Genomic DNA, 72089 nt, shown 5'->3' on the forward strand with positions numbered 1-72089 from the left:
TCTTTTATATTATCTGTCCTCAATTATTTGGTAACTCTTGGTGGTAGCAATTTCTATTTAGAATGCTAATATGCATTTTAATTTTGCAAAGTTTAATAGAAGGAATAGCAATGGCTATAAAGTTTTGTATAACTATTTTCTATGACGAGAGTTAGGTAGGTATGGGACAGTTTGTTTTATATAAGTTCCCCTAATTCTTTTGGGATCATCACTGCTCCCAGATCTTGTGCTGACATTTTTATTCATCTTCCAGCCACACTGCTACTGCCCAACAGCACTTTGACTGATCTTTGCTGCCTTATTGGGGAGGGAGCAGCAGGCATCCTGTACACTTCGATTTGCCCGCACAGCCAATTATTCCATTAGTTACTTGGATAATCTCCTATTCAAAATTGCTCCTGCTGCTTTTTTCATATCTCCCTACCAAGCATGTGTAGGATGGTGGCTTCTTTCTGATATGATTTCCATTTTTCAGTTAGACCTAATGAAATCTAGCAGAAAACTTCCTTATTTTTCAATGCATTATTCACTGAAATTTTTTTATGTTCTTTAGTTTTATTTATTTAAAGGGGAAAGGGTAGTTTCCAGTCCATTGTATTAACTGGAACTGTTAACATTATATTTAAGTCATCAAATTTTACAATATTTGTGTTTTTATTACCTATTTTGTCTTTAGCTGCTACTTTAAATGAGAACTAACAAATAGCCTTTGTTATTCTTTGCCGAACCAAGTAATATGTTTGGACTCACAGAGATTAAACTTAGAAAAGAAAGAAGATACGCCAAATTTTAAGGTATACAAGTTTCTATTTCTTTCCTTCTCCTTTTAGCAAGTCATTTAAAAAATTAATGTCTTAAAGTAACAGCCATTTATTATTTCTCACAGATCACAAGTTGGCTAAGTTGCTTTGCTGATCTTGATTGGACTTCCTCAGGGGCTTGTAGTCAACTTCCTGCTCAAACAGAGATTACTCTAGGTTGGCATAAAATGGAATGATTCAGCTCAGTAGGTGTGTCTCATCTTACAGCAGCTACCTAGCTATGTTCTTGTAGCAGAGACAGGGTTATTTAATTCTCAGGAGGTCAAGACTCAGCTGGCACATACATGCTTTCCTTCTGTTGATGAAATAAGTCCCAAGGTCAGCTCAAATTTAAGAGGAAAGAAAATAGACTTCATGGGAGGAGTTACAAAGTTGCATTACTAAAGGGAAGGTGAAAATTTTGGAAAACCAGACTGTTTCCACTATCAAACACCATCATAGAGTTGGCCTTCTGTTTTGCTTGGTTCCTAATCTGAAGATTTAACCAACCATGGAATATAAATATTTGAAAAGAAAAACAAATTATCGGTATAGAATATCTACAGACTTTTTTTCTTGCCATATCCCTTAAACAATGCAGTATAACAACTATTGAAAATATAAACTATATTAGATATTATAAGTAAAGTAGAGATGATTTGAAGTCTACAGGAGAATATGTGTAGGTTATATGAAAATAATATACTATTTCATATAAAGGACTTGAGATTGATTTTGGTATCCACAAGGATTCCTAAAACCAATCTCCCACAGATCGTGAGAAATAACTGTACACTAAATGTCCTTGTCTCCACCCCATCCCCAAATTTTATCTTGATATTTCCAAATATATAGCAAAAGTGAAAGTTTCAACTTACCAACCACCACCTATATTCTATATTTTTACTGTGCTTTTTTATCACATATCTATTCATCTATTCATCATACTATCCATCCATCAGTGTATACTATTTTTTAACACATTTCAAATTAAACGGTGGATATATCAGTTTCTTCTTTCTATACCTCCACATTTTAATATAAGAGCCTTTAATATAAGTACATTTGGAATTGGATGACAATACTAGATAAAGTAACACCAGTGGCAAAATAATTCTGTTCTCCTTTTATGTAAGTATCTGCTCTAAATGAATGAATGACAGACAGCAAGGTCTAGGTATAAGGTAGGGTATCTTCTGGTGTTGTCAGGAAGTAGTCTCCAAACACCAAAACATAGAACACTTAATTCTAGGATAATGATGTGCATAATACAGATGTGATCTTTTGAATTCAGAAGGAACATATTGGATTTATTGCAGCCAATCTCTACATCGAGTTTGGAAATGAGATTAGAACAAATGGTCCTTGTATTGTGGTTTGTTTACTCTAATTACTTTGTGTCCTCCCCTCAACCACCCTCCTCACAGTCTCCTGATTTTGCCCAAAGTCCTCACCTAAACATCTTACATGCCAACCTGAGCTTCAGACATGGAGCCTTTTTGGGATCCTGTGAGGAGAAAACCCCTACAGCCTCCCAATTTCTTCATAGCTGCTTATATCTGCTGCTGCTTCCTCAGCTCTGGTTTACCCAACACTATGATCACATGTGGTTTTCTGAGTTTCATCAGAGCCACTGGTCCTTGGGTGAGTCTTTTTTCATTACATATGCTCTTATGGGCACTGTGAAATATCTTTACTCTTGACATATTAAGAATTGTGAAAAAACGGGATGAAAACATACACTTTCCTACTATCTTGAAACAACTATATTAATAAATGTTCCATAAAATAAATGATTAATTTTAGCTAACTAAACATGGAAAACTAAGATGAAAATATTGTTGTCTACCTAATCAAAATTAACTCCAAAGAATCAGTGTGACATTTTTATTCGATTTTCATGAATGTTACAGATGATAAAAGGGGACATTTTATAAAACTGATAAAATAATTTTGTCATTTACCCAACATTATTGATGCTTCTTCTCAAATCCTTCTACAAGGTTTCCTTCTCTCTTATTCACAGATTATTTCAAAATCTTGCCCATCTCTTAATGCTTTTCCTCCCTCATTCATGCCCCTAAAATTTCAGTCATTCTTTTACAGAGAATATAGAGATCATCAGTCAGAAAATTCCTTCACATCTTGTCTCTTTTACTATGAACATATATGCCTCTGTTTTATCCTTAATTTCTTTATTCTCATGCTGAACATATTCTTAACACAGCTAACTTCAGTTGAAATTTGGTTCTTATAACAATCTCCAGTGATTTCTGGGCACCTTAAATTATTTGCTATCTCTTCTTATACAATTTTCTCATTCCTGCACTTCAGTCTGCCTGTCAGCATTTCAGATGCAATACTGCTTTACTAGTAAGTGTCAAAAACAATCTCTTTGTTTAAAAATATAATGATCAATGATCACTATTCAGTGGCCGTCATTTTCCCATTCTTTATACTTCTTGAATTGTAAGCCATCACAGTTGTGTTGAAATCCTCTCTTCTATTCCCTCCCTGTTGGGGTCCAGTCATTCACCAAGTCATGAACCTCCTGACTTTTTGTCTAGCCTCCTGAATCCATCTGATTTCCCTCATCTCCACTGACATGTCCACCAAATCCCACCAGGATTAACTCACAGCATTCTGATAGATCTCCCCAATTTCAGCCTGACATCTAGATAGACTGAAATGTCTAAAACAAAGCTGAAAATAGATTTATTTTTTCTGCCTCAAGCCCAGTATTATTACACTTGTCTTTAGCATAATATTTTTTTTTTAATTTCTGTTTATCTTGTCAGCTTCTTTTCTGAACCTATCCCTAAGGTAGGATAAGGATGAAGATATGCAGACACTCAAATTTTTACATGTACATTTAGTTTATAGATATTCATTTCATATTAATTATTAGTATAATAATAAATAATAATGTGTAAAATAACATGCTTTGCATTTTAATCTTTTCACAGGCTGGTGATATGTACCAGTGCCATCCTACATCCAAACATATCAAATTACTATACCTACAAATAAACCATGTTGTTTCCCTCGGGGCCCTCAGAGTAATACCATATGACCCCAAAACATCTCCTCCTCTCCAGCGTGATTAACCCACATCCATCCAGCACTTCTTTGATCCCCACAGTACCCAACTGTAATATACACTCAATGAAAGGGCAAAAAATAATAATGAATGTTTGCGTACTCTCTTTTCTAATTCACTTGTAGCACTTTATTTTGGTATCAGTGCCCATTTATACCTAAATTATCTATAGAAATACCTGATATAATTTACTTTTAAAACCACTAGAAATTGCATAGAGTAGATGAAAATATAGAAATATATTTTATTCATTTAACCTAAGTAGTTACTCCAAATTAAGCCTTTACATCTAAAAAGTGAATATTTTGCCTACTTTGTCCATTTTTCTAGCTTGAACCTTCATGTTGTTCAAGGATTAAAAGCCATTGATATAATTCCAAGTCTCATTAAAAATATATTAATCTTTGTGAAGCACGTTTTAATGTTTATTTGAAATTATACTTAAAAATTGTAATTAGAAATCCATGAATGAGAGCCTTATTTTATCACGTATCTTTATGAGGAAAGTTGGCCTAAGAGAACAAAACAAAAATAAACATGAAAACAAAAACAAACAAAATAATCTGATATCACTATGGCCTTAACCCAGATAACTCTAAGGAAGGTTTGCAACCTTGGTTTTTAATAAAACTGCAGCTTTTCTATAACACTCACTTTATCAGTGTAATTTTGTTTGTTTTTGCTAAGATAACAGATATCATAGGCAAAATATATATAATGGACATTTTGAAACAATTTCAATACTATTTAGTGCCAAAGAGAAAAAGAATCTTTAAGAGAATCTTTATGAAACCCATTCTGCTTAAGAGGAAATTATTTCTAAGTTTATATATTTTTCTTTTATATGTAAGTGATCAATCTGATTCTGACTAAGGCCATGTGTTAAACCAACAAAAGGAATTTTCCCATCAACATCCAGAAATATTGACCTCCAAACAAATGTTAGCCTCTCTATTGGGCCTACTTATAAACCACTCCCTTCATCATGCTCCTAATCTGAGCCTGTTTTACTTTTCTCCTTAGCATTTTAATTTTCTAACACTCTAAAAATATATATTTAATTTATGTTTCCTCACTAGTAGATAAGCCTCATATAGATAGGGAGTTTTGTCTATCTTGTTTCCTGATAGACCAAGAATACCTACCATATAATAATCTTTCTGAATAAAACTAGGGCAAGTCAATCATATTTAAAAAAAAAAAGAAAGAAAAAAGAATTTTTCTCTTGCTTGAAATATAATAAAATGAGCAGATGGGACCGCATTGGCCCTGGATCATGTCACAATCTAAACTGCTCTGTCATTAGAATGTACTATTACTCCATCAGTCTATATCATCTCAGCCCAGCTATAGAAGTAACTGTGTCTAATGTGTCCTGGATTCTGCACTTTAAAATATCAAGAACATTTACTATGCTAGATAAGTAGTAATATTTCATTTTTGTTTATCTTTATTTTGAATTCTAAAATTTAAGTAGTAAAATATCGCAAGGATAATATATATGATTCTAAGATTCTCAGATTAAATGAAATTTTTATATAGAAAATTTGGACATATTTTACTTCACATCTTCTTCTTAAAAGATATATTTGATTTGTTGGTCTTAAAACTGTAGTGAAGCAAAAAAATGCAATTATTGGAAAGAACCAGGATTTATTATTTGTTTTCGATAAAATACACAGCATATGAATCTAAAAAGGCTATAAAGAAAATGCATAATAAAATTATCAATGTATCAATGCTTTTTAAGTTAATAATTATAAGGCTTGAAAGAACATCAGTACTTGATAGATGGAATAACCCTGCTATTTACACATCAAGGTTAGTTTGACACTGAACAAAAACAGTGCTCCTGATGGATGTCCCTAATCTGTAATAAATATGTTACCCATGTTTCATTATTGAAAAGGAGCAAAATGTGCTTTCATATGTAGGTTGCTGCATTTTTAAAAATTTTTCAACTGTTTTATCATCTAAGCTGACAATGAACAAAACACTTCAAATTAAAACCACTTTCTCTTCCATCATAAACAAGAGTGAGATTTATACAGATTAGGTAAATATTTTCAAATATCATTTCATTAAAGTATCATAAAAATAAAGTTAGGCCTTGGTATACTTCATGATATTGCAATAGTGACAAAATATCATAGCATTTAAGTATTGTTAATGTAGCTCAATATTAAATTCGACAAACATTTTCTTCACATAAGGATATAATTAAAATAAGATACTTTATGCTCTACATTCTGTCACTAATAAAATAGTGGAAGGGGTGGAGATAATACATGGGCTCAGCAATATGAAATTTCACTCACTAAAGCTGACCTAGCTTTTGTCACTGATGAGTGCTCTATATTCCAGTAGCACAGACCAATACTGAATCTTCATGTGATATAATTCCTAAGGGGTAATCAGCCAGCAACCTGATGGCACTCTGATTATATTGGGTTGCTTCCATTTTATGAAAAGGACAGTGTTCTGTTCTTACTAAAAAAGAGACTTTCTCTAGTTAAGATTTGCCTTCTCAGCATAGAATTCTTCCGTAGAAATGATCATCCATGGATTTATAAGATACCTTATCCACTATCACAGTATTCCACTGAGCACTGTTTCTAATCAAGGAACAAACTTCACAGCAAATGAAGTGATAGACGTGGCTTTATAGAATAATAGAATAAAAGAATAATATAAATAATATATAATAATAGAATGTTCTTTTGAAGACAATTACAATGCCAACTAGGTGGCAATTCCTTGCAGAGTTAGGGAAAAGTTTTACAGACAGCTGAATATACTCTGATTCAAGCTCCATATGTGATGCTGTTTTCCCCATAGCCAAGATTTTGGGGCTGAGGAATCAAGGAGTGGAAATAGGAATGACATCATTCACCATTCTCCCTAGTCACACACAGCAAAATAGTTTCTTACTACCTATGTGACTTGTTCTATGCTTGCCTAAAAGATTTAGGAGTTCCAAAGGCAGGAATGCTTTCACCATGGTATATAATATTGATTCCATTGAACTGGAAATTAAGAATCTCACCTAACTACTTTGGGCTCTTCATGTCTTTGGATCAATATGCAAAAAGGGAATTACTGTGTTGGCTTAGATGGATGATCTTGATTACCTGGGATGGATATCAAACTATTACTGTATAATGGAGGTGAGAAAGAGTATGTGTAAAATACATAAGATCTCTTAAGGCATATTGTAGTATCAACATACCTTGTGATTAAAGTCAGGGGAAAACTACAACAATCCAATTCAGGCAGCACTACTAATTGTGCAGATTCTTCAGAAATTAAGGACTGAGTCATTTGGCCAGATAAAAGTTTATGGCCGTATGAGATACTTCCTTGGGGCAAAGGAATCTAAATGTGCAGAAGAAGAAAGGGGTTCTACCTCCCACCTAAAATCATGTCATGCTATAGAAATGAGAAATATAATTGTCATATCTTTATTTTTGAACATGTATATTTACAGCAAATATCTATATTGTATCCCTCTATTATTCTTTTATCAAAGAGCATAAGATGCTATATCATAGCATTTAACTATTATTAATGTAACATCATAGCAGAAATGCTCCTCAACTTATGATGGGGTTACACTCTAATAAACCAATGTAAGTTGAAAGCATTGTAAGCTAAAACTTAATTTATTTAATCTAACTAACTCAACATCATAACTGAGAAATACAATGAAACTTAAAGTGTTGTTTGCTTTTGTGATCATGTGCTGACCAGAATCTTCCATTCCATGTACTTTCCAATGTCAGAGGAGAAGATAATACCACATATTACTAGTGCAGAAGATCAAAATGAAAATTTTGAAGTATTTTTTTCTGCTGCATGTACATCATTTTTACAATACCAAAAAGTATGTGTATGTATGTGTGTATATATATATATATACATATATACACACACACACATACACACATACACACACACCAAACCACTGTAAATATATGTATACACACACACACACACACACACACACACACCAAACCACTGTAGATTAAGTATATATTGTACACACACATAGAGAGATATATACACATACATATATAGGGTGTATACACACACACACATATATACATATTTAGGGTATATACACACATACACACACACCAGGGATTAAACCCAGAGGCACATAACCACTGAGCTACATCCCCAGGTATTTTTCTTTTTCTTTTGAGACAGGGTCTCACTAAGTTGTTTAGGAACTTACTAACTTGCTGAGGTTTGCTTCTTGACTTGCAATCTTTCTGCCTTGACCTCACGAGTCACTGGGATTACAAACCTGCATCACCACGCCCAGCTACATCTATATTTGTTTCAGAATATGAAGGAGAAGGTTGGGAATTGCCCAGTGAATTTTCATGCTGTTCCATGGAATAGCTTGATGTATTTTCAGTTATATGCAGGCTAGTTATGTTAAGTGAAAGGATAACTTTTTATAAAAATATTAACAGAAATCTTTGAGTTTAAAAATACACTAAATATAATTTAAAACATTATATGAGGCATCAATAGAAGAATAGATCAAACAGAACAGAAGAATTAATGGACTCAAAGATAGGCTAGTTGAAAATGTACAGAGAAGAAAAAAGAAGAAGGAGAAATGAAGAAAATCCATAGGTATTATGGTATGGCATTAGAAAACCAAATATAGAGATTATTTGGTTCAAAAGGGACTTGAGTATGTTAAAGGGGTAGAGTTTATTCAAAGTTATAAAACATCCCAAACCTGTAGGATACAAATGTCTTTTCAGGTACAGGAAGGTTAATGGGTACCAATCAAATTTAACTCAACCAAATCTATTTTATGATATCTTATAATCAAGCTCTCAAAGTGAAAGAAAAAATACGAGATTCTCAAGGCAGCAGGAGAGGTGCAACAAATAATACATAAAGATGTTTAAATTCACATGACAGTAAACTTCTTAGAAGATATTTTATAGGACAGGAGAGAGAGACATGAGATTTTCATAGTACTGAAGGATAAAAGAACAACCCCAAACTACCAACCAAGTGTAATATGCTCAGTCAAGTTTTCCTTTTAAAATGAAGGAAAGATAGTGAACAACCAGAGAAATGAAAAACTGTCTCCATTTGTGTACAATTAATTAAAATGCATTCTGCTATCATGTATAACAAATTAAAACAAATAAGTACATTTTTAAAAATAAAATTTAAAAATGAAGGAAGGACAAAGACATTCCTAGACAAATAAAATTGAGGAAAAAAATAATTTCTTCCAAAATTGACCTAGAAGAAATGTGAAAGGGAGTTTTTTCATGATGAAAGAGATGAGTTATCAGAAGGTATAAAACTCAGTGGCAGGAGTAACTATATGGACAAATTAAGACTGCTCTAATATTAGACAGGGTACATAAGCCATTCATATCTTTGGTATGAAGACTAAAAACATTGTAAAAAGTAATAATAACTACATCAGTATGTTAAAAGATAGGTAGTACAAAAAGATGTAAAATGGGACATCAAAATTCAAAATGTGAGTAGGAATAGAGGGGAAAAGAATTTTTATAAGCACATTTCTCTGTTTTTATTTATATTTTGTTTATATTAATTAAATTGCTATCACTTCAATACAGATTGTTGTAATAAAAATATTTTTGTAAGGTATATAGTAACAACCAAGGAAAAATTTTATAATAAACAAACCAAAAGTAATAAACTAGGAATCAAAGCACATTACCAGAGTGAATCACTTAAGCACTAAATAAGACTGTCATGGAATGAGAAGAACAAAAGAACTATAATAAAATGAGAAGATAAGTTATAAAACGGCTGCATAAAAATTATTTGTCAACATTTACCTTAAATGTAAAGGGCTCAAATTCTCTAATTAAAAGACAGTGACTGAATTAATTTAAAAATCAAGACTGAATATTATATTGCTCACAGGGAACTCATTTTACCTCTAAGGACACACATAGACTGAAAGAGAAGTGGTAGGTTAAGATATTCGGAGAAAGCAGGAATAACCTCAAATAGATTTTGAATTAAAACAGTAAAAAGAGACAAAGGGGGCCATTATAGAAAAATAAAGGGTTTAATTTAGCAAGAAGAAATAGTGATTTTAATTTATATGCACCCAATACCAAAGCACCAACTATATAAAAGAAATATTAGTTGACTCTAATGCAGTAACTGTAGGAGATTTTAACACTCACTTTCAGCAATGGAAGATCATTCAGACGCAATTAACAAATAATTCTGCACCCTAGAACAAATAGACCTAATAATCATTTACAAAACATTGTAACCAAGAGCTGCAGAATATACATTCTTCTCATTAGCACATGAAACAGACTCCATGATAGGGCAAACAATAGGCTATAAAATAAGTCTCAACAATTTTTTTTAAATGAAGTTATATCAAGCATCTTTTCTGATCACAGTTCAATACACCTAGAAACAATAATAAGAAAATCTTTCAAAACAAAATAGAAATAAAAGACCTTTCTTTGTAACAACCAATTTGTCAAGGATAGAATTGAAAAGAGAATCAAAAGATTTCTTCATATAATTGAAAATAGACATATAACACATCAAAATATATAGAATAAAGTAAAAGGAGTACTAAGAGAGAAGTTTATAGCAATCACCATCTACACAAAAATGCAGAAATATCCCAAATAATCAACCTATTGTTGAATTTCACAAAGATACAAAAACAAGAAGAAACCAAGTTCAAAATTAGTACAAGGAAATAAATAATAATAAAAATCAGAACAGAAATAAATGAAATGGAAACAGTACAAAGGATTAACAAAACAAAGAGATGGTTCTTTAAAAAAAAATTGACTAAGTCTTAGCTATACTGAGAAAAAAAAGAGCAAAGACTCAAATAAATAAAATCAGGGATAAAAATGTAGACATTAAAATTAAGATCAGAGAAATGCAAAGGATTATTAGAGATTGTTCTGCACAGCTATATGCCAATGAATGTGGTAACCTAGAACACCTGGTCAAATTTCTTGACATAAATAGCTTACCAAGATTGAATTATAAAGAAACAGAAAAACTTACTATTTCAATAACAAATAATAAGACTAAATCAGTAATAAGACTCTTCCATCAAAGCAAAACCCAGAACCAGATGACTTTATTGCTATTTTAGCAAACATTTATAGAAAAACTGATACCAATTCTTAAATTACTTCAAAAAATTTAAGAGAAGGGGATTCTTCCAAATTTATTTTATGAGAGCAGCATTACCCTGATATCAAAACCAGATAAGAACATTACGACAAAGAAAACTACAGGCCAATATTCTTCATGAACATAGATGTAAAACTCCTTAACAAAATCCTACCTAACCAAATGCAACAGCAATTAAAAAGTTTATTCACCAAAATCAACTGTGACTCATCCCAGAAATGAAAGAATAGCTTAACACATGGAAATCAATAAACATGAAATGCCTCATCAACAGATAAAAGAAAAAAACAAACATGATCATCTGGATAGATGCAAAAGATAAATTTGATAAAATTCAACATTCCTTCATGATATGTTACAAATTTATATGGAAATTAAATATGACATAAGGAAGTGTGTATGCATACCAAACTGACAAAGGGTGGATTTGCAATGGTTGATTTTATGTGTCAATTTGGCTAGGCCATAATTCCCAGGTTTTTAGTCAAACATAAGTTAAATGTCACTGTGAAGGAATTTTTTAGATGAAATTCACATTTAAATCAATAGACTTTGACTAAAGCAGATTAGACTCTTAATGTCATGGGCCTCATATTTTCAGTGAAAGGCCTTATGAGAATATATATTCTCCCAAGGAAGGGGAAACTATGTCTTCAGACTGGCTTTTTGCCTGAGGGACATCAGTCCCTCTCTGGGTCTCCAGTCTGCTGGCCTGTCCTAAAAATTTTGGACTTTTTCCAGCCTCCATAATCCCATGAGCCAATTCCTTAAAATTCTCTGTCTCTTTCTCTCTACAAAAACAAACACACACATTCACATACACTATTGGTTCTGCTTTTGTGGGGAAAAAAACCTGGAAAAAAATTGGGGGCTATTCCCAATTTATGTTTTATGAATGAAGAAATAAATGGATGAGTGAGGGTTGACTTGCTGCTGATTACCTACTCATTTTCAGATAAATTGCTCCAAATATATTCACATCAAAATAAGCCAGGTGTCTTTATGTCTCTGCAGTTTTGTCTATCTGGTTACCACTCACTAGAATGTAACTACCACTACTTTGAAAACCTACTTTTTATTGGCCCTTTAAAATTTAGCCCAACAGCACCTCTCAGCATTATTCCTTGACATCTTTTCCTGTACTTAAGACTGAACTATTTGCCATCCACACCCATGAGGGAAGAATCTTGCCCTATTTATTCCAGACTAAATTCTAAATATCATTTTCTCATTGGTGTCCTTTAATGGGTTGTGATCTCTTTTAAAAATTGCTAAACTATTTCCTTAGCATTTTCCATGCCTTTGTAATTGTACTATGTAAGGATTCATTCTTTATTAATGCTGGATGAATAAACAGAAAATGATTTCATTCATTATACCACTCTCTATCCTAATTATAGTGATGATAACATGATGCCTTCTATTTTTGTTATTAATGGACTTGGCCTTCTAGATGATATTTATGCACTTTATTCAATTATGAGTGAAGTTCCATTAGGTTTTACTCTAAGATAAGAGAGCACCTACCTTAAAAATCTAAATTTTTGTCTCCAAACACTGCCATTTTGGCTGAAGCTGAATCAAACAATTCACATTTTTCAAAAGTAGACAGGGGAAACAGAGCCCAAAGTAACTACTGAATGAAATAAATGTCAATAATGTTTAATCACATTTTTAATGCAGGAAAAGATGAATTTGCCCAAACTATCTGAATCTAACCCTAGGCATGTATGAATCTAACTCTGTTCCAATATTGGCTTGGGTTTTGTGAAACCAATAGAATATGATTTAATAAATATTCTCTGTTAATTGGCCACCTGGTCAGACCAGTTTGTTCTGTTGTAAAACTCATCCTGTTCCCATATGGCCTTCCTATTGTGATAGCATTCAGCTTCTTTGAACATTTGCTTCATGCAGTTTTTATGATAATATTGTGGGCATTGCCTCAGTAAATATTGGTAATGCTGAAAAATCCTGCATTGTTTCAAGGAAATCAAATTTATATACAATATAAATTCCTTTTTTCCACTTATGAACAAGGAAAACAAACTGATCCAAAATGGTTGTATTTTTGAATCAAATTAGATAAAAATGACAATATTTTAGAAAATAGAATTATAGAGTGTTTAGGACTTTCAGATATAGAGAAATAAAGTTCCAAATATATTTCAATTAGTCATTTCTCAGCTCTCTACCTAACTCCATACCCAACTACTATTTAAAATCTATAATTTTTTGATATGATAGAGCTTAGTATAATATATTTATTAAATGAATCTGTGAAGTATTTTCCTTGATACTGTTTTTTTTTTGTCAAAAGAATTAACTTGTAGACTCACTTCCCTTACAACATGATAAATCTATTTATAAAATATCATAATTAAATCACTTGATGGTATCTGTGCTTTAGGCAGGTGGCCTTCAGAATATTTAGACTACTGCATTGTTACTCTAGATTATGTGAACTGGACAAAAATGGAAGTCACTTCTTCATGTTCAATAAAAGTAGATGTTAATGGAAATACATTGGCTATCTAACATTACTACATATTTCAGATTTTCAAAGACTTGTCTATATTTGCTCTGAAATATTACTTAACATTAGAATCTGCACAGAGTATATGAAGAGAGAATTTGAATTCCATGTATATAACTCATTGAGAGAATATGGATTAGAACTGAATATTCATGATTCTGTGAACATCCCTTCAATTTTCCAAGATTAGCTACAATCATATCACTCATAGATACTTTTCTATAGTGGAGATTGATAAATCCTTACAGGGTATGGATAATACTCCTAGGATGTAACTACATGAGACTAGCAGAGATTATTTTGCTTGACACTCTTGTGGTTGCACACAGGACAATCTAGACATAGCTTTGCATCAACTTTATGATAATGTCTAATAGCCTAACACACGTGGCTACTTTTATTTAACAGTTTGACATTTTATGTCAGCATTAGGTAAACAAAATGTGAAGTTTGGCTACAATATGTATTCTGAGATTTTTGTTCAGTCCTATTGTGTCTGACTTGGTTAGAAGGTTAAAGAGCATGAGGCAAAGAGTTTGTCTTCAACCAGATTTCCCCTAAAACATACTAAAACAAACATGCTCAGGTCTGTTGTTATGTGTCAGTTATGTTTTGAAAAATACATCTGAGTACTTTCATTGAGTTTAATACATTAAGGTCCCACAAAGTTTCAGAAGCTAAATTGTTATTTAGGAAACTTTTATCCTTCCACTAAAGGATACCTGTAATCTGTACTTCTATATAGAGCTTATAAAGCAATGCTCCTAATCTCTAAATTCTGTTATTGGAATCCTCTAGATGAGATAAAGAAGCAATTTTAATTCATATGCTTCTTCCTTCCCTCATAGCCAGGAATCCAGGTTTTCAATTATTCTGAACAACAGTGTATTTTATGTCCAACTTATCTATTACTTTGAAGTAATCATTATTTCCTATTTCAGTGATGATACAGACTTTTTTTTAATATTATAAAACTTCAACAGACACGGTTAGCATTATACTACTAATAAATATGAAGCACCATAAGTTAAATGTACATTATTAGTGACTTAGTTAATTTTGACTGTCACCTTTTCAGCTACTGAACAATTGCCCTGAAGCACACTGAACGCTTGTAAATTTTTCTTAATAAGCTTTCTTTGCCTTCCCTCCACATCTGCACATGTTCTACCTATAAGGATCAATTTCTTAAGTTGCACCTATACTCTGATGGTCCTCTGATTTGGTTCTGGCACTGCATTTTCCAGGACCCAGTTCCCATCTCAATTCAACTCAACTTGGGTTCCATGTCTCTTAGATGCTTCCCTGGCACCCAGTACTTCCTTTACCACAGGTTTGTCATGGGGCTTTGTACAGCTCCGTTAACTGCTTCTTCCTCCCATAGTAAGGTCCTTGAAGGCAATAGATGAAATTCTATCCATTTCAATCCATGAATAAAAACCCAATTTCTAGGCTATTACTACCTAAAAATGGATTCTTCAAATTGCTTTCCATAGCATTCTAGTGTCCCCACAATTAGCATAATGTCATCAGTAATGAAAAAAGAACTTCCCATTACCTGATATTGGGATTCATGATATTGAGATTATTTAATTTCAGCCTAATAGAGTTTGATATAGAAGGGATCATGTGTGCAATTTATGTGATCACCACTATTTTTAAGAAAAAAATAAGAACTAATCTAACTACATCTTTCATAAATTACTACATTCCAAGTGTTTTATAGTCTAACTCACTACATCAGATGTTAAGGATCATCCTGGGGTACTAAGAAAGATTTACCAAAGACCTAAACATTAACATTAAGAACTTCAGACAACGCTTTAAAGCTCCAACAAAGTAGGAATGAAAAGAATATAGTATTTTAAAGTAAACCAAAATTTCATGTCCATTTCATCAAACAGAAGTATTTAAACTAGATAACTCCAGAATGTACTTTTTCTCTAACATTGACCATATTTTACTGCAATATCCATATACATAGGTAATGAATAAACAAAAGCTAGGGAGATCACTGAATTTAAATAAACTAAAATATATTTATTCTTGTGAATAAATAATTTTCAGAGTACCATGAACAAATATGCAAATGTAAATTGCATGATGCTCTAGTTCATATTTCCTTCTAAATCTATTACAAACGTGTTCTTCTAAGAAAATTTTAGCTGACCTACCCAAAGTTACAATGAAATTTGAAAGAATATTTGATTTTGTTTACACACACACACAAACATTTCAATTGCTTTTTTTCTTGGGAGAGACAATTTTTTCTTAATCTTAGGATACTCTTAGATTAACAGAAAAGTTGAAAAGATTTATGAAGAGTATCTTGTATACTCCATATCCAGTGTTGCCTTTTGTTAATACCTTTTAATATTTTGATTTAAATATTATTTAAAATATTAAAATTTTAATATATTTGCCACAATTGAAGGACCAATATTGATACATTATTGTTGAGTAAAATTTATAATTTATTCAGATTGCCTTAATTTTTGCTAATTTTTCTGTTAAAGTGTCCCATATAAGCCAGATCTGGTGGCGCATGTCTGTAATCCCAGCAGCTATTGTTTATTTGCATATTAATTCTTTCACTATGATTTTCCAGACAAACTTTCATCAATTGTGGTCATATTTCAAAATTATTTAACTGGAAATACAATAAAATGTGTAGATATTTCTTGGTTAGATTTATATCACACTTCAAAGCATCCTTGTATCAAGTCATTTAATGTTCTGCAAAGAAATACAGTAAGTTATAGAAGGAAATAAACATATTAGAATTTATTTCAGAGAATTGACTTATGCTTAAGGATTGGAGTATGAAGTCCTTCAGGCATACTGGTAGCCTGGAAGTTTCATGCAAGAGTTAACATTGCAGTGTTGAGGGAAAATTTGTTTTTCTTCAGAAAAATATTTTGATGTTAAATCTTTTCAACTGATTATATATGGTTGTTAGTGCTTAGATGTGAGGTGTCCCCAAAAAAGCTCATGTGTGAGACAATGCAAGAAGGTTTAGAGGTGAAATGATTGGGATATGAGAGTCTTAACCCAATCAACGAATTAATCTGTTGATAGGGATTGAGTGGTGGCTATGGGCAGGTAAGATATAACCAGAAGGAGGTCGGTCATTGAGGTCATGCTTTGGGGTGCATATTTTGTGAGGTGAGTTAGGTTGCTTTTGTTCTGCTTCTTGGTGGCCATGTCCCCAGATGCTTTCCTCTGCAACACTCCAATGCCATAATGTTAGATTTCACCTCAAGCCCCAAGGAATTGAACTGGCTCTCTAGGGACTGAGAACTCTGAAACCGTGAGTCCCCAAATAGATTTCCTCCTCTAAACTTGTTCTTGTCAGATCTTTTAGTCACAGCAGTGAGAAAGCTGACTAAAACAATGGACTGAAAATATTATCATGAAAATTTACTCTGCCTACAGTCAAATGATTGTAGATGTTAGTCATTTCTACAAAATACCTTCACAGCCAATACCTGGATTAATATTTAGTGAACAACTAGGTATTAAATAACTAAACTGATACATAAAATGAACCCTCACAATTTGCAATAAGTTATGTGTGTATATATGTGTGTATGTGTGCATGTATATATATACATATATGTGTGTGTATATATATATATATATATATATATATATAGTCATACAGTCCTAAAATACAGATTATATATAAACAAATTTTCTTCTTAAAATGATAGTTTTATTATTTTATGTATATTTTGTTGGCTTTTCTGTAAGTTCTGTTTTTTCTATGTAATTTATTTTTCAGATGTGATAGAGTTCTTTATAAGTTGTATATTATGAGTATTAACACTAATGTATGGGAAAGCAATTTTAATATAGCTATGTTGAATCAGCCACCTTTTTGGAAAAACATTTTCACAAAAGTACTTGTCTGAATGTTGAAATGCAGGTGCATCATCTATTTTGTATTCTAACATTTTTTTACTGCTTAAAGAATTTAAATTGTGACAGGTGCATTTAAATACCATTAGTCTTATCCTAAACAGAGGCAAAACTACATGTAAGTCAGGATTGTTAAAATTTAGAGTGTTCCTCTTTTTATGATAGCCTTCCATTGTATTTTCATATGTGCAATAGGATGTAAAATAATGGAACTGATGGTGTTCTGGAAGAATATAAAAATTTAGATTACTGGAAACATTTTTATAAATTTAAATGGTACAGAAAACATGTGATAAGACTAAAGATAGAAGAATAGACATCATCCCCTGAATATTAACTTCAGTGTGGTACGAAAGGCCCTGAAACCTGCAGAGATCTGGACTTTACTATTAGATAATGAGAATCAGTTATTCTCTATGTGGAATTTAATTCCAATAGTTACATTTATTGACTCCTGATAACATCAACTCAATTATTTTGCTTTCCTCAGACTTCCCACTTTTTAGAATATAAATTGGTGCTCCACATTCAAATATTCCTACAAAAATTTTAAAATGTTGTCATACATTTCTAAAATACAGATTTTTTTTTAGAGAAAAAGATCAGTCACAGTAAAGATTAAGGCCTGTAGAGTAAATAAAACAAATTTTATTATTGTAAAACACACAAATTATTGAGAGGACAAGTTGTGATTTTTACAGTACATGTGAGATAGTAAACTGACTTAATATCCCTCAAGAATCACAATTAAATTTACTTACTTACTTTCAATACTACTTATTCTTTTTCACAGGAGAAAAGTCTCCTAAATAAAATGTAATTGTATAGTTATGTAAATTTTACACAATATCTAAAAATCACTCCAACATGTTGCAAAATGGTAACAAAAATTCCCAAAGTTAGATATTAGTTTTACAGCATTGCCATTTCTACATGGGCTCAATGATAATCCAAAGTGCAATCATGTGAGGCAGTAACAGAATCACTGTTTAGTAGTGCTTAAAAATACATTATGGTATACTTTTTGCCCCACATCCTCACCAACTTATTATTACTTGTATTTTTGATAATTGTCATTCTTACTGGAATAAGATGAAATCTCAGTGTAGCTTTTATTTGCATTTCTCTAACTGCTAGACATGTTGAACATTTTTTTTATGTTTGTTGACCAATTGTATTTCTTCTTATGTGAAATCCTGTTCAGTTCTTTTGCCCATTTATTAATTGAGTTATTTGAGGTTTCTTTTTTTTTACTTTTTGGTGTTAAGTTTTTTGTGTTCTTTATATGCCCTGGAGATCAATGCTTTATCTGAGGATCAGGTGGCAAAGATTTTCTCTCATTCTGTATGCTCTCTCTGGTAGAAATGCAAATTGGACTATGGAAAGCAGTATTGGAATAGAACCACCATTTGATATAGTTATCTCACTCCTCAGTTTATACCCAAAGGACTTAAAATCAGCTTACTACAGCAACACAGGCATATCAATGTTTATAGCAGCTCAATTCACAATAGCTAAACTATAGAAACAGCCTAAGTGCCCTTCAACAGATGAATGAATAAAGAAAATGTGGTATGTATATTCAATGGAATACTACTTAGCCATAAAGAAAAATGAAATTATGGCATTTGCCAGCCAATGGATAGAACTGGAGAATATTATGCTAAGCGAAACAAGCCAAACCCAAAACCAAAGGCAAAATGTTCTCTCTGATGGGCAGATGCTAACTCACAATAAGGTGAGGGGAGGTATGGATTAGACAAAGGGAAACGAAGGGAAGGGAGGGAGAATGGGAATAAGAGAATGAATCATACATTACTTTTCTATGTGCATATATGATTACACAACCAATGTAATTGCACATTACGTACAACAAGAAGAATGAGAAGTTATACTCCATATATGTATAATATGTCAAAATATATTCTACCATCATGGATAACTAATAAGAACAAATTTAAAAATGCATTGTGGTAGAAAGGAACAGGATGAAAATAAAGAATCACACATAGAACAAGAATGTCATCTACAGTGGTGGAAAGGTAAAGACATAGAAGAATGCCTGTATATATGTATATCTTCAAGTACCACAAGCAAGTTAGTTAGCACAGTAAAGAAGGAAAATTCTATCTAATCCTCTTGTTTTATTTGAATGCGATTTCAACTGAATGGATTTTTTAGTGTCATTGGTGTGCTCAATTTACATGGCAAACCCAAGATACTAAGAAAATAATTTTAAAAGTTGTTTCTTCCACTGGAGCCACTGGACTGGAATTACAAGCAAAACATCTATGAGAACTATGAACAATTACTTTAGAATGTAATTTCCCTATAAAGAGCTATTCTTCGATCTCATAGTGTTTTCATGAAGCCACCAGTTTGATCTATTGGATTTTAATCACTATTTTTTTCAAGTTTTAAAATTTAAATATCTGATGAGCAGCCATGGGTAAGCTAAGGACAAAGAAAGTGAGAAAGCTGAATGCCAATGACCTTCAGGAAACCCAGTCGGCAGAAATATCAAGATTAATGTGTTGGTTTGAGTACAAGGGTGGGGCTGTTTCTTGGATAAGAAGCTTCCAAAGATGTTTCCTGAATACCTTCTTGAGAGTGATGCTGCAAATCTTTTCCACCCTATATCTGCTCTCTCCATCAGAGTAAAGATTCATTCTGGAAAACCTTGCCAACCTTCCAGATTCTGAATACATTCTGATTTACTGAAGAACACAGACATTGAATTAGAGTTTAGTGGTAAACATATTGTGGTTCTTTGTCATTAACCATGTAAGACATAGATAGTAAACATTAGTCAGAAAATATCATTCTTTAATATTATTTAACCGAAGTTATGATAAAAATGATTTTTCAGTTTCATCGAACTTGCTGTCATATAATCAACCCATGTCAGAAAAGTACACATGCAAATTACTCATCTTAACAAAAATAAAACAAAGTCCTAGAGTACTAAAAATACATATATCATTTTAAAAAACATCCCCCAAATACCAATCTTCCTTTCTTAAACATTTTATTTTTCTCTTCTCTCATACATATATTATCTGTTGTTTGCCTGCAATACCTTTTCACTGTCCCTGTATATTGTTTAAATCCCTCAAATCTTTGCCCATATTCCCAAAGGTTTATCACCACTGTGTGACAAATCACCTGTACCTTTGCAGACACAGGTTTGTGTATCTGTAGGGAGCCCTCCTCCTGCTGACTGAAAAAAAACAAAATCATTAGATTCTATTTTTTTTAAATTATGCTTCTCTGCCTCCTGCTGATATAATCTGATACAGAATACAGGTTGGTCCTGCTGCCATAGCATAATTAAGTGGCAGACTCTAACAGCAGGACCTCTGACAATATCAATTTAAAATGCTTTTAAATAAACACATTTCATATGAAAGATGCATAGCAATTTTCATAGAAAAAAATTATCAGAACACATGTTTGTGGTGTATCTACAGTATTTATTCTGACTACATTGAAGGAGAAAGAAGAAAAACGGTATGAACTCCAAGTTGCCTGACAAAGAGAAACATGCAGTCACCTGGGTTAGCATTTTTTCTTGTTCTACAGTGAAAAGAGAGAAAAACAAAAAACAGAGGCTAACATCAGGATAAAATCTTACAGAGAAAAATTTTACTATTACAATTCATGGCATTTGCACTAGGCAAAGCAGGCATACACTAAAAATTTTTGAGAATAAAGAAGATGCTGCATTTCTAATGGTGTTTGAAAAAGAGTGCCCACATAAACTTGATTTTTAAGATTTTTTTTTTTACATTGGTAACATTTTTAGTTCCACTTATATTTTGCTATGGTTTTCTAAATGCAATTACATTTACAGAAGAACACATCCACTGCTTAGATCTCACATGTAGGGGTTGAATCACAAATGAACTGTGAGGAGGCTTCCTTGTGGAATGCAAATTCCTGAAGCCTGTCCCAGGTTTCTATTTGGTTGCCTCTCTGAGCACTTATGCTGATGCATTTTTGATTCTCTCATAGATTTCACATGTTTGTCATGTTGGACATCCTTCACCATATGTAAATAAGACGACATAAAAGTAGAAATGATTTTATGCATACCATAGTATAGTGCCACTTTTACATATGTATTAAGCAGTTCATGATTACTTTATATCAAAAAGAGTCAATAGAGTAATTTAGAAATTTTTTTTTCAATATTTATCAGAACCTAAATTAATAATGCCACGATAATAATAGAATTTATTTCTTTGAATCCAAACTTTGCCATTTATTAGTGTCTCGGTGATTTCAAATTTACTTTAAGAGAGATATAAATGTGTTGAGCACATTAGCACACATCTGTAATCCCAGTCATTCTGGAGGTTGAGGCAGGGGACTCCAAATTCAAGACCAACCTCAGCAACTTAGGGATTTTAAGTTGCCCCTAGCAAATTTAAATTGCCCCAAGCAATTTAATGAGACCCTGTCTCTAAATTAAAAATAAAAGGACTGGTGATGTGGCTCAGTGGTAAACACCCCCTGGGTTCAATCTCCAGTATACAAAACAAAAACAAAAAAACACAAAGATTAGAAAAAAGAAATATGTAAATATTCCTAAAATTAGATTTTTTTTCTTTCTTGTTTTTTAATCTTCTAGTGCCCAGCACATGGACAATGCAAGTTTGATTATTTAGTAAAACTTTTAATACTATCTATTCAAGTCAGGAAAATAAGCCAGATGTTTAAGATCATGGTAACATTAGGGAAAAAGAGAACAAAAAATTCACCCTTTTGGGACAGAGGAATAATTCAATGTAAGGGGTTGGTTGAACAAGGATTCAAGAACTAGCATGAGTGGCTCATATCTCTAGGGGAAAGAGAGAAAAAAGAAGAGGTTGGGGTTACTAGAACCCAGAAGCTGATAGGAAAAGCCTCTTAGCCTCATGTCTCTGAAAAGGAGGCACTACTTGTTGCTATTGATGTATATGAGAGATTGCATCAAGGCTGCTTTGGGAAATACGGAAAAAATCAAACCTGAGTAACAGAACCTACAACCACTGAGACTGTGCTGAGATGGTTACCTTCAATTTCTTTCATTCTTTCTTCTCACATGAAAAGTTACCAAGCTCTGTTCCCTGGCTTTGCAGCTGGACAGAGCTTGGTAACTTACTTGGTGATCTGATCTCTCAGAATAATTGTGATATTCTGAGAGATCAGAGGTTAGGTCATAAAAAATCTTGAAGTATCTGTCTTTGTCTCTTGAAGTCTTTTTCTTGTAACACTCTCTCTCGGAACCCAGCCACCATGCTTAGAGATACCCAACTCACCCAAAGAGGCCATGTGTAGGCACTACCACAGACTGCCCAAAGGAAGCAAATATTACAGAAAGTAAATACTTGATAGACAATAATATTAATAATTAAAATGATCATTAGAAATGTCTCATCACTGATTCTGAAATTCAATTGAAAACCTTGCCAGACACTATGGTACATGCCTATAATCCCAACTACCCTGAAGGGTGAGGCAGGAAGATTATACATTCAAGGTAAGCTTCAACAATTAAATGAGACCCTGTCTCAAAATAAAAGATAGAAAGGTCTTGCAAGGTAGCTTAGGGGTAAAGTGACCCTAGATTCAATCCTCAGTCCTCAAAAAAGTAATATTTTACATGATCATAATGATAGAATTGTTATATTTTAAATACATATCCAGACTTAGAAATTATTTTTAAGACCAGTGATGAATCTTTATTTCAGGAATGCATAAGAAATGAAGAGAGTGTTTCAGAGAAAATCCATCATATCTGAGATTGTGAAAATTAAAGCCATTGAAGTATCATCATTTATCCTCAGTTAAAAATAATGCAAGATAACAGATTAAAAATCTTTAGAATATAGCCAAAGGGTATACAACATCCTAAATGTGTATTTTACAAAATATCTATTATCATGACTACTAAATGAGTGCTGGTCAAAACTTAATGATACGCACTGAAAGTATACCTTATAAAAACTAAGCATATTGAGGGAAAAAAATGTATTCTAGTATTGTATTAATTTCTAATCTAGAAGAGACTACATTCTTTTTTTTTTAAGAGAGAGAGAGAGAATTTTTTTTTAATATTTATTTTTTAGTTTTCGGTGGACACAACATCTTTATTTTATTTTTATGTGGTGCTGAGGATTAAACCCAGCGCCCCACGCATGGCAGGAGAGCACACTACCGCTTGAGCCACATCCCCAGCCCCAAGACTACATTCTTTAATGAAAATTCACAAGTGTCTTAGTGCCTTCAAGATATATCATTAAAATACTGAATTCACACATATCCATATTTGTCCCAAATGAAATACTTACAACACATAAAGCATCAACCACATTTTATAGAGCTGAGGTTATTAAATTGAATAAATCATAAACTAAAAGTACTTTGTATTTCCTGCTATAAGTCACTGACTAAAGTTAGAATGATGCATTATTTTAATTCAAAGTTAATTGTGGAGGCACTTCTAAGATTCATAAGATAATCCATGATAAGTATCTAACTATAAAGGCCAAGATTTGCCCTAAAGTAAGAAAATAAATAACCATGACAAAATAGTGTTAATTTTATTCCTGTTCAGTCATATTTATACACTTAAATATTTATAGAATGGTCAAAATAGTATTGATTTTTTTTAAATATCATGACAGCTACAACTATTCTTCAGTGACTACCCCTGCTATAATGTGTTCCATTGTCAAAATTCAATTTATAAATGACTCTTTTACCATTTACTTGGCTTGGAATATCTCATTCAAAAATCAAGAGAACCCCAAGATGCTGCAATGAGTTAACTTAGCCAAAATCAGAGGAATTTCTGAACTTGGACCAGACTAGGCTGCCCACCAGAATTCCCTGGGGAGCTTTTCAAATCCCAATGTTCATTCTGAATGCAAACTATTCAGAATCTCTAGTGAGGAATCAGGCATCAGCATTTTTTTAAACTCCCCAGGTGATTCTTACATGCTGCTGTGTTTAAGTACCTCTGATCTACAGTTTCAAATAACCACAGTCCACATGAGGATAATTTTATTAAGTCTGATTATTCACTCACCATTATTTTTAGCCTCTTTCTATATTCCTTGCTTGCACACAAAGCACAGCTGGTACTTATATTAATGATAAAATATTTAAAATTAACAAGCTACATATGAATCTGATATAATATATTCAAAGGATAAATGTGTCTTATCTTATTAATTAAGGAATCTTATGTTCTGTGTAATGAATGTCCTACTCACAGGTGGTACCAAAGATATTAAATACAAACCAGTTAAAATCAAAATATAAAAATAATGTATATTTTGCTAACTTTTCTGCTTTGGGAGAGGGATGTTATACATACACAAGAGATGAAGTTTAGAGTGAACTCTGTTGTACTAAATTAGAATCAGGAATATAAGTATGAACTGGGAGAGATATCAAAATAATTATAGATATGTTTGTCATATAGGTAATTGAACCTACATATATTAATAGCCTATGAGAATTAATCTGAAAACAATGACACTATAGTCACAAGCACACCCAGTGCCCAGATGCTAATTTCATAACACCATTCTCTAATAAAAGGAACCAGGGCTCCTTGGAGAAGTGGTTGTTTCCAGCTCAGGGGTGGGAAAATGCAAGATAAACCTGGAGCATCTTGTGGTACCAGAAAGGAAGGAAGGATGAGGGCAACTTGAGAGACAAAGGAAACCACTCTAAAGCAGCCAAAGCTGGAACAATTCAAGCAACGAAAGAAATAACATAGCATTAAATTATACTAAATATAACATAAATATCCATGAGTCACTATCAATATAAATAAATGACTAAATAAATATGTGGTAGAAAAGAGATGACTGTTACACAAGAATCCCAGTCAATACATGTAGATAGATACTCTACATGATAGGAGCTAAAGCTTTACACACACACACACACACACACACACACACAAGCACACATGTGTCATACATATACACACACTAAAGGATGTGCTTTGCCTTAATACCTTCCTTCCAAATAACAATATAGACAATTGGAGAAATGTTAGCTTTACACTGGAGAAACCTGGCAAATGATACCTTAACCAAGAGTGAAGCTTAATGTGTCCAGTGATGTTACATGCACATCACAGGTCTGCAGACATGACATGAGGTGCAGACTATCTCACCTTTGTGGTGTTCTTCCAATAAATCAAACAAACTCAGAAACACATAACAAAAATCCAGACTAGAAAACATTTTGCAGGATACCTGGTCAGTACTTCTCAAGGCGTTCAAGGTCATCAAAAATAGGGAAAGACTGAGAAACTATCACTCACCAGAAGAGACTCAGGAGAGACGACAACTACGAAATGCTGTGTGACACTGTGGATTGGTTCCTGGAATAAGGCCAGGCTATCAGTGGAAAAATAATATCAGTGGAAATTGAAACTAAGTCTGCACATTAGTTAAAAGTAATGTACCAAAGTTGGTTTCTTAGTTTTGATGAACGCATCCTGGAAATGTGTGATGGTAACAACCAAGATAATTGGACAAGAAATTATATGGGAACTCTCTGTACTATTTTTAATTATTTTTATCTAAAAATCAAAATTATTTCAAAGTAAAAGTTTATTAAGATATATACATAATTGGATAGATATTATTCTAAGAATAAAAACATGGATAAACACATTTAATTATCACAGACACCAAAGAGATTCCTTCTCTTCTGCCATTAAACAGTTTATTTAAAAGTGAAGAAAATGTGATAGGCATTAAAATCTAAATTGCACTTCTACAGTAAATAAAATTATATTTTATGTTATTCTCAGTGCAGCTGCTTAAGGACATGTGCTGTGCCTGTCCTGGGTATAAATCAACTGCTGAAACTAAAACCCTATTTAGATAAATGTTCCCTTAGAGCCTTTTTTCATTATTATGTGTATCTGAGAGTCTAAGTACATTAAAGCAAAAGGAGAAATTCAGTTGTATAAATTCTTTTTGTCTTGTCACAGATTCATTAGAAGGAATTTCATTTCTCACAACATCTCTTAGAATTGATTTCAATTCTTCAATGTTGTTTCTTCAGAAAAAGAGTTTAGTTGAATGTTGCTACTGTTCCAGTATATATGGTTTCTTTGGCATTTTATTTGGGTCCTAGAATCTGTTTGGGTTAGGAAACATTCAAGAAATTGCATTTCAACTTTATTTTAGTTTTAATTCTATTAAACTACAATGGTCATAGTGTTGTAGGGAAGTAAATTTATTTTAGCATTAAATTTAAGGCTGCAGCTAATCAAGAGCTACATATGAAGAACTTGGATTCTTCCATAATTTAAAGCAAATGGATGCTATAACCAAAGAGTTTCAGGGAACCACAAAATTACAGAAAATTCATGGTGCAGATGATAGGTGGACCATCTTATTTTTAACATACTAAGATAGAACAAAGATAGTACTGGGTATTATTTCTATTTTTTGTGTGAACAGGTGTGTGCGCCTCCCCATCACATTCTTTTTCTTTTAATTCACATTATTTTGCTATTTTATATGTTTATTTTCAGGGAAGAGAATCATATTTTGTCTTTTAATGAGAAAATAGTTGGTCGATAAAAATAAAGTAAAAGTTAGGAGAGAAATGACTAAAAAGTAAACTCAACCAGTTTCTCAATAACTGCCTCAATCTCCCTTCCCACAATGAATGTGCTTCCATATTTCAAACATCATGTTTCACTCCTCTTACTGCTGTAAATAGTTTGATGGATGGAAAGAAGAGAGGAAGGAAGGAAGGATGGAAGGGAAGGAGGGAGGGAAAGAAAGAAGCCATAGAAGTGACACTGTGGCAGCTGAGAGCCTGGCCCTTAATTAGCCTAATAACCTTCTTTTTAGAATGCTTGCTCTACAACATGACTCTTGACTGACAAGAGGCCCCCCAGGGGGCACCTTCAGATGACTTATGCCACCCCAGTTCCCCATCAGACACTACATAGAGCAAAAGAGAAAGGCAGTGAACTTACATATGACAAAGGTCGATACCTTGCTGTTTTAACACACCAAGTTTGATGTTTGTTTCATGATGATAGTTATCTAAACCAACTTTATAGTGACTACTTAGATTTATGGAAGAACCCTTATTACACATCAATTTTAGAGTGATTGCTTCTATTGTCAGTGAGTAACTGAGACCAGGAGACACGAATGACAGTTTAGAAATAGGCCAGAGAAAGGATGTTATATGTTAAATCCTCTTATATGATTATTTTTCCTCTAAGAGAAATTAGAGCCTTTAACCCAGAACCTAAAACCATAGTCTAGCACACTGCTACTCAAAATACAGTTCTCCAATTGAAAAGTTAGAAACCGAATTTCAGGCCCCACAACAGACCTACTAAATTACTGTCTGTATTTCAACACAATTGCTGGGTTATTAGTTTGTACATGGATCTAATAATAAGTAATCTTGTAAATATGAAATCATACCTGATAGTGTATGAACTTATTGGCTTTCCTAGAAACAAAAATATTCCTTCTATTCAGATTAATGCTTTCTGAAATGCAAATTTACCAAAGAAACCAAAGTCTAATCGTGGACCTCCCACTGTCATTCCATGTGGCATATCTCCTCCTAAGCCCACATCATTGCTTGTCTCACCTACAACAGGCTTCAATACTAACCTTAGAATGGGAAAGAGACCCTGGTCCTGGCCTTAGGCCTCAGGGGTCCCAGATTCAAAAAATTTCCTCAGAATGTTTGTCTTCTTCTAGTGGCTGGGACTGACCAGAGAGTATAATGCATCCAGGAGGGCACCTAGAGACTTGGCTACTGTCCCCATAGGCCTCAATCCAATTGACTCCTTCAACCGTATACTTGCTTCTTTCCCTCATCCCCTACATGGGTCAAACAGAAATCCCAAGGAGCTTTGGGGACCCATAACTTTGAAGTCTTCCTGGGCCCATAATTCCTAGGAATGTTCCTGCTGGTAGTTGTGTTATCTATTTTAGGGAATCACATGAGATTAAACAAACAAATGAAGCTGTCATACTAATTTTAATGATTTTCACTCATATTCGACATAGGTTGAATTCAGGGCACTACATCTTAGAGACTATCCACAGCCCATCAATGACCCAGGGCTTAACTGTATTCACAGGTCCATGAGCCAGATACATCCTGTCCATATTACCACCCTGGTGCCACCTGTAGACTATAGCACCTGAGATTTGGAAACGTGGCATCAAGTGTCACCATATCTTCTTTCCCCACCTCTGCTTTACACCCCCAGGTCAGCCATAAACCATGCTACGAAAATGAAACCATATTTACCCTTCCCACAGTCCCTTTTCCTATTTGCTATGTGTGTCAGTATATGAAAAGCAGAGAGGCCATCAACTTTGAAAGAGGTCAGAGTCTAAGAACTCAATTATTGCAGCCTGAACAATTCAAAAGAAGACAGTTCTATGTTTATAATATTAAAAAAATGAGCAATTGATTGACTATGACCACAAATCAAACTACCATTCATATCTGGATTCTTTGTGCTCACATGTGTAGTTACTACCAACTCAGCAGAGTAGCAACAGGGGGAATGTCACTGGAGGCTAGCATCTAAGAAGCTTGCTTCAGTGTCATCACCAATGATGCAACCTACATTAAATGCATGCCAGAGAAGTGCAGAGGCAAGAAGATCTATATTATTTCAGTAAAACAGGTCCCTAAGAGCCATAATGTTGAAGAAAAAGTGTTGTTATTTTTGGTGGAAAAATGATTATTTCCTTAACGTAAATTTTGACTGTAATATCACCAAGAAGGTTAATTGCTTATGTTTATGCAAATTTTTATGTATGCTTTTCCCAATAATTTTTCCAGAAGGGACCAAAAACTCAATGAAGGATGAGTGAATACATTTTTACAGACATTGGCAGAGAAAAACTAAAGTTTATAGAACACAAAGTAGTAATGTCCATCATGGAAAATTCTGCCCCCACACACACTCTCCCTCACCCCCATGTAACCTGAAGCAATGTCTGCACTCAACTCTGCTTTGCCTTTACATATTAGGCCAACAAACATTGTGTGGCTGAATGTGTAGAGATAGAGAGGGTGAGACTATTTCTTATGGCAGAAGATTAAGTTCTCCTAAGAGATGCTTTTTGGTGAGGAGGATTCTTTAAGGAAAAATTAAAGTCCAATTTTTAAAGGAAAATTGGACACTCAGAGAGGAAATCTCAACTTACAGACAAGATAGTTAGGGTATCTTAAATACATTACATTGTGCACATGTAATATAGTACCTCTGGTATATATTTCAAAATAGAATTGCTAAATTATATGTTATAGGCATTTTTAGTCTTAACTAATATTATAAAATTCACCAAAGGGAAGCAACAATATTGTGGATGAATGCCAGAAGAGGAAAAGAAAAAGTCATGGTCATACTTCTTGGACCAAAGAGCTTATTAAAACATAGATGCTGTGTCCCCATGTCCAGAATTTCTTATTGGGTAAGTCTGGGATACAGGGGTGCTTGAGATTTTACATTTCTAATAACTTCTTAGGTGAAGCTGAAATTGTAATGCAGTCCCCACATTTAAGAACACCTCCACTTACACTAAAAATTGGGAAAAAGAAAAAGCAGCCTTGACCACGAGTGTTAACAGCTCAGCCTTGTGGTCGTATGCAAATGATTTCAGAGACATCAGAATAATTTGAAGTCACTCTCTATCCATAACAAAGAAGACAAAACAAAACCTGTATATAATTGTGCTTCAACAGACAACAATTGGATCTCAGTACAAACTACAAAAATGATCAAGGCACTTCCTCATCTGACTAACATTGAGTGACTGATTTTTCTTCATTTATTACAATTTTAGGCTTTCATTCTTTCTGCCTCCTATTTGAAAATTTCCAGCCCAGTTTTGCCAGGACAATGGGGTAGGTTCCAGACAAGCCAAAGAACTGCCAGAGACAATATGGGAGGTGTATGGTTTATCGGGGAAAGCTTACAAGACATACAGCAATAGCTACTTCAAGAAGAATTCAGTGGTGACAGGCTGACAGCATCTCTGTTTCTCATGGTATTCTGCAAAGCAGAGCCTCCTTTGACTCATAGTGTTTTGACCAGTGGCATTTGGAGAAGTGACATATACCCTTTCCACAGTGCCCTCAATTCTGTGCCTATTCCCACTCAGAGAGGCTGCAGAAGCAAAGATAATGTTTATCTGGTCTTTCAGATCAACGCTGGCTCTCATTATTTTCTTAACTTTGCTAGATTTTTGGGAACAGAAAGTGGCATTCATGAACAGAGTATTTTGTTCTCCTCCTTACTACTTACATTTGATGGTCAATGACAAAGGTAACCAATAAATGGAGGGGTGAGGCAATATGTACATACGTATGTACATATATACCCTTGGAATACTACCCTAAAAACTTATTTTAACATTAGAAATATTAGACATATGCCCTGTAGAAATAAAATGAGGTAATTTATAAAACACAAGAAAAATAATTACTAGATATCCAAAAATACTGTCAAATTGAGAATACTATTTTACTTAGATTTTTATCCAGTGTAAATATTATATAATTTGCTTTGAAACTATTTGTAATACTTCATGCTTTTCACTTTGAATGTTCTATAGATTCTCATGTTATTCAGTGAAAATTAACTAATCTATAAAATTGATAGGAATATTAACTAGTGTACTATTAATGTCTATATTACATGATCATTTCCAATCTTTCAGAATAGAAATTCAACAGATATTTTGGTGTGTGTGTGTCTGTGTGTGTGTCTGTGTGTGTGTGTTGTGTGTGTGTGTGCTGGTAATCAAACCTAGGGCCTTGCACATGCTAGGCAAGTGCTCTACCACAGAGCTACAGCCCCAACCCCTCAACAGATATTTTCTAAAGCACAAATAATCTTAGATAACTCCAAAATCTTAATTTGACCATTATTGTTCCCCTTACAAGCGAATTTTCTTTATTACAGCTTTCCAGAAACATTTCTGTAGAAGAAGAAAAAAAAAGTACAAAGAAGGTATTCTTCCATTTAAGCTTCTTCCTTTAAGTACAGGGAAATAGTAAATTTTATTGTGTGACTTCTGTGATTTGTAACAGAAAAGCAGCTGTTTGTATGTCTTACATGTGCATTCACATATGCTGCTGTATACCCAGAGGACTGTCTGTAATGGTTTCTACTGCTTATGACATTTCATTTGTACAGTGTCGGAATAAGAAATACATGGATTTAGTGTAGTTGTTTTAATATTCTGCTGAGTTTGACTTACTATAGATATGCTAAAGTTTTTTTTTTTACAGCTACTATTCATCATTGACACTTTTGATTGTTACTTTTTGTGTTTTTTTAATCATACTTTTTGTTTGTTTTTTTGTTTTGTTTTGTTTTGTGGTACTGGGAATTAAATCCAGGGCCTCATGCTTAGAAGGCAAGCACTCTACCAGCTGAGCTATATCCCCAGTCCCAAAATCTTTTTCTTTTTTTTTTTTTTTTGTGTGTGTGTGGTGCTGGGGATCAAACCCAGGGCCTTGTGCATGCAAGGCAAGCACTCTACCAACTGAGCCATATCCCCAGTCCTTTTTTATCATACTTTAATAAGCATTATATTAATTTTGTAAAATAATCAAGAAGTTTTTTTATTACATTTTTCCCCAAGCTCAACCATCTATTTAATACTGAAATTCTATTATCCAAAAGGTAGAAAGAAATCTGTCATGCTATCATAGCTATTTTGACTATTTTAAGAATCTTTAACAATTTTTATATTGTTTTTCTGGTAAGAATAATCCTAATTCCAATTAAAGCAACTTTCCTTGAAAATATCTATATTTTTACCTTTATTTTATTAATGAGTGATACATAATAAAAATGTTTATGTCAGTGATGCCCAGTGGTTTGGAAAATTTTTTTCCCACATTAAGCTTGTTTTCAAGATTTGAGCTTCTTCCCCTGGCTGTCATCTAAGGAATAAAGAACCATGTGCTCATGGTTAATAGACTACAAAGTCCTGTGGGTAAAGAAGAGCCTCTGCATGTGAGCAGCACCATTTAGAAGCTATCAAGAGAAACAGAAGCCCAGGGCTTCACAGACATTTGGCATGGTGATCTTTCCCTCCCCCTCTGTTTTGTTTTTGTTATAATACTGAATCTCAAGAAGGACCTGAGAATTTTGCAATATAGTTCTTTTAGGACTCTCTTCACCAAAAACAATTATCCAGAACCAATCAATCTTATACAGTGCCACTGGAAAATTTTACCCCTCCAGACTTACCCTAGAAGAAACTCTTGGGTGTGAACTCTGGATTGAATCCTCTATGAATTCATGTGATCCTACCCTGATCTTCATGGGCATGGGCACAGTAATCCTCACCCAGGTGTCTGGAGGGTCTCATCCCTCTCTGTATCCTTCTTTTGACTCCTTCTCCCATGGACCCCTCAGTCTCTTTTCCTTCTCCTTACCTAACAGCTCAATCTGTCCCTATTTGTCAATCACTGTGTTTCAATCATTCTGTTCTATTTTTTAAATCATGCTTTTTAGGGTACAACTAGAAAGAATTTCTGATAGATGACTAGAAGAAGAAATGTGAAACTCCACACTATGTACAACCACAAGAATGGGATCTTAATTAGAATAAGTTGTACACCATGTATGTATAATATGTCAAATGCACTCTACTATCATGATCATCTGAAAATAACAAATAAAAAATAAACTGACTTAAAATGTTTTTATCTTTCTCTTTTAGCTTTAGGTTGAAATTCATAAAAGACAAGTAGACATCAATGCTGAGAAGAATGGCATTTAGTAATCCACGGTCCCCTAGATCTGCTCCTTTCCCCTCACCAAAATCATTCCTTTTAGTCTTTTCCTATTCTGGTCTTGGGTCTCATGTGAGTAAGAAATATATTAGTAATTATAATAGACACTATATTCTCTTGAACAACAGTGCAGTTATTTCTGGACACTATTGATTCAATGCTTGGGAAGTGAATGGATCTGCAGATCACTCGGAATTGCTTCAGGAATATCCATAGAAAGATATTCTCATCTGATGCTGCTTCATTTAAAGAAACCAAGATGGGTTTCCAACTCTTCATCAGCATTTCTCACTCCCCTGCCCAGTAGGAGGACACAAGAAAGCTACAGATTAGCCCTTTCAAAACCCTCTTCTTTATGACCTGATTTCCATTTTTTTTGTAACTTTTTGTAACTCTTTCACTTGTTAGATGAAAATTGGTAAATGGTTTTTTGATGGTGTGCTTCTTTGCTTGTCAAGAAGGAAAACTTTCAGGAGGTCTTGCATTCCTACCTTCTTCAGTTATATGTATACATCAAGTATTAATCAGAAACATAGAACAATTTATGTTCTACATTTGAGTAGAACATAAACTCTAGCATGAGTTTCTCACTTCTCAAATTAGTAGAAGAAAAAATTAACTATTTTACACATGTCTTTGTTTCCTTGAGTATTTTATTCCTTGGATAATTTGAGTCCTTTCACTCTATTGTTGGCATGACTTAATCCTATTTTTCCAACTTAGGGAACTCATCACTGCTACTGACATTGGCCCTTTATTGTCTATAATAAATAATTAATTTAATGTTTTCTTACGGATCATCAAGAGAATTTGTTTTTCAAAAGAAAAATTTTAAATAGTGGTTTAAAATACACTACTTACTTAAGAGATTAAAAATTAGCCTACTGGGCATTAGAGATTAATACGTTTTCAGTAACATTGCTGCTTTTAATAATTAAAAATCTAAGTTTGGCTTGTCAAAATCCAATTAGATTAGAAAGTAATGGAATAAACTACATTTCTCCAAATTTATGCCATCTATATATGTAATAAACACAGTATCTCTGATTTTTTTTTATTTGTATGTGGTACTGAGAATCAAACCTAGTGCCTCACACATGCTAGGCAAGTGCTCTTCCACTGAGCTACAAACCCAGCCCAGTATCTCTGATTTTTATAAAATTAATGTCATACATCTTTTCTATTAAACATGCCTTTAAGGGCATAAAGAGCACTTAATTTAATTTACAAGGATTAGTTTGAGCATCCTTCCTTACATGTGATATCCGTCAGTAGGTCCAACTGATGCAGCATTCTGAAGTAGAGACAGTTTCCTGAAAGCAGCCCTAGGTACTCCTGAATTCTCACAGGAACAGTAGGAAGTTATAAAGAGACAAACCCAGATTTAAGCAACTTGAAGTGCCTGTGACCAGAAAAGAATTAAGAGATCTCTTAAAAGTATGTTATTTTCATTCACTACAATTTTTAAAGACTTCTGAGAAATGAAAACACATGTTTCTAAGTTTATAAGCTGGCTAAATTAGGTTAATCAAATGCTTCATCACAGGTACATAAGCATGAAACCAAAATATTCAGAATATTGTTACTTTAAACTCTCAAAAAAATTGAAACATTCACTCGTAACTGTGTATGATTTTTTAAAAATCCTTAACTCTTTAATGATTTTGAACTAAGAAATAGAGAAAAAAAATGTTCAACTACTCATTACAGAAGCTAAGGAAGAGACATAAATCCTTCCCTGTGCTCCTAGACAATTGTTGACTGCAAAATTTAATTTTACAATGTTCCTAAACTTTTTTTCACTGAACAAGATTAAACAAGCAATAAGCCAAAATGAATAATATGTGTCTCCTGAAAAGTTGACTTGATAATTCATAAGTCATTGAAAAATTAGTCTTGACATCTCAGGTAGCCTCATCAGGTAGATGGACCAATGAGGGTTAGAGGCCTTACTACCTGCAGGGTTTAGGCTGGGAAATGCTATTAAAAGACTTTGTTCTGGGCCTGGGATTGGGAGTCTTGCATAACACCTGGGTTTGTTCACAGGACTGTGTGATTCCTCACTACTGGAGAACAGTGGATATAGTAGTCTGAGCTAATGCTTGGTCTAAAAAGAATTATTTGCACAATGTCTACTGTCAGCCTCACATATCCAGAGGAAACATGCCCAGTTTCAACATTCCATTCTGGTCCCATGGACTACCAAGGGAAATTAGAATTTTGCTCTTGTCTTCATTTTTGGTAACCTTATCCAAATCAGTATGCCTCCTTTTTTTCATCTATTATTTATGGGGCACGTTTTTTTGTTTGTTTGTTTGTTTGTTTTTTATGTTGGCATTCTGCCACCAACTAAAATATACTTTCATTTTATGTCCCACAAAAACTTATTGATAGATACATTTAGCTGGGTAGTAAATTTCACTGGAAAAATCAACTCCAAAATATTTGAGTATTAACAAACATTAGTACTTCTAACAAGCTCTCATTACTAGCTTTAAGAGGAGGTCTCATTTTTCCTACAGTTGAGGATGAAGAAAGTGAGACTCTGGGTGTACAAGTGACTTGCCTGAGTCAGGAGAATATTTGGAGAGCAGCAGTCTCTCCTGCCTCCACTTTTTTTTGGAGGGCAGGGCAGGGTGGTAGGGGGTACCAGAGATTGAACTCAGAGGAACTTGGTCACTAAGCCATATCCCCAGCCCTATTTTGTATTTTATTTAGAGACAGTTTCACTGAGTTGCTTAGTGCCTCACTTTTGCTGAAGCTGACATTGAATTCAGGATCCTACTGCCTCAGCCTCCTGAGCTGCTGGGATTTCAGGCATGCACCACCACACCTGGCATCCACTTCTGGCTGATCTCTTCCTGGTCTCCCATCATTTGAACTGAGACTGAACTACCCGCTGACACTCTCCTGACTTCTTCTTATTCAGTATCTATTTAGAATAATGTTTCATTTAATGGAAAATAAAAATAATAGTGGATGTTCATAAAATCATTGTCACCCTGCTGCTGATGATGTTCCCTTTATTTACAAGTTGTTCAAGTTTATTACTTTATTTTGACAAATTTTTTTTTATGCTTCATATTCTCCACACCTGGCAGCTCTCCCTGTTTTATGTGTTCATGATACCTGATAAGCATGGGGTCCTTGGATGTTGGCTTCTTCATATGATGGAGGATATTGGAATATATACACTTAATTTACTTAAGTAGTTTATCATCATTTTATTGCCTTGGTCCTATTTTGTTTGCTTATTTGTGTGTTTGGTACCAAAATTTTGCAAGTAAGAACTTTCATTGATTTAATGTGTAAAGGGAGTAATTAAAAGAATACTGGATAGCCTATGTTTTGGATATAGTTTATATGCATATCCTTTGGGTTCATGGGTTGAAATTTAACATCCATTGTGAGGTACTAAGAAGGTAGAAACTTAATTCAATTATAGTATCTAGAGGTAAAGCTTATCAGAGGAGATTAGGAATAGATAAAGTTATCAGGTAGAAACCTTATGATTGAATACTGGTAGATATATTAGAAGAGGGAGAGAGATCAGAGTATGTATACACATACACACACACACACACACACACTAAACACAATTACACAATACATGCTCCTGTGTCTTGCCATGTAATGTCCTACAGCATCTCTGGACTTGACCAGAAAGAAGCTATCACTAGATACAGACTCTCAACCTTGGATCTCCAGGATAACAAGTCAAAATAAAGTTCTTTCTGTTAAAACTTACTAGTTGGTGATATTTTGGGTTTTAGCAAAAGTAAACAGACTAACAGTTGGCTTACAGAAATGCTGGGAAAGCAGGATACCTCTGGAAAGGCTCAGAAAAATTGAGAGGCCATTCATCTTGACCCAGAGCTGAAGGCACTGCTGCTACTGCCACTTAGCACAGGACTTTGGCAGCATGCCCACTGCAATATGATGGACCACAAGTCCAAAGACTGGGGTGCTGGAGGGAACCCAAACCCAGATTAATTTTTTATTCCTATAAGGAATACACAATATCCACTGAAATTCTCAGAACATCCTGTCCAGTAGGTCAAGGGTCAGCAAACTTCCTCTCTAAACTTATTTTAGGTTTTGTAGGCCATATAGTATCTGTTACATCTACTCAATGTAGCCTAGGAGGTGCAGAAAGAGTTATTAGCATGAACTGTTATGGCTACGTACTAATAAAAAATCATTTTTGAACACTGAGATTTTATTTTCACAGAAGTTTTACATGTCCCAAAATCAACCCCCCAGGTTAATTTTCTTTTCAAATATTTTAGACGGTTGTTCACAAGCAATTAGTGTTTATTGAAGTTAAAATGTTTAAAGGAATTCTTCAGGCTATTAACTTTAGCCACAAAATCATTTGTCTTCTGTTCACAAATGAAATATATTTTAAACATTTTTAAGGAAGTTTGGCTCTATTTTATAACATTAAGGAAACACCTTTAAGTGTTTCATAACACTTCTCACTTACATGAGTTTGCCCATCCAGAAAGAACATATGCCTCATCCCAGTTAATTGAAGTTATTTAATATGCAGTTTCAGTTGAGTGTGAGACTTGAAGTCCCAGACAAGCATACTGAGGATTATCAATGAGCCGTTTTTAAAATAACTATTATATTTTCATCCACAACAGTTGAAAGGTGATTATCTAATCACAGAAGCATGTAACTTCCACCTAGGTTGATCGGTGGAGTGGAATTTTTTTATCTCTTGTTCTTAAAATGTATGACCATATTTATGCATTTATTATTAATGGTCCTTGAAGAGATAATGGGATCCAAAGGTTTATTTTCAACCAAAAGGCAAAGACCTTTGAATGTCATGAAATACTGCTTTTTTGTATTTCTAGAATCAATAAGAATAACTCTTATTATATTCCAATTGAATTTAGGATTGTTCACACAGGTTCAGCTGACTTATGCACGTAATCCTGAAGTCAGTCTCCTAAAAAGCCAGCCAAGATGAACAGTGAGATGTAATATTCAGAGGTCTGCTCTCGGTACAGTTTTTTTTTCTTCTACTGGCAAGTGCCAGTATATTGCACAAAGGCATCTGTGATTCTGAGTCAGTTTCTTTCTCCACTTTAGTCAAGCAGTCACAGACATGTCCCATGAAACCTCAGCTATGCACTGAAGGAGAGACTCTAGTGTAGCAGAGAGATATTTGGATGGTCCTGCTAACAGGAACAGCTTGACCTCATCTCTGCCCTGCAGTAAGGATGCTGGTTGTCATCGAGTTTAAGGAGACATGACATGATGATCACAAGTTGCTCTGCTCTACTTTGGATAATTCATTAGTTTATTTCAGGTGCAAAGCCAAGCAATATTTCTGAGGAACAGAATACTTACTTATCCAAGAAAGACAGACATCACTTTAAGACCCTAGGGTCTTCTGTGTTTTTCATATTGTGTTTGTTACAAACTCCATACAACATCACAATCCTCAGGGCCTCAACTGCCCTAAGATCCAGTGAGCCTTAGTGATAAATTGGCATAGTTGGTACTGCTGCCTGGATCTACTAATGAACTTTCTTAACCAATCAAATTTGTAGCATTTCAGGGCATGAGGTTAAGAAAAGAGAGAAAGAAAAGTGCTTTTATATATTGCATCCAAAATATCAAAGATATATACCCAATATTTTTCTTAGAAACAGAACTGATTACTCACTTTAGTGGTAATACTCATATACACCATTAAAATAAACAGCAGAAACTTTATTGAAATATGTCTTACCAAGTCAGCTTTATTCCTGTCACTTTTTTGCTCTCCAGTTTCCATAATCAGTATATTATTAAAATACTGAAGCAACATGATTTTGGGGGATAGTGGGAGTGTCAAGGTCACCAAATGTGGCACAGAAGTAAGTGATCATTGCAATCTAAGATATGATGGTGAAGTGTACTGGGTGAATACAAATTACTTTCAAGGCTCAAGTTTTATTGGAATAGAAATTGAGATCACTAGTTGCATTTCAATGGCTAAGACAGTATCAATTTGATCCACACAAACAATATTTAGAACACCAACTATAATTGAAATCTCTCCAAGATTAGGCTTAAAATAATCCATCATCATTCATTGTATTTCATTTATCTTGTATAATTAGCAAACTGGAGTATTAAATTGTAATGGGTTACAAATAATCACATCAGAATATTTCAAGCTTTGACAGTTATATAATCTCTGTCATTTAATCAGCAATGTATAATTACCTTTTCATTTTATAACCTGTAGTACTTTGGTAAAGGGGAAGATCTGGGGACCTATTCTAAGACCTTCCAATCTATGCAATGAATGTGATGGTGCTAATTTTGTCATTGTCTGATGATATTTGTTCATTTATATTATACACTCAAACACTGAGAATGGTATAGGATTTATTGGAAAAAATAATAAAAATAATCTCAGTGTGCATTTTTAGTGTGTATTTTTAATCTTATTACTAGGATTTTCCTTAAGTATACTTGGTCATCTTTCCTTCAAAGACTAGAAATAAAGAAACTCAAGTTTTAGAATTGGATGAACAGTCATGATTCTTAAGCATTATAATTTAGGACATGTGTCTTTTCCCATAAGGTGGGAATTAAATAGGGTCTTCACATACTGTACATCTACTGTCATCGTAGAAGTCTCAGTTAGAACAAATTACTCCACTATTCCTTTTATTATCATACATGCCCTGATGAGTATTATGTTAATTAATGAGTGAATACTGATAAGGAAGTATGCAGAAGTGAGTTCAATTTTACTTCAAGATGGAAATTTTGCAGACATTTGTAAAAGTGAAGTAATATTCATACGTGAAAAATAAAAAGGACAGAAGCTGAGATAAGAGGAAAGTAGAGAATCCTGGGCTAACCTGAGCCAGAGCTTCTCTGGAAACAATAGTGGTGGATCCATCAGAAAATTTCTGACTTCTAGTGTTAAAGTCGTGTTTTATGTCTAGGTCAACCTAACTTACATATTTGTTTCCTGAGCTACAACTCGAAGAGTGCCGCGTCCGGCCAAAGGAGCCGAGTCCGGCGAGGGACGGCGAGGTTAAAGGACACAGGACACCAAGGTTCTTCATCCAGGAGACAACTTTTATTTTTTCTACCCCCCTTTTATATATCCTCCCACCCTCAGGGTTAAGCACACACACACACACACTTTACAGGAAGCGGTCTCGAGCAGCCTTAGGCAAACTAGGTCAGGTTTTGCAGGTCGGTCATGCAAGGCCCAGCTGGGCCAACTAATCAGCAAGTACAATCTGTCCCAGGCTCTCAGGAGGGCAGATAGACAGGAAGCCCACAGGGCTGACAGAAAGCCCACAAGGCTGATTCATACTTCAGTGGTACTCGCCTCCACATGCGGAACAAAGAGCAGGAAACTTACTCCCGTTCCAGGGCCAGGGGCTTCACCACAGAAGAGCAATAGTTGAAACATTCCAGAAAGACAAGGCCAGGTGAGCCCCTTAAAACTGCTTTTGGATGCAGAGATTAGGTATTCCTTCTATTTGAAAGATCCACTATGCGATGGGAGATTCAAAATGGCTGGATAGAGATACCCAGCTTCATCTTCTCCTTCACAAAGAACCAAAGTAAAAGGTGTACAGTGCATTTTTAGGTGATTGTGAGAGAGTGAGAGAACACAGGAAATAAATGAGACTGAAACATCATAAGCCTCAAAGAGCTGGGACAGCAGCATACTAAGAGAAAAAATCCCAACATCTTCCACCTTGTTTAAATAGCTGGGCAGGGGTTGGGAGAAATTCTCCCCTTTGCATAAGTAAGCGTAAGAGTCCCAACAAACTCCATCAATATGGATGCAGGTGATATATGCTACTGGAAAGTTTCACCATCCTCATTGGCTTCCAGCCCATATAAATAGGCAATTTGAAATTTGAACAGTAGTCCCCACTTTGGAAAAAAAAAAAAAAAACCTTCTGTTATCACCCAATAAACAAACACACAGTGTGCAGTAGCCAGGAGCTGTTTTGAGAGGTAAGCTGCTATTTGATTCAGGGCTGCTCAGACACCCCTATCTGTTCCCATCTCTGTTATCCCAGACATTCCACTATACTGGCTTGTGGGTAGCTGCTTCAAAAACTCAACTTGGCCCATCATGGTGATGGTGACCTCAGCCTACTAGGTGTCCTACACTATAGAAACATGTTACAACATGGAAGAGAACAAGGGTACCTTCAAGAACCAGAGGCCTGGAGACTTTCCCACTGAGACCAGGGGTATAGTCAGCTGTGTGTGTACTCATGCCAATGCCTACACTGAAGGCAGGTGCTCTCATAATTCCTGCCATTCCTCCGCCCAGCACCATGGTCAGCTGCCTGTTACTGACAGAGTCGGGAGAGATCCTGGTGGTCCTCCACTGCTGCCCTACTGCTGGGGGAGTGGACCATTGAGTAACTCCCTGGCTCCAGTCATTGCTCTGCCCTCTGGCACACACAGCAAAGGGATCCTGAGAGGAAATTTTCTTGATTCTGTGTTCCATTCCCACTAATGCCCAACCAATTCAGCAAAAATAATGCATCAAAATCCCCAACACTCTTTGTAATGGTGTGTTAACCACTCTCTAATTCATTTGATCAATAGATAATATGACTGATTGGATTGCAATGGTATGTGCTTCTCTACTAGGAATTAAGTACTATTATCTCCTCCCCACAGAGATACAGTAAGACCTATTTCATTCTGTTATAAGCTCATAGTTGGTAAAGGAATGCTAACATGAGTTTCTGCTTCTGGAAACAAAAATAGGAGCTCAAAAGAACAAAAAACTAGCTACCATTAGGGAAACTTCCTCTCCTAAAGCTTATGCAATTTTCCCCTACGATTTTGACATAAATCTTTGAAGAGTTTTAGTAACAGGTAAAATATAAAATTCATATTTTTGTTTTGAAAACACCAGAAGAAATTCTTCCTAAAGTATTTACAGTGATAACAAATAGTTAATGTTTATTTACTCTTGAGTGTTCACTGTTTCAACCATTTTAGACGGTTTTCCTCATTAATCCTCACAATGATTTTATCAGGTGGGTACTATTATTTTCCCTGTTATACGAACATTGAAAATTAGAGTTGAAATAATGCTTAATGCAACACAAATAATAATTTATAAGTCTAAGTTCCAAACCTAGGCATTCTAGTTCTCAAGATATTTCTATTTGATGACCTAACTTTTAAAAGGATAATGCAATGCTATCTTCAGTGTGACACTGTAATTATACTTGGGAATCAATGAACCTCACTATGTGTGGGATGATATCCTAAATGCTTCACATAGATTTTCTCATTAATTCTCAAACAAAGCTGTGGTGGTGTCACTAATTTATAGATGAAGGAACTGAATGAAGAGTTTGAAAAGTTAATGACCCAAACACAAACAAATGATATTAGCATTGTTGTTTGTAACTATTAGATTAGTTGAAGCACCTAACAAGGAACAAGAGAAGTTCCTTTCCTAGGGTAAAAAAGGAGTATAAAAGTGGGGAGTCTGACACATGCAGAAAGAATCTGGAGAAAGCCAAGACCAGTGACAGTAATAAGTTGTCTTATGTTATAACATTAACTCATTCCAGCCTGCACCCATTCAGGACAAAAACCTTTGGTTTACCTCTTTTAGTAAGATTCCTGGCCTATGCTCTATTTCATGAGTTATTTCACCATCCACACACAAACACTTTTTATTTCTTATTTATTATATTAAATTGAAAAGAAAATGCTCTGTGCTTTTCTATTGAGCTGTATTGCAGGTTTTTCAGAGTTTATGTGCAATCCCTCATTTTCTCTTAATACTAATGGAATTTTTTTAAAGGTTATCATTTATGACAGGTACTTTAGATATGGGTGACACATATCACCTTTGAAACTCTATTATTGCTGCCAATGTTCAGTAAACGAATATAATAGTATAGTGAGGGAGATAAAATGAATTCTCCCTTCAGAATAATAACTAGCATCTTTAAAGGACTTTGAAACTCATGAAAATCCCGCAATATGGGTAATATTATCACCACACTTTTATAAATGAAGCAGTTTACTCTGAGACTCACTTTGTCCAGTTTGAGAAAACAATGGCAAAGCAAAAAGCTTGAACCTTTTTCTTATAAGACCCATGCTTTGTGCAAAACACAATGCAGTTCTCTTCAGAGAGCAGATATTGCACTTCAATAAATAAATGGTAAACTCCCGGTCACAGGATGTGTTCAAATACAGCAGAAAAATTCCTTGGCAGAGAGGTGTATGGGCCTCTAGCTATAGATGGACTAGATAGTTTCCAAAGTGCCTCTCAGTTCTGAGAGGCTGTCAGATTAAATGTAATATCTCTGTGAATCATGACTATCTCAGTCAAAGCCACATGTTCTGTGCCTTTTTGACTCTCAGGTTATGAGACTGCAAACTCAATGTAATACATTTTCAAGTGAAAAAAAAAGTAGTTTAGATTTGGTTATGATTTAAAGTTTCCAAAGCACTTCACATCTGCAATGCGGTTGCATTTTTGCCACAACTTATGCATGATAGAAGACATTTGTTTTAATTTCTTTATAATGAATTTGAAAATTAAGTCTCTGTAAGGAAGAAAGTGATTTAGCCAGATTTCCATAATTAAAAATTTATAGAATCGGCGTTAGGCTTTAGTCCTTTCCTCTATGTGTTCTGCCTTTGCAATTTGTACCTGAAAAAAACTACTTCCCCTTCCCCTTAATTCTCTTAGAAATAGGAGAGAAATATCTTTAAAGTTACATTTCTCACGAACTGTCCAGTGTCTATTAAGTGTCACTTTGTTATCTGTAATTTTATGCTTGCTCTAAACCAGAAAAATGCAAACATTAACCAGGTAATGAACTGTTTTATCTCTGTTGCCAAATAGTCTATGTTCTATTTGCCTCCTTTTAAATTTGCTGCTTCAGTGCTTTGTGGAGAGACTGGGTCTTAATCTATAAGAGCAGGCTGCCAGCATTTAGTTGGAAAACAATTTGCCTTAGCCTTTGCATGGCTAGTGCTTTATATTTGAAATGGTATTGACATAACACTTATACCATTTTGATAACTCAACTGCACTGACAAGAAAAGTTAACCAAGGAATGAAGGGAGGACCAAGAGTATTGCAAGCACTGCTGTCCAACCAGGGGCTATGACAGAACAAGCTGGAAGCTCTGCAGAAAGGTGCAGAAAGGGGAGTCTCTATGAACCACCAGCTTGTGTGGGATTGGGAAGCATCTGTAGCTCTGTGGCCAGCATTCTCCTACACACTCTGTGATATATTCCTTGGGGTTAAAAAAACATAAGGGATCTAGACAGGAGCAAAGTTAATTCTACATTATTGAAACTCCCTTTTTCTCAGAGAAAGGAATCTGTTTATTGTACTGAGAGAGAACAATAAACACACATGAACACAACCTGATTCTTTACCTCCTAAAGGCACACAGAAACTTCTAATCCTTTTAGCTCTACCCGATTCTTTCAATGAACCTATACGCCATCTCTAGGGTGAGGTGCAATGCCATTCTAACTTAATGAGGGACAAAGAGTCTCCTTTTCCTACGCAAATGAAATCACCATTGAGCACTCAAAATTGTAATTTAGCAGATGCCTGGAAACTGCAGGTTGGTAATAAAGGTGAACATATGGGCAGTTGCTTCCAGGGATGTGAAGCTGCACAGGGGGAACCTTGAAAGAACAAATGCTGTGCACAGTGGAGAGGCCTCGAGCTGTCCCGCCTTGCGTGTTGAGTCATGTTTCTCAGAGGCTATTCTGTTTCCCGTAGTTTAATATTTTGCTGACACCTAACCTTATGCAGGGGACAGCAGCAGAGCCTGAGATAAATGAAAAGTATAAATAATAGTACATCTATATTTCACCAAGTTGGGAATTCAGAGTAGAGCAGGCGGCAGAAGCACATCAGTGAGATCATGCTGTCTCTGATCTGGCTACACCAGCATTAGCTTTGCCCCAAAATTCCACATCTCCTTCTCCCCTCTAGCCCTTCATTGTAAGAGGATACTGTAGTGGGCATGGAATCAAGTAAACTAAAAAAAAAAAAAATTGTCATCCTCACTGGAGATCAATAGATAACTAAATTTGCGATGGATTATTTCAGACAAAAATAGAAAACAATAACCACTTGCCTCATCTCTAGAATAGCCTTGAAGGTGGCAAGGGAATTTTAAGAGAGCATTTATGTGATACAAACACATTACTTATAATTTATTATTGAAAAATTAAAATAACACAAGCAAAATAGATATTATTTCTTAAATAGATATTATTAACCTAAGTAGATGAGATAATTGAGATAAAAAAATTTATAACTGGTCACAGATATATATAATAGCATCATGATAAATATTTCTAATCTAACACCCTGAACCTCTTTCTGCCCTGGAACTGCTTAGACACAGGGAATTGGATAATTATAGAACCCCTTGGGGCGCTCATGCCTACAACTCAGAAGTATGTAAGAGTAAATAGGAAGACCAAGTCTTTTCCAATGGTGGCTAAATGTGAATCCTTTTCATTCTTCTAGTTGCTAAACTTCATCTGAGAAGTCCAATAATCACATAGTCATGGTTTCTAACACGAATTTGCTTTTATCCTACCACAGAATTTCTAAACTGTCTCTCCCACTAATCTTTTGAATTGTAATGGTCCTAAAATGTTTTGGAAAAAAGTAAAAGCAAGAACAAATGAGGATATCATTTAGAGAATAGAAATAAGCTAGAGTAATATCCTATATCAAAGAGATAAATAATGAGGTTTTTTATTAAGACTTTAAATTGGCAATATGAGGGGATTGGGTTATTCAAATAAAGTTGTTATTGGAAATGCAGTCCCTTTACACTATTATTTTTTTTTTTTTTGGTACTGCAGGAAATTGAACCCAGGGACTTGCACATGCTAGGAAAGGATTCTCCTCTTAGCTACATCCTTAGCCCTTTAAAAAATTTTTTTTGAGTAAGGGTTCAATCAATTACCAAGATGGGTCTCGAATTTGTAATTCTCCTTCTTCAACCTCCTGAGTAGCTGGGATTACAGCCATGTGCCATAGTGCCCAGTTTCATGTTGAAATTTAATAGAGAAAACTGTATGACAGTGTCACATTGATAACAGTTGAAATGATAACAGAGGACTACTAGATCCCATCAATGGAAGACTATACAAAGGGAAAAGGCCTGAGGAATCTGAAATATTTCTAATCTAACAGCCTGAACTGTTGGAAAGTATGGGAGAAAATCTAGAATTGCATTTAAAAATTGGTTTTCAAGGGGGAGAGAGTAATCAGGTACAAACGTTAAAAAGAGTTGAATATGGAATGATTACAACATCTTCCATCAAAGATTAGAATGAATCTAATGATTTTAGAGCACAATATCATTAAAGTCATAGAAAATATTTCATGTTACAAAATTTTGAAGAGTAATAAGATGGTAGAAAAGTAAAATTGTATGAATCCTGGCCTTTGAAAAGTTTTTCACTGTAAGGGTCCGGCGAACGTCAGAGGAAGAGACCACCAAGAGACCTCGGCTCATGCAACAGCAAAAGGGGTTTATTGAGGATCCAATCCAGCGCGCTGGGGCTCCGTGCTCACTCAAGAAAGGAGAGCAGCCAAGAGCCCAGAGCAGGGGTTGTGCAATGCTTAAGTACACTTTTTGGGGAGGGCGGGGACTTTACATACATCACAGTCTCCTTTAACAAATCATCATACACCGCGGGAAAATTAAACAACAATTCTGAGACATGATTAGTACATTCATTGGCGGGAACAGGTCTGGCGGGGGTGATAGGTCAGTTCTAAAGCAGGGTACACATTCAAACTGATTGGTTCAGGCCCTGCGATGTCTACGTGCAAGGTCGCACAGAGTCCTAGGTTATTAAACAACCAGGCGGTCAGGGGGAATATTTACTGGGCAGTTCTGGTGAATTATCCTAACAGCTACAGGAATTTCAGGTTTTGTGTGTAGCATAGGAACTTAACAATACCTGGTCCTTTACATTTTAACTCAGGCCTTGCAGCTTAGAAACTTTACAATGCCCGGTCTTTTACACTTTAACTTTTACACTTTAACTTTAATTTCTTTTACCCTTACATCACTGATTTTGGCAAATCAAGGGAAAGCAGTTTTGAGAATGAAAAAAATATATATACTTGTTTGACATCCATGACAAAGAACCTAAAATAAAAGAAAAATGAAAGACACAAGAAACCAATTTAGTTAACAGTACACCCATGTTCCTAGATGGATTGGATAATGAGTACTCTCAGCACAGAAATGGGTAAGGAAGATTCAGCTTGAAAATGAGATGATGTAAATCTCTCTCTGAAGATAGTAGGAGAAAAGAATGGGTAAATGTTAAAAGAATAACTTTAAATGCCTTCAAATGTATTTTTTCAGAGCATTTCTATTTGGTCACATTGGTATTTGAAGCAAATTTGAAAGCCAAATAACTTAAGGAGAGTGCAAAACCTATACAGGCATTTCTGGAAAGAATGCCACAGACAGCTAATCAGAAATAGGATATAATCACAATAAGACCAAAATGAAAAATACCTAGGAAAAATAATAGAAAATTTGTAAAACCTATAAGTGAAAATTTAAAAGGCATAAGAATCGAACTTAATAAATAGAAAGATATCTAGTATTATTAGTAGGCTGATGCTATAGATACATTATTTTGCCCTAAGTTAATGTATATATTTAACATAATCCCAATAAATAAGATATTTTACAAAAGAATTATATAAACTAATAAAAGCAGAAAGATTAAAAAATAAGAGCAATAGAAAAGAGTAAATCCTAATAAATATTGAAATATGCAAAAACCCCTTAATTAAAACATTTTAGAAGGATATGAAAGACAGATGGTTCAGTGATAAATCATGAAAAATATTAGAATATACAGAACTTACATATTTGGGAATTATAAAATATCAAAGTAATTATATAGATGCATTAATAAATTCTATTAGAGAAAATAAATGACAATATTTTAAAAAATGCATTCCTATCTTATCCTTAAGCCAAAGTAAGTTAATAATAGAGCAAAAAAATGTAAAACCTAAAAAGAAACTATAAAATACTAGAAGAAAGCATAAGGGTGTTTCTCTCTCTCTCTCTCCACTCTCTCTCTCTCTCTCTCTCACTGTGGATTGAACTTGGGCATTTTTCCACTGAGCTACTTCCCTTGCACTTTTTATTTTTTGATTTTGAGACAAGGTCTTATCAAGCTGGTTGGGCCTCAAAATTGCTGAGACTGACCTCGAATTTGTGATTCTCCTGCCTCAGCCTCAGAGTCACTTGAATTATAGGCAGGTGCCACCAAACCTGGCTAAGAATTTGTTTCATATTCTAAGAGGACACAAACCTAGAGGCATAGTGTTTTTTATTTTTGTGATAATCTGTTCCCACAAACACTAATCGAGGCTTCCTTTTCTCCACATTCTTCAACTTTGTTCTCTTTGTCTTTTTGATAATAGCCATTGTGTGAAGGTATGCAAACAATACCTTACTCTGTTTTAAATATATATTTCTCTGATGACTGGTGATTTTGAGCTTATTTTCACATATTTGTTGGCTATTTGTATTCTTTTGAAAAATATTCAGATCATTTGTCCAAATTTTAATGGAGCTATTGGTTTCCTGGCTATTGAATTGTTGGAGTTTCTCATATATTTTGGATAATAACCTCTCATCAGCTATAGTTTGCAAATGTTTTCCTCTAATCTGTGGGGCACCTCTTCAATATTGATTGTTTGCTTTTCTGTGCAGAAGCTTTTCAATTTTATGCAATACCATTTGTCTATTTTTACTTCTGTTGTTAGTATATTAGAGCTATATCCAAAAAAAAAAAAAAATGCCCAGACCAGTGTTATGGAACTTTCCCTTTTGTTTTCTTCTAGTAATTTTATACTTTCAGTTTTTTGTTGAAGTCCTTAATACATTTTGAGTCGATTTTTATTTTTATGGTGTGAGACGAGGGTCTACTTTCATTCTTGTACATACAGTTTTCCCAGTACCATTTATTATAAATACTCATTGTTGTCTAATGCATTCATAAAAAAAGAAATTATCAAGTGATAATGTACTTTTAAATATTGAGATTTTAGTTGTTATAAGCATTAACTATGTTTTACTGTAAATGGTATTTTCTTATATATTTGTTTTGGGAAACTAAATATTAATATACATATTGAATCCTGGCATTTTAACCAATTATCTGTTTATCCTTTTAAATAATATGTTAAAACAATATGAAAGTCTATTTAGATTCTTTTAGAGTTGAGAACCCCTATCTTCCCCAAATATTTATCAATTATGACACAAAAAGAAATAGAAGTCAATTTTTGAGATAGTATTTTAAAATCATTCAGAATATTAACCTGTTTCTCAATAAAACCTAAATGAGCATATTTGAAATATAAATAATAATTGATTAATTGTGATGAGAGAAAAAGTATTGCTTGAACTTAAAGAAAAAAAAATCTGTCCTTTATCATTCTTGACTTGACTTTCATTTTTCCTCCAATCTCTCTTTTTGTAAAAAGTTTCTATGGACATAAAGAAAAATGACCTTTCTGATTATTTGGCTGGGTCTATCTTTTACAACGTATATTAGTTAGCTTTTCTTTGTTGACCTGACAAGAACAACCTACATGAGGAAAAATTTACTTTGGCTTTGGGTACCAGGTGAGGCAGAACAACATGGTAGAAGTTGTGTCAGAAGAAAGTGGCTCAGGACATGACAGTCATGAAGCAAAGAGAGCTCTGCTCTTTAGGGACGAAATACAAAACATACAAAAGGTATGCCCCTAGTAATCTGTTTCCTCCAGCCACACCCTACCTGCCTGCAGTTACCACCAAGTTCATTCATATAAGTACATTAAACCACTGATTAGGTTACAGCTTTCATAATATAATCATTGCACCTCTGAAAATTCTTGCAAGTATCACACTTGAGCTTTGGGGACATCTCACAGCTAAACCATAAAACACCTCATGCCACCTAGTAATATGCATCTCAAAATTTAATATTGTCTTACACCCCAATTTCACTTTTCTGGTTTTCTGTCTAATTATTGAGGGCTTTGTTCATTTGTTTTTATTTTAGGCAGAGTTGTTTGGTTTATTTATTTATTTTTTAAACTCCTTTTACTATTCCTGATGATTTACCTATTTGCTCTCATTTAGATTATTATTATATCCTCTTAAAGGTCAGTTTACTTTAAATCCTTCTTGTTTATTCATATTCTGACAGCGGTAGATTAATATGCTTAAATAGATTATCTAAAATCAAAAGTCTTCAGTGGAATTTTCCTAATTCCTACTAAATTAAATAAGTAATCCTTGTCTTATTTTTCTGAGTCCTTTACAAAGTAGCTCCACTGACTTCCAAATCTAATCTTACATTTCTTTTTCAGATTTTTATTTTACAACACTAGCAAACAGTGTGACCAGTTGTTATTTGGAAATATCCCACAATTTTCAACAGTTCTTTTTTAGCTCAAGTAATCATCTCCTGGAGTGCCCTTGTCTCACCCTTACCTTTAATCATTTCCTGTCACAAGTACAGCCATTCCTCAATCCTTTAAAATCCTTTTCAATTGCTTCCACACTGATATATTTTTTAAACTACTAGTATGAAGTTCACCTTTAGATTAAAGGAATTTCCCTTTTTTAAAATATATAAAGGACACAAACATTGGAACTTCACAATGATTGCTTTATATCTCATATTGAAACTACATATTAAAGTTTGAAACTACATTAAATATAAAAGAGTGTACAAGACTTAAATTTCTACTTAGAAGGCACATTTCTTAAGAGAAGTGCTATTTCTTTTTTTCTTTTTTTTTTTCACCTATTGTTGTGCCTCTTATCCAATTAAGAACTGAATAAACATGTTGTCAATTGGAATATATTTTACTAATGCAGAATTCATATAAACACTATTGCTGAAAAGAACATTGTACTCTAAATTAAATGGAAAGATTTAGAAGCTTTTATATATTCTATTTTTAATTAAATAACAATTTTATTTGACATTGTTTTAAGTGGGTATAAGTAAAACCATCTTATGCAATCAGAAAATTATTTTCATTGAATGTACCACAAACATAAACATTTTAGTTCAATTTGTTGACTAAATTCTTTGAATTTGCACTTCATTTGTTGAATTACATAATAAGCTAAGTTCTTTTAGCTTTTTATTGAATTATGACCTTATCAGGAAAGTGTATAAATAATAGCTGAATGAATTATCAGAAAGTGAATATAATGATGAAAACACTACTGTGTTACTCTGTTAAACAGTTCACCTTTTTAAACTTCCACATGTAAATGAGATCAAGAAGCATTTGTCTTTATGTACCTGGCTTATTTCACTTGATATAATATACTCCAGACTTACCCATTTTCTAGAAAATAAAACATTTGCTCTTTTTAAGTGGTAAATACCATTCCATTGTGTAAATATAACACATTTTCTCTATCTATTCATCCACTGATAGACACATAAGCTCTTTCCATGTCTTGGCCATTGTGAATAATGCTACAATAAATCTGGGAGCACAGATTTGAAAACACTCTTAAGTAGAACAATAAAGGGCACTAACTGGTCAGGTAAATATAGAAAATAATATCCTGTGTCCATCAACTGACTTCAGTACAAAGGTGAAATTGCAAATCACATAACAGAAAATATATCTGCAAGATACAAAACTAATAAAGGGTTTAGAATATAAAAGTATATGTATATTCACATGTATAATCAAGTAAAACTAAAGGGCTTAGAACATTCAATGAACATATAAATTAGATAAAACTAAATATAATAGAAATGAGCAAATAATTCTATAGGCACTAAATGAAGTATAGGTATTAATAGTCAATAAACATATAAAGATATGCTCATTAGTCATCAGGGAAATGTCACAATGAAATATCACCAAACACAACTGGATGGGTAAAATCTGGACATAAATGAATACATGAAAAATTAAAACAGGCAAAAGTGAACATAGCAAGAATGGGAAGCAATGGGAAATCTCATACATTAGTGGTAATACTAAAAACTAGTATAAAGACGCTAACAATTTTTGATACAGTAAAATAGTTCAATATCCTTGAAAAATTGTCATTCTTTATTATAACTATATGTGTGCCTCATTACTAAAGCATGTCATTCTTAGCTACATATCAGTAGTATTACCAAAGTACAAACCTATGTACTACAAAACACACAGGCACAAATGTTGGTAGTAGTTTAATATAGCTTCACACTGAAAAAAATTCAGACTTCCAGTTTCTATCAGATACACAATAAAATGTGACATATTCATAAAGTAACTATACTTGCATCTCTGAATTTATTTAAATAAACAAATGAACTTCAAAAATATGCTGAGCAAAAGAAGCAAGGGTAGAATACAGAAAACATGGTATAAACAATGGACTATATGCATACACACAACTGAATATTATTCATCCATACATTCTGTCACTTGTGACAATATAAATTAATTTTGAGATCACAATGCTAAGTGACGTAAGTCAGATGGGAGATTTAGTGGTATTTCATGATGACATTTCTCTCATGACTAATGAGATTGAGCACCTCTTCATATGTTTATTGACTACAGATACCAGTTTGTAAGAGCCTATTGAATTACTTTGATAATTTTTATTAGATTGAGTTTTGTTTGATTTATACATTTAAATAATCTCACTTAATGTTGAATCTAAAAAGCCAACAAGTGTCATTGCAGGGACTGGTGAGCAGAAGAAATGGGAAGATTTGAGTCACATGTTGGTACAAACTTTCATTCATACAATTAATAAGTTCTAGGAATCTAATATGTAAAATGGTAATTAGAATTAATAACCCTGTACTGTATATTTGAACATAGTGTAGATTTGATATTCTTGCTGAAGGAAAGAAGGAAGGAAGGAAGAAAAGAAAGGGAAAGAATGAAAGAGACAGAGAAAGGGAAAAAGGGAAAGAAAGAAAGAAAGAAAGAAAGAAAGAAAGAAAGAAAGAAAGAAAGAAAGAAAGAAAGAAAGAAAGAAAGAAAGAAAGAAAGAAAGAAAGAAAGAAAGAAAGAAAGAAAGAAAGAAAGAAAGAAAGAAAGAAAGAAAGAAAGAAAGAAAGAAAGGAAGAAAGAAAGTGCCGCGTCCGGCCAAGGGAGCTGAGTCCGGCGAGGGATGGCGAGGTTAAAAGACACACAGGACACCAAGGTTCTTCATCCAGGAGTCAATACCCTTTATTGCTAACACACTTTTTTTATACCCCAAGCAGCAGAAGTGGAAAACTACCCAAAAGCAGGAGGGAGGGGGGAGAAATTTAGTTTCAACATCTATTATTGTCAGGTACCGAAACCTCCCTTAACAATAAGTCCATCTGACCAGAAAAGGTCAAGGCATTCCCGTGGGATACATATGTCTCAGACGGACAAGCAGGAACAGAAAAACCGCAAGTTCGCCATGGCCTTGTGAGCTGGCCACACTGGCATGCAGAACAAACTAGTGGAGGTAGGGCTCCAGGGGCCAGGGTGGACCTGCTGCCAACAAGAAAGAAAGAAAGAAAGAAAGAAAAAGAAAGAAAGAAAGAAAGAAAGAAAGAAAGAAAGAAAGAAAGAAAGAAAGAAAGAAAGAAAGAAAGAAAGAAGAAAAGAAGGAAGGAAGGAAGGAAGAAAAGAAAGATAGAAGGAAAGAAAGAAAAGAGAAAAGAAGTTGGCTATCTGAAGATGGACATATTGACTAATTTGATTGTGGTCATGATTTCACAATATACATGTGTATTAAAGCATTATATTGTATAACTTATATCTGAGATTATTTTATACATCAATAATTCTTGAGCAATGCTGGGGAAAAAGAACAAAAAAATTAAAAACTAAGACTAAAATAAAATTTTATATAAACAAAAAATAGCTTCTTAATGTTTATGAAAAAAATCTTCCATAAACTACCATGTTTTAAACAAATTACTCATGGCCTATATTGAATACAATTTGAAAATATTTCCCCCCCTTGGATATTGGATGGTGTGTTTTCCACCACAGTTTTCAATACTTCCACCTTTTATGGTATTTTTATAGGTATATACTTTCATAAAGAAACTAATTCTTATAGCAGGCATTTAAACTGAAGTCAGTTAGTTCTTTCCCAATTATCAGTAGAAAATGATATATTATGACTTTGCTTTCAATTAAATTTTAATGGTTCTCTGTAAATTTTTAAAATCTGAATTATCTAACGTATACATTACAAATATTCTATTTCTTTCATTTGAGAAATCAGCTGCCAGGAATAGTTTGCCTTTCCCATGATGTTATCGTGGCAGTACCCTACATTTGTTTTTATTTTCATTATAGCATTATCACTCTGTTTTCTAAAACCAGAATTAATACCATTGTAAATGAAAGGTAGACATTACCATTTAAACAAAATTCTAGCTGGTAATGACATGTCAAAACAAATCTATGATTGATAAAATGAACACTAATCACACATATATAATTTATTTTGTTTTTCAAACATCCAAACAATGATGTAAATTGATAGCTAATGTCGATCACTGTGACAGAACTGAAAACTAATTACCTGAAAAGTGATGAAGTAAATCTTAAAAATATGAATGACAGACAAATTCTTATAAACAGTAACTAAATCCAACCATTTTATATATTTATCATGGAATCCACTTAGTGTAACAACTGAAAATTCATGAGTTCATAAGAAGCCCTGAGGAGCTGGTTAAAAGTACAGATTTCCATGTGCCCATTTGAGGATTCTAGTTCTACAGGCCTAACATTGGGCCTAGAAATCTGAGTATTATCTAGTGCATTAGAAGATACTGATATAGGCAGAATACAGAATTCACTCAGGGTCCAGCTTGCATGAGTAAATCTGTAAAGTGAATGGAGTCTATTACCGCATCCTTGTGTTTCCTCTTGCTTACTGTTCCTGAACATTTATAGTACTTGCAGACTAAGCAAGGTAGGTGGCAGAGATCTCTGCTAATCAGCAGTGATCCTCAGAACTTACATCTAATGACACAGCTCAGAAACTTCTCCAAAACTGTATTATTAAAAATACTCTGAGACCCTGCGCCTAATAAAAGAAAAAGTAGACCCAAATATTCATCATGTTGACTTAGGACCTGACTTCCTTGACAAGACTCTTAAAGTGCAAGAAATAAAATCAAGAATTAATAAATTGGATGGATTCAAACTAAAAAAGCTTCCTTTCAGCAAAGGACACAATCAATAACATGAAGAGAGAGCCTACAGAATGGGAGAAAAATATTTACCAGATGCACTTCATATAGAGCACTACTCTCCAGGGCCTATAAAGCACTCAAAAATAATCAACACCTAAATAAATAAATAAATAAATAAATAAATAACCCAATCAATAAATGGGCAAAAGAACTGAGGAGACACTTCACAGAAAAAATACAATCAATCAATAAACATAGAAGAAAATATTAATAATCTCTAGCAATTAGAGAAATACAGATCAAAACTACTCTAAGATTTCATCTCACTCCATTCAGGATGGCAGCTATGAAGAACACAAACAACAGTAAGTGTCGGTGAGGATGTGGGGAATAAGGCACACTCATACATTGCTGGTGGGACTGCAAACTGGTGCAACCACTATGGAAAGAAATATAGAGATTCTTCAGAAAACTTGGAATGGAACTACCATTTGATCCAGCTATCCTTCCCCTCAGTTTATACCCAAAGGACTTAAAATCAACATGCTACAGTGATGCAGTCACATGAATGTTTATAGCACTTCAATTCACAGTAGCTAAACTATGAAATCAAACTAGATGCCCTTCAAAAGATAAATGGATAAATAAAATGTGGTATGTATACACAACAGAATATTACTCAGCCCTAAATAAGAACAAAATTATGGCATTTTCAGGTAAATAAATGGGTGGAGCTAGAGAATATCAAGTTAAGTGAAATAAGCAAATCCTAAAAACACCAAAGGCCAAAAGTTTTCTCTGATAAACAGGTAATAGTCCATAATGGGGCAGGTGAGTAGGGAAGAATGAAGGAACTTTGGATTGTACAGAGGGGAGTGAGGGGGAAGGGGGTGTGTGGATGGGAAGAACAGTGGAATGAAATGTACATCCATGATTACACTACTGGTATGACTCTGCACAATGTTCAGCCAGAGGAATGAGAAGTTGTGCTCCATTTGTGTACAGTGTATCAAAATGCATTTTACTGTCATATATAAGTATTCAGAATTAAAAATAAAATTTTAAAAAGAACAAAATGCTCTGATAAAATACTTTATATTAAGTGTTAATAACTGATAAATTTATTGGTGTTGAAGCATCTTTCTGAGGCAATTTCTATGTTAACAAAAACGGAACCTTTAATAATTTAGCAGTATAAAGTCAGGTCTCCTGGCAACTTGCCAAAAAGAACTATAACCAGAGTGGTAAATGACAAGATCCTCATATTCTTGGTGGGTTTGTGCCCATGTACATATGTGTATACATTGATTTGTCTTGAAGTAACACAAGGCTTGGCACTGGTTCAGGGTTGGTGTCTAATAAATATTCTTTGAATAACTGAGGGAAGACCCAGTTTGAAAGATATGAGTTTACATAAAGAGGAGTCAAAGAAGGCAGGTTTGGGGGTGTCAAAGATAAGGCACAAAGAATAGAGTGAAGTACCAGAGAACACAGAACATTCTGAAGGTTATAGATACCATTGTAAACTAGAGATAGGAACTCCACCAAGTTCATACAAAACAAATATTTTTCTGTCTATAAAATCAAAATCAAAGTATGGAAAATAGAGTATAGTATGTGGTTGAATGGCTGCTATGAAAAATGAAAAATTTTCCTTTTACTTCTTTTTTATTGTTATTTCGGTGTTTTTTTTTTTTTTCATTTGTGGGTTTTTTCCCTTTATTAATACCAAGGATCATTTGAATTGCCTAGTGACTTAAATCCAGTTTTGTGGATAAATAAATAGGGCTTCCATCAATGAGTCTGTGATTGTTTATAGTTGTGTTCTTCAATCTTATTATATGAATAATGTTGTAGATGGCTGTATTGCTCTCTGATATTAGGTTCAGAGAACTGCTGAAATAGAGGAAAAAGGTCAACAAAACTAATAAAATTTATAATGAACATATGAATACAGGATAAAGACAAAGGAGTAAAAAAAACAGAGATAGTCTGACAGTGAGAGAATTGGTAAGGATGATGTTATTTTAAAATCTTGATAATATCTACTCATTTCACAAATGGGAGTAAAGAAAATGAGGGAGGTCGTCAGAGTCAATGTCAGCATATGATCTATTTTCACAGAAGGGTTACTGACCTTCCTTGTGACCATGAAAATGGGGTTTCAAGTTTTAAGTGTATCACAACAGTGTGATTTAGAGATCTGGGAGATAATACTAACTAAAAGAAAAGATAAAGATGGAGAAAAAAGAAAATACTACCCTCCATTTCTTATTAACTATGAGATTTCCATTCAAGTTTCATGAGGAATTATATCCTCATAGAACATACAAGTTTAAATTGAGAACAAAGATTTTGATAAAACATTTTATGAGAAATTTTGTGTAACAATGAAATGACAAGCCTGCCCTTGAGCTCCCATTCCTGCTGCCAACATACAGAAATGCTGGTTTATACATGCAAAAACATATGTACTTGGGCTCTTTAAAAATTTCCTCAGAAGACTAAATGAAGAAACAAGTCATAACCAAGATGTGCATGCTGACTCTCTTGTTATTTCTATCCCCACTGGCCTGCGAAAAGAAATGCCAAGGAAGTGCAGGGCATGAAGGCACAGAAGAAATACTTAGACTCAAGGAAGACATTTTTGTAAGGCTTTTGGCCTGACATGTCCAAATAAATCAATGGCATGAAAGATGTGTAGACTCTTCTAAGGGCAGCAGAATGTTTAAATGCATGAATCTTATAAAAAAAAAAAAAGAAATAGCTCCAAATTAATATTTTGGAACAATCATAGAAATCTCAATGTAGGCAGGTGTTACGAGAAGGTTTATAAATCTTTGAAACATCATAAAGAGGCAATCATTTATATCCATAAATAAGATATATAATACTTTAAAGTGTCTCAAAATACCTCAAAGTATCTGCTATAAAATTCCTATATCCAGTAGTTGTTCAATGAATATTTACCATAAAAATTTTCTTTTATACTAATAGGTACATTTTTTAATCTTATGTTTACTGATATTAATTTTATTCCACATAGTTGCCGCAGTCTGGCTGGGCACACAATCACGAGCCACCACACAGCTTGTAGATTCAAACAGCAACTCTTTATTCCCGAACTCACACCAGCCTTCTACAATCACGTTCTGGGGAAATCCACGTTCTCTGCCCAAATCCACGTCCTCTGGGCTTCTATCTCCAAAATATATTGTCTGAATCCCGTGAGAACTCAAGGGGAACTCAGGCAGCAGGATAAGCCCTATTCCCAGCAGGAATAATCTTAAACCTTAAACCTGGAACCTAAACTGGGAACGCCCTAAACCCGATTATGTTAAACCGGGAACACCCTAATCCGCCCTGGTCCTTGAGCAAGGTCACCTACATTCAATGTCACTGCAAAATGTCAGCAACATGGGGTACACTGGCAAGGAAATTGTCATACCTACTTGGCTAATGGCTCCCAGCACATAGTAATTAACAAATCCAAGTAAATTTCCACTATAATTATAAACATGTGATTTATTTTAAAAAGAAATGACAACTAGATTTTCTTTATTCATCGTATTAAGTTGAACTAATCAGTAAAGAGAATATACCTATGTTGAGATAAGACCTAAGCATATATGACTTTAGGTTTTTCTATTTGTTCCTATACACTCTTCAACAAGTGGTATGTATATCTTCACCCTGGAGTTACCTTAGTTGACTAGTTTGGTGGAGACCAGAGACAAATGGTATACAATAACTTTCTGAAATGTTGGGACAGTTCTATAATTCTGCTATTTAATGTAGTATAGCTAATAAGAACTTGAATTATTGCTGGTATGACTGAAAGTTTGGCTTTTTATTTTAATTAATCACAAAATTTAAATAAGCATGTGTGGCCGCCATATTGTAAAATGTAGTATAGAGAGTGAAGACTACAAATATAAGAAATGGTCTTTATTTATTAATATAACACCTTTATTAATACTTGCACAAAAATACTTCTGAAAATTTATAATTTGTAGGGAAAAATAGCTTATTTTAGATATTTATAATAGCAATAACAGCAAATACTTATTTGCTTGTTCCATGTCATGCAATAATATATTATTACATTTAATCCTTATAGCAATGTGATAAGATTGGCACTAGTAGTAGCCTTATTTTAAAGTAAGTAGCAACACTGTGCCTGTATTTTTTCACATAGTTAATAGAAAATTTTAATTAAGACAATAGAAATTCCAGAATTTTTAAGTTGTCTCTATGTAAAAACATTCTTTACTGCACTAGTTATTATCACTTATAAATACATAGAAATAAATCTATGGTTATCTGTTGTTTCCTATACCTATTCTTTGAGATAGATTGAAAGTAATTTTGGAAGCTTTATTTTCAAAATGACAGACCAAGAGTATTCTTCTTCTTGGTTGTGGGATACCATGGATTTTACACCGGGCATTCAACCACTGAGCTATATCCCCAGCCCTATTTTGTGTATTTTATTTAGATACAGGGTCTCACTAAGTTGCTTTTTGCCTCCCTTTTCCTAAGACTGACTTTGAACTTGCAATCCTCCTGACCCAGCCTCCTGAGCAGTTAGGATTTCAGGGGTGTGCCACCACACCCAGCCAAAATATTCTATATCTCTCTTTCCTGAGGTCTCATTGAAATTCAGAAATATATAGATGTACATATATATCCATACCCATAAATGTAAGTATATTTTTATACACATATAATGAAACTATAATAATATTTGAAAATAAAAAAGCCTGCAGCAAATCCAAACTTTAGATTAAAGAACTGTAATAACAAAGACAACCACAGTCTGATAAATTCTTTGCAGCCAAGCCTTAGAAGATGTTACAAGATCAAAGTTATCACATTTTAGAGCAGCTGTACATCATCAGAGGAATAGAAAGATAAGTATTTAAAGAACTGAGCCTAGAAACATTGAGCCAACCAGGCCATTCTCTCTTTCAACTACCCACTCTAGGGTTCAAAGAAATTTTTTTCTAGAGAATATGAGAAATCTAATACTGGAGAGTTTTTATTTAGACAAGGGGAGAAAGGGTTATAATTACTAAGAAAATAAAATAAAGTACTATCCAAGAGTAAATATATAAAATACTCTCCTCTGCCAAAATAAAAGCATCTAGTTGGGAGAGGGGTATGCCTCTATATACTATATCTCCTACCCCAAAAAATGACTAAAAGGCAATTCAACTATTTAACATTCTTTGTGCACATAAGCAGATATGTAGTCAACTATCTAATTCATGGAAGAAGTCTGTTGAGAAATCAATCTTAATCTTTGGTAGATGAAACAGTGCCAGCTACCTCTATTCATCAATACAGTTACTTGACTATTTAAAAAAAAAGAGAAGGACTAATACGAACAAACAGAACTACATCCCAGCAATAAGAAAGATAAATGAACTTTCAATTCATTCAATACTCATGTTAGAGTTATGTAAGAGGATAATGCATCCACCAAATAAGCACTATTTATAAAGACAAACATAGCAATCACAGAACAAAATATTACAAGAAATTAATATATAACAGCTGAAGTAAATATAAAACACTCACAAACTGGAAGCAAGGAACAAGATTTTACCTTCAAAGATTTCTACCAGAACATAGAGCATAAATATATAAATTGGAAATATAACAGAAAAGCTAATATGCAAGGAATCCAGCATCATATCACTAAGTTCAATAACTGCCTGATGGTCATTTCGGTCAACTTTAGGGAAGATGTAGGAGAAAAAAGTTCTCAAAACTTGAAAAAAGCCTGAATTGAAAAGCTCACTTAGATCAAGCAAGATAACTGACCAAGCACCATACATCCAGGTAAAATGCTATGAAACTTCATTTTCAATATTTAATAGGAAAACGACATATTTTTAACGGAAAAAAAAAATGTCCTACAAACAAATAAGATTCAAATTTAATTCTATTCACTAGAACTAACAATGAGTTTTACTCATTGGAACATGCAGGTCAATATTAAGTTACAATATTGCAATTACAATTTTTCCCTTGATCATCTGTCTATAAAATTTGATAGAAAAATAAAAAATTGGTTAGACTTGTATAAATTCTAAATTGTTCAGAAGACAATCAAAACAACAACAAAAAAAGGAATCCACAAATTTTGAGACTGAGGAAAACAGTAAGAAATTACTAATGAATCAAAATAAGCACTGATAGCTAGATCCGGATTCTGGAAAAAACTCTTCCTTCAGTGAAAGGCATTTACATAATTATGTTTTATTTATTGATTCTCAATTTCACTACCACTTAAAAAATATATGCTAAGTATGGTAGCTAACAAATATCAATAGAACCTCAACAAATCTGTTTTAAAATATTATAACATGTAAAACTAAGATACTTGCCATGCAAATAGAAGAAGCCATGGAAAAATATGAAAGGAAGAGTAGCTGTATTATAGAACCCTTTTCAGAAAGAAGACAATACAAACTGTTAAATTGATAGTATTTCAGAAATAAGTGTACTTACTATTGTAGCAATGTATAGTTATCTAAATAAAGACAATAATAATTATTTAGGGACAGGGTCTCTGAATCGCGGGAAACAAACACTACTTTTAATTTTGTTACTTAATTTGCTATTTGGACATTTTAACATGCACATGTATTACTCCTATAATTAAAATATCAATAATTTATTGACTTGTTCTAAAGTATATTATCTAATTCCCACTTTTGAATGGCTTTGGTACACTGTTTTTCTATTCACATAATTAAATTTTAGCATAATTCTGAATCAAGTCATTACATGTGTTAAGTACCTAGGACAGTTTGTGAATTGTTCAAGGTGCTCTTAGAATGTGAATATCCATATTTAATTAAGCAAACATTCATTTAGGAACTTATCTATTACTTATTTTCTTGATTTACATATATTAAAATATTCTCTACAGCAAAAGATGGCAAAAGTTTTATAAAGGGCCAGACAGCAAATATTGTAGTCTTCATAAGCCTTAAATCAAGTAATCAGTTCTACTTAGACAAGTCCTAAATTGTGATTGTAGCATAGTTCCAAAAAACCTTCATTGGCAAATACAAGTAGTGGGCCAGATTTAGCACAAAGGTCTAGCTTAGCAACAATTGTTCATGTTTGCTCTGCTTTTCTATTATTTTTCCTTTTAGTACTGGGGATTAGTACAGGGGCACTTTACCAGTGAGCTACGTGCACAGCACCTTCTGTTTTATTTTGAGACATGGTCTCATTAAGTTATCTAGGCTGATCTTGAATTTGCTTTCCTCCTGCCTTGACTGCCTGAATTGCTGGAATTGCAGGTATGTACCTCTGTGTCCAGCTCATGTTTGCTTTTATTAATATTTATTTCCTTATTATCCACTTGCACAGTTTTACTCATTGGAACATGCAGGTCAATATTAAGTTGCTGTACATGTTATAGAAAAACTTTATAGTAGGTCTAAAATCCTTTGTCTATTTCTTGCTGGACACATATTGTTTTCTCAGTTTTTTCTCATCAGTTATTTTAATAGATTTATAGCTGGCTTCGTGATATAAGTCCTTTACACTGATTAGAAATGGGAAGGTTTCCTACACTGACCCCTGAGAGAATACAATCCATTTTGTCAATCTGAAAGATATACATATGCTCAATTGTAATTTCCTGCTGCTTGTAACTAAAGTATGAGGCTAAACACATTGTGAAGTATTACGGGAGGGGGAGCTTATTATACCAAGATAAAAATGATGTACATTGCAATTCAGTTGGGTCACTGACAGAATGACCTTAATTTCTATGCAGAATGCTCTGGTATACTTTCGGATGTAGATGAGAGATAATGGGCCTCACTGAATATTGCTGCCAGCCTGATAAAACTGACAAGATGAAGAGATAAGGAAGTTCCACATCCTCCTACTTTCATGTTTAGTCCTGGGGTTTGTTGTTTTGTTTTATTAGAGCATTGTTGCTGCCTTGTCTGGTAAAGCCAGGTTAAGATATTTATGGAAAGGCTGATGTGCTCAGGAGACACCTGACAGCAACTTCAGACACACACAATAGAGCTGAAATTCTCAAAAGAAAGTTATGCTGATACCAGAATTTAAAAAAAAATCAAGTCATTTGAAATCCTCTATTGTTGACTTTTTTAGCTTTGAAAATATTCTCGCTAGAAAGTACAATACAGAGTAGGCTCTTTCTATAGTTCTTAAATCTAATAGGAGTGTGCATACAGAGATTTATGCTGTGATTTTGGGTGGCTCTGCCTGCTAAAATGAAGGTGAAGTCCCTGTCTTCAAGTGCTAAAACCTTCAGCATTTACAGAAAAGAAACTGAGGTAGTGGGAGCAACCTCAAGTCCTATGTTACAGGATGCTCATGTCTGAATCCCCACCTAAGCCTAGACTCTGGACTGGAATGTCACTAGTCATTGAAGCCTAAGGATTTGATTTCTTCCCTACATTCCTGTTCTGTTCCTGATTCTAGAAGGTAGATCCTCAGTGTGTTCACAACTATGGAGTGTAAAACATATTTTTCCCACTCATGGTGCTTCTTGAAAGACTCATCTCTCTCCACTAAGGAGTGATAAAGAAAGACTGGTGGATCCTAAAATATATTAAATATTGGTGTGTGTACGTTCTAACAAACTGTGCCTTCCATTTTCAACAGTGTAGCCCTTTCTTTTCTTCTTTTATTAGCAGGGTAAAAATCAAATTCTCTTAGTTATTTTGTAGGTATTAAAAATCAGTTTGGTTCAGTCCCACAAATGGGTTGTCCCACAATTCATTCTCCACAAAAACCTTTAAGCTGGGGAATAAGTAATTCCTCAAGAGCAAGCATGGACTGTTATTTTTCAGTTTCCTGTAACACAAAGGCTTATCTCTCTAATAGGGAAAGAAACAATTGCTTACAGCCAATAACCACATGCTCTCTCCTTACCAACAATGAAGAAAGCACAAAATTGCCTCAGATACTAAAGCTTCATATTATTTTCACACACACTGTAGAGGTCTACAGAACATGGTCAAATGCCCAAATAACTTACCAGTTCTTGACCATCTTGAAAGCAAATTAGGCATTGCCACCCGTTTTCTAGATCCTAAACTCTTGGAGGCACTTGGTTGGAATTTGTTGAGTTGCTACACACTAAAGACCAATTGGAAATTGTTGGGGAAAATGTGACCTTAATCAAAATCTCCTGCCAATCCAGAAAACCTCTCCACCACAGCAGAAGAGAAAGAAAATAATTTCATTACTGAATAAGCATTAAACCAGAAAGTGATGCACATCAAGGGCAACCCACTAAAAAAAGAAATTCTGGCTTTTTAACCAAGCAGATACAAAGCATCAAATACAAGGTCTTAAGATGAATAACCAGTCATCAAGTAAGAGATGGTATTGCATATAATTAATCTTAGACTCAACTGGTAATTGGGGTGGTCAAGTGTGTTTGCCAACTGACTTTATCCAAAGGAACAATAAAACTTCTCATATCTCTGTGATGACAGGGAGTTAAAATATGGAGCCAGAGGCCTAAATTAAACTCAATGAGGATAGGGACTAAGATGGGTTACATTCTCCCTTGATGTTTACATTTCAAAGAGATGGTTCTCTGAGAAAGACATCCACGGAATGTAAACCTGACACAAAACATTTGTAGCCTTTTTAGAAGTTTTATATATATCTCAAAGGGGAAGAGAAAGTCTTGATATTTAGAAATTTTCTAAAGTAAATGCTCTAAGAAAAGGGAATCCTTTTTCAACAAAAATGAAAAATAGCAGTATAAAGAAAAAAATCATTTGGAGAAAATTCATCTCACATACAGATTAATGAGTGAATACATACTTTAATTACAGAATATTTAAAGATAAACAATAAAATGAACAAAACTTCAAGTTTTATAGATTTTTTTCCACACTACATTCATAGAGAAAAATATATAATGATTTTATTATTAAACAAGAAGCTATAATAATATATTAACTAAGATTCAAATTAAAAGTATAAATCAAATTTTAAATTGCAGTTTTTAATGATGTAATAAGAACAAAACCTGCCAAAGCTTAGAGACTTTTCCCCAAAACTGTACTTAGAGAAAAATGCAGTCTTCACTCACTTTTATTATTAAACAAAAATATTTAACAATAACTAAATATTAACTTAGTTTTAACATTTATAATTAAACAAATGTAATTAAAGTGGAAATGTTAAATTACATATAGATATGAAGTAATTGTTACTTATATAATATTAAAATATTCTCTACAGCAGAAGTTGGCACCAGGGGGAAATTCCACTGTATTTTGTTTATCTTTTTCTGTTTGAGATTTGTATTTGTCCTTGCACAGTCTTGTCCTGAGAAGTGATGTAGCCTCAAAAACATGGAGCCTCCCATGTCTTCTCCAGGTCCTGCTCTCTGTGACAGTGCTAGTCTTGTCTCTGTTTTCCTCCAATCCTTGTATGAATTCAAATACATTGACAAGTTAGGAAGCCCCTTGAAACAGAAATTATGTCCAATAATATTTATTCATCGCTGACTGTGTATATCATCTCCTCAAATTTCCCTTAACCTTGAGAACTCAGATGTTCAATAACTTCCTCCTCTTCTCTTTCATTTTCACTTTCTCTGTCTTCTTCTTCCTCTCCTTCTTTCCCTCCATTCCCCCTCTATTCTTGTCTGTATGTTTTTATATACTCTATTTCATATTATCTTTTTCCATTCTAAGAGAGTATCTACAAGTTCTTATTTCTTTACTTAGTAGTCCAGAACCAGATAAATGGCCAAATGTTCCATCTTAGGACTGGGACCAGATGCTTAGATATTGTGGTTTCTTGACTTTTTTTTTTCCCCAGGCTTTCAGCCAAAGACAAGATAAGTATTTTTTCATCCTTACTCAACTGAAATGAAAATAAGGCTGTAAGATTCTAATAAAGGTCCTTTCTGCCCATGGTCTGCCATCTATAAACAGTTATAACATCACAAAATAAAACAACAAAAAATCTAACATATAATAAAAATACAGCTCAACATCATAGACAGGAATAAAAAGGTTAGTTTTTGCAGCATAATAAACCTTTGCAAAACCTAATGCTTTGAACCCACATTCACTTATTATCTCTTGGTGCTATATATTGGTGATTTTGAGTGAGTTCACCATGGGGCTCTGCTGGTCTCACAGTTACTTAGTTGCCTGAGGAAGATTAATTCTGGATGGCCTCATTCACACTTCTGATGTTTGGTTAGAGTGACATAGGCAGTTAAGCCACATATCCAGCACTTAGCAAACTAACTCAACTTTCCTCCTTTGGCCTGAGTTCCAATAGCAGCAAGAGAAGCCAATGCCCAATGCACTAACATTTTTCAACTTTCTGCATATATTACATTTGCTAATGTTTAATTAGCTAAGGCAAATTACAAGGTCAAATTATAATTAAATGGTTTGAGAGGTAAACTCCGTTTTTTGAAGGGATTATCATTGAAGCCACATCACCAAAGAGGTATTGGTACAGAAATGTTCTTTAAGAGGAACAGGGGCTATATTTCTTATAAACTTTCAGAAGGTATCCAGGAAATTTAAGAAGCTTAAACCTTCAGGTAACAAATACTTCCCTATATTCCCTCTGCTCTTCAGGCTACTAATTGTCAAATAAAAATTGTTGAGTAAAAAGCAAGTTGCAGTAAAATACGTAATGTATATACATTATTTATATGTAACACATTCAATATAGCAATAAATATTGCTCATTTTTATCTATATCTGTAAATGACGGTAGAGATAGAGGATAGGAAGATTAAACAATTATTTTGTGACAATGTGTAAATATTGTGAAAAAGAATTTAAATGGAAGACCAAAAATAGAAAAGAAATGGATCTTAAATGAAAAGGATGATAAGGTATTTCAATCTAAATTAGTGCCCTATGATGCAGTGTGGATTATCATAAACAAATTAAATATATACAATACAAGTAAAGAAATTTTCTTTTGGATATTCAGGAAAGTTATATATATTCCTATCATATAATAAAGGTACTAAAATATCCTGATTTTTTTGTGTGTGTGTTGTTTCAAACCATGAAATGTTTGCAAATACGAAAAGAATGTATAGGATAGATGATGGATGGATAGGTAGTTACTTCTCTTCTCCTGGTCTTAGATATTCCAGTTCCACAGACTTCCTATGGAGCAAATATATATTTAATTATATTTATGGGCATGAGAATGTGAGCATGTGCATGTCCTTATGTCCATCAAGTGTGCCATTACCACAGAGAGAGAAAGAGAGAGAGAGAGAGAGAGAGAGAGAGAGAGAGGCACCTTAGATATCAAAATATAAGAATTTCACTTCTTCAGCTGGGTGCGGTGGTGCACTCCTATAATCCCAGTGGCTTGGGAGGCTGAGGCAGGAGGATCTTGAGTTCCACGCCAGCATCAGCAAAAACAAGGCACTAAACAACTTAGTGAGACCTTGTTTCTAAATAAAATACCAAATGGGGCTGAAGATGTGGCTCAGTGGTTAAATGTCCCTGGGTTCAAACCCTGGCACCAAAAAAAAAAAAAGAAAGAAAAAAGAAAGAGAGAAGTTTACTTCTTCAGATAGATAACTCCTATCAACACAATGAAAATTTAGAAATTTAAATGAGTACAGTGAAATGCACAAAGATAGAACTTTATTCACAAAAATAGAGCTGAATAGTTTTTATTTAGGTGCAATACAATGCAGCACACTGTAGTCTGCTTTCTATTGCTAGACTGACTGATTTATAAAGTGAAGAAATTTACTTCTTACAGTTCTGCACATTGGGAAGTACACTAGCAAGGGGCTAGTGAGATCTTCTTGTTATGCTAAAACATGGTGCAGGGCATCCCATGTTGAGAAAGAAAGCATATGTGGTCAGATCTCTCTTCTTCTTATAAAGCCACTAATCTCATTATGGGAACCCCACCCTCATGACCTCATCTGATCCTAATCTTCTCCCAAAGGTTTCTTCTCTCAATACTATCAACATATGAATTTCCAGACTAAATTTCCTTTTTAAATTTTCTTATTTGTTCTAATTAGTTTTACATGACAGCAGAATATATTCTGCTACTTCATACATAAATGAAGTACAATTTTTCATTCTTCTGGTTGTGCATGATGTAGAAATACACCAGTTGTGTAATCATGTATGCACATAGGGTAATAACATCCGATTTATTCTACCATCCTTCCTACCCCTATAGCCTTCCACCAGACTAAATTTCTAACACATGAAATTTTGGGGGACAGATTAAAATCACAGCACACTAATATTTCTTAATGAATGAATGGAACAGTTTTCAAGGCAGAAATTTGCCATGAGGAAATGGATTGTGTGTTATAGTGCAGAATATTTGATTACATCTGTATAATAATGTGCTTTACTAATTATATTTACACAGGTGCTAAGCAGGAATAATTAAAAAAAGAACAAATGGGAGATTCTTCTAGATTAAGGTTTAACTAATATTAATAATAAAGAGAAACATATCACATAATTATGCTGTGTGCCACAGATGATTGACAAATAAATGAAAGAATACTGATTCCATTTTCATAAGATTTCCTGTTCTTTCTCTATAAGTTTCTTGTGACCATGACCAAGGATATCTATGGTCATTTCACCTTGTCAACTCATCTCAGATGTCATTGCTGCTGCCTCATTATAGGCAACTCTTCATGTTATCCTTGACTGCATATCTGCTCAATGCTGATGTGAAAATTTTTGGCAAATCCTATATTTTGATTCAATAGGTACAATCTTGTTACCTATCAAGCTAAAATATGTTTAAAATTCACTTTGTAAGACAAAGCATGGCATTAGTTTCTTATAGCTTTTTATATGAGAGGTGGAGGATTTCTTCAACTTTATATAATTTTCTTTCAACTTTATATAATCTGATTCAAATTCTTCTGAAGATTGGATCAAAAGCAAGTGGAACTGGCATCACAAGGTATCTTCAGTCACCTAATCTCATCAAACATGTGCCTCTTTTATTAATCCACATTTTGTTGCTATAAATAAATACCTGAGAAAGACTATTTTATGAAGAAAAGAGTGTTCAGGTTTTTTGTTGTTGTTGTTTTTGTTTTTTTTGGTTTTTTTTTTTTTTTTTTTTGCTTTTCTCACAGTTCTGGAGGCGCTAGGTCAAAAGGCTACATCAGGCAGAGTCCCAAGGCAGCATAGGGTGAGAGAGTGTGTGCCTGCTCACACATGTGTCTTCTGGTCTCTCTCTTTCTTTTTTTTGCAAGGATGTGAAGATTCACTGTTTTTTTTTTTTTTGGTTGTTCAAAACATTACAAAGCTCTTGACATATCATATTTCATACATTAGATTCAAGTTGGTTATGAACTCCCAATTTTACCCAAAATACAGATTGCAGAATCACATCGGTTACACATCCACATTTTTACATAATGCCCTATTAGTAACTGTTGTATTCTGCTACCTTCTCTTTCTTGTAAAGACAGCAGGATTTAATTCTGCGGGTCTCCACCATAATGACTGTGTTTCATCATAACCATATTTCAAATGCCCCAAGTTTAAACCCTATAGTCTAAGTTTACATCTTCTATCCTTGTTCTATTTCACAATGGAGATTAAATTCCAACACAAGAAATCCTAGGAACACTCAAACCATATCCATACCATAGCACTCCTCAACCACTTTAAAGCACTCTCCTTCCTCTAGCTGAATATCTTCTGTTGGGGTCTGTGGACAAGTCAAGGTGGCGCCTGGCATTTTGTCAGGGGAATGTTAGGGTTCGTAAACAAGTCTGGATGGTGCCTGGCAGAATGCCAGAGGGAGTGGTTTGAGAAGTGGCAAAAGTGAGCCATTAAGTGTGGAGATTCCTTGTTGGTTGACTGATGTATCTAGTTTATCCTGATTGGATGGGCTGTGTGGAATGTATAAATACTGCTCCTGTCCTGCAGTAAACGGCTCCTACTCCTGCTGTATCAACGTACACAAGTTATTCGTCACCCCCCGGTTATTTTGCTGCAGCCGGACTGCGGCAATCTTCCACTTTAGGAAAACTGCTTTGGATCTTAAAGATTATACTTCATATCCCATCTGCTCATGTCTCAATCTATTTGAGAAGTACTAGCTTTCCCTACTACATATTGATCTCTCCCTGGGAACATTCAGGACTAAAAAGTATTCTATTACCTTGCTCCCAAATCCTTTGATACATAGAATATTACATAAACAATAAATGAGACCACTTTCCCTTGGCTTCACCATATTGTTAAAATTGAGCTTGTATGTATAATTGAAGAGTGGTATATATTAGGGCAGCAGAAGCATCATGTCCTACAGACAAAACCAAATTTTGAAAATCTAAATTAATTATGGAGCATTAAAACATTATATCATGGGGGCTTCTCAGTTAAAACATTGTCTCATGGGGGCTTCTACACATATCTTCTCTACATTTATTCCCTCCCTCAGACAACACACTCTACAATCCAGACAAATCAATCTAACTATATCTCTGTTTTACATATACATCCTATTCCTTATGCAGGTAATGTGGTACTTTTACAACTTTTTAGATATGACCTTCAATAAGATTTGTGTTTTGAAGAGCAGCCAGGTACACAAACACATGCATTTGTCTGTCTGTATGTGTGTGTGTAAGAAAAAAATATTCCAAATAAAAATCCTTAAGCTGATTACGTGTGAAACATCCTATCATTTCTACTTGTTTATTTAATCTCTTTTAAAAATGAAATTTGTTAGACTGATTTTATGAATCCTTAAAGTGTTATGATTAATCTTATGAGAAGAAAAAATCCAGTAGCGTAATTTTCCTCTTTTCTACTTAAGTAGATCACTTTCTGTTTTCTAGACTCCTCTGCATATTATGGAAGAATGGCATGTGAACTCTATAAATTCTATAACCCACTGAGAAAATTTTATCCTTATAAGCATAGAAACAGTTTCTAAAAATAAATTCATTGAAGTACAAAGCTTATTTATCACAAGTACAGAAACAAACATAAGTAGACTACATTGAAAAAGTGTGTTCTGGACATGAAATAAATCTCTTTTTATAATATTTTAGCTGGTAGACTAACATAGAATAGAAACCAATATTTCTAAAAAGTTATTACCCAAGTTAGAATTATTTCATGGCTATTTGATGCAAAACCAGGTGATGTCTTCCTTGATTACATATGTGTCTACTTGATGGAAAAACTAAGAATTATAAAATTCTTAAAACCCAACTTTAACATAAAACTCAATTTGAATTAAATTTGCATGTAGTCAATGTGAAAGTTATAAAGCATTACACAAATTGACATTATAAATTTTTCAAGCATATATTGCTTTTATCTTGGGGAAAAAGAATAAAATTAATGTATTATAATAACCCATGAGACCACAAGTACAGTGCATTTTGGGAAAACTTGGAGTAAATTGCTTGAAATTACTGTCAGCATCAAAG

The 72089-nt window shown here is 33.9% G+C and overlaps 1 long non-coding RNA gene across 1 annotated transcript; it reads right to left on the reverse strand.

The window, feature by feature from the left end:
• Nucleotides 1-29529: 29529 nt before the first annotated feature.
• LOC125615164 lies at nucleotides 29530-40748 on the reverse strand. The gene is made up of 3 exons (XR_007345712.1): nucleotides 40552-40748; nucleotides 38932-38934; nucleotides 29530-29543 (listed from the first exon to the last, which is right to left on the reverse strand). It is a non-coding gene; the product is annotated as an uncharacterized LOC125615164 (long non-coding RNA).
• Nucleotides 40749-72089: the final 31341 nt, after the last annotated feature.

The sequence above is a fragment of the Marmota marmota genome, unplaced genomic scaffold (genome assembly GCF_001458135.2).
Source record: "Marmota marmota marmota unplaced genomic scaffold, marMar, whole genome shotgun sequence".
Classification (NCBI taxonomy): Eukaryota; Metazoa; Chordata; class Mammalia; order Rodentia; family Sciuridae; genus Marmota; species Marmota marmota.